The sequence below is a fragment of the Manis pentadactyla genome, unplaced genomic scaffold (genome assembly GCF_030020395.1).
Source record: "Manis pentadactyla isolate mManPen7 unplaced genomic scaffold, mManPen7.hap1 scaffold_290, whole genome shotgun sequence".
NCBI lineage: Eukaryota > Metazoa > Chordata > Mammalia > Pholidota > Manidae > Manis > Manis pentadactyla.
Genome location: NW_026644682.1, coordinates 16,483 through 77,575, shown reverse-complemented (window position 1 = coordinate 77,575; position 61,093 = coordinate 16,483). Strand labels below are relative to the sequence as shown.

General features: G+C 37.3%; 1 protein-coding gene across 1 annotated transcript; it reads right to left on the bottom strand.

The window, feature by feature from the left end:
* Positions 1-24,841: 24,841 nt before the first annotated feature.
* On the bottom strand, positions 24,842-60,818 carry LOC118919345 (centrosomal protein of 162 kDa-like). Its single transcript, XM_057496715.1, is given in 15 exon segments — positions 24,842-25,753; positions 33,938-34,072; positions 40,508-40,606; positions 42,543-42,661; positions 42,664-42,683; positions 45,563-45,823; positions 45,825-46,179; positions 46,182-46,212; positions 48,885-49,079; positions 51,779-51,883; positions 52,609-52,772; positions 54,013-54,045; positions 54,048-54,138; positions 57,189-57,294; positions 59,113-60,818. Coding segments are annotated over 15 exon segments (2,043 nt in total). The 5' UTR covers positions 59,232-60,818; the 3' UTR covers positions 24,842-25,543.
* Positions 60,819-61,093: the final 275 nt, after the last annotated feature.

Here is a 61,093-nt window from a genome sequence, read left to right as displayed (position 1 = left end):
AATAGAAACATAAATATGTAAGTCTTATTAAAGGAGAAATATCTGCAGTTTCTGAGTTAGATTTCTTTCAATCAAAAACTCCCATTCTGAAATGCTAGCATTCTGACATGGTGACAAATTGCTGGAACAAATGCTAAATAGTTAAATGGACAGATGATGGATGGCCTCATAAGCCTTGCAGGGCAGCCTGTGTAAGATACTAATTGGTTCTGTGGAACTGGTTTTAGTCAATAAATACACTTGAGAGATTTTTTTGTGTGTTGGACACCTTTAAAGAAGGCAGTGCTGTAGGTGACAAAACACTAGCACACTTAGGCCACCAACAACTTTATTACACACAGCTGTGCATGGCATTTCTCTTCTATGTAGATCTAGCCCACACTCAAACACTAACATTCAATATTAGTGCCCAGGGGAGGTTCTGTATGGGTTCTCAGTTTTACCATCTGACCTTTTGAGACTACTTACTTTTGTCACTCCCAAAGATTCCTTAATTTTTTCTTCTTCCAGCAAGCACCTCAGGCTTTTTCAACTAAAATTTAAGTGATAATGTTTTAAAATTTTCCTATAGAATCAGAATGCAAAGAATAATATTTTTCTTCCAATGTATGTGAAATCTTAGTAGATCTAATATTTTTAGAACAATTTGAGTCTCTTCTTTTTAAAAATAATAAAATCATGTACTATGTATTAAAATTCATTTTCAAATTTCCAGAGTCTTATTTAATGGAAGGGAGGGAGAGAGAAAGGGAAGAAAGGGAGGAAAGGATTAATTTCCAAAGAATACTGTGGCTTTAGGAAGTCACCGAGAAACTAAACTATACTTTCTTACATTAGGAGAAATAAATACTAACAAACCAATTTGTTCATTTTTTGCAACTGCTTCAGGTCTTTCTGTACAGTGACAGAGAAGGTCAGTCACCAATTCCAGTGGTCCAGCAGAGAAGGAAATTCTTGTGAATCCCAAACTGTGATTCCACTTTCAAAATATCCCAGACAATCCTTCCTTCAAGACTGAGCCAGGACTATGAATAGGAGTAATTGTTCTGCCCACAAATATCCCACCTTTGCCCAAAAAAGAAATGAGACAGTTTGTATATGACATGCAAATAAGCTCTGCTGAAGAACTGCATCCATTTAAACTCACTCTAGGATTTACTACTGTGTGACCTTGAGCAGGTTACTTTATCACTTTGTACCTTAGTTTCCTCATACATAAAACTGGCAATAGTACCAGATTCATAAGTCTGTAATTGATGTATGTATAAATTACTAATACCAGCATCCAGAACGTAATAAGTACTCAATAAATTTCAGCTATCATTATTATAATTATGATTATTATTCTGTGTATTTGTTTTCATCTCTTTAACAAACCTAGTTTTATAAAAATTCTGTGAAATGGAGTGTTTAATGTAGAGATTTAGGCTTAATATTATTACAGTCATTATAACGTGAATAGGAAACAGGATATGTATTAACCTACAAAATATTAACCGTAAACCAATGAGTCTTTCTGTTTTAAGGATACTTCTTGCAGCATGCCCAAGTATTCTCTCTGTGTGTGTGAGACGCAGCCAAAACTGTGCTAGCAAAGTAAAATGGAAGTTTATCAATTAGCTCAGAAATTTCTGACAGAATGTTGAATTATCTTGGTAACCCTTATTCTCCTGACCTGTATGAACTGATTGCTGTTTTGATGTTATGAATTTTCCTAGCAAATCACCGCTTTTCCTGCTTTTCATGAACAGTGTAAATCTAACCATAACCATTATACAAAATAAAATTTGCTCGTTGAAATAGCCAACCTGAAACAAAATGAAGAAAAAGTATTGTAGAGGTTAAAAGTACATTTAGCTGTCTAGAACAACATTAATATCAATAAGAATCAACTTGACCTACAGTGTCCTAAACAAATAGGAGTCAATATTTCTCATAGATGAAGAAATAAGGAAATAGGTAGCTTGTGACATTAGTTTGAGCAAAAATGTATATCTATGGGTAGTAATGGACGTTACCTAGACTTATTGCAGTGATCATTTCACAGTATCTACAGACTCAATATCACAATATCTGAGTCATTATGTTGTACACCTGAAACGAATATAATGTTATATATCAACTATATCTGAAGAAAAAAGGAGCTCAATGATATTGGTCTTAGAATCTTGGAGTTTCTCTACCTTTTTGTCATGGTGGCATGAACTATGCAGCAGCTCTAAGCCTCATGTATGAGTTTAAGAGGACAGACATGAACGGCACCGCTGCATCTGTTCCTATTTTAGGAAATGCAAAACCCTTCTTCAAAGTTTTCAGTACCTTGTACTTGCAGTTCATAAATAAGATCTGTGCCCCATGGCCATACCTCACTGCAACAGAGGTGCAAAAAACGACTAGGTAACCTTTCCAGTCCAGAGAGTAGAGGTGGCAGAAAAGAAACGTGGATCTCTGTCTGGTTAGCCAATGAACAGTATCAGTGCAATAGTATTATTCGTATTTATAGAAATAAAAATAATATTGATAATACTTGAAAAGTGTTTCACCTTTTGCTAAACTGAGCTTTTTGAAAAATGGTTGTCATCCTTGATGTTTACTATATCAAAATTGTATTGTACTTTGGTATATTAAAAACATTTTTAAAAAATTAGATGAAAATGAGAGTAGTTTATTAAGCTAACAATTAAATGAAGCAATAGAGATCAGAAAAATCATTACTGTTATAACAAAGTTAATCAATATGTTCACTAATTTATATGTAATAGATTAAATCAAGAAGTTTTACATATGACTTTGCTAGAATGAATATATTGACAAATTGATCATATTTTGATGTATAAAACTGTGAATTAATCTCCCCATTATTCACACATTTCTCAGACATGACATATTTCTGTTACTCTTAGAAAAACTTCACAACCTTTTCCACCAGACTATATACAACTAAATAAAATCATAGAACTGTATTTTGGGAAGCAAAAGTTTAAAAAAGTAGAATATCAGAAAAAAGGTTAAGCATTCAAATTAGAAACATTTCTTCAGTAACTGAAATTAAAATGGTGATGCATAAAAAAGCCAAATCTGAATCATCAGTTTCTGACACATTCAATAATAAAATAGTTTTAATGTAATCTTTGATAGTATCAATCATATTGATGTTAATGGCAATTTGATCTGCTCTTCCAGAAACCAGCATTCCATATTTTGAGCACTCATTTCATTTCTCTCATTTATTTATTCAACAAGAAAAAAAAAGTTGTACTTATGACAATGTAAAAGTCATGTTGGGGGTAATTGTAGTTTATTTAGTATCTAAAAAAGGAGAAGTTATCATCTGATATTTGTAAACTGAATGTATTTTAATCCTCTTTTCTCACTTGGTTTTTTCCCCTCCATATAAAAAATATAGTTAAATAAACATAAGCCACATAATAATAAAAACAAAGCTATAATAGTAACAACAATAGACATGTTAATCTCTAAACCTATTTATATTACAAGATTATTGTGGAAAATGCTTTATGTAAACTGGTAAATTATCTAATGATTTTTTTGTTGACTTGGAAACATGTGATATTTAGCTATCAAGTGAATGAAATTTAAGGGAGGGAAACATACATTGAAGTAAAATATAATCTTTGTGCTGTTTTTAAGAAAATCAAAGTCATTATGTCTATTTACTATAATCAGAAATATACAGGAAAGAAGCCTATATCATGTAAATTTTTGTCTAAAATTGGAATTTTACCTCTATATGTAATTAACAGACAGTAACTTACATTACAGTGGTTTTCATGAAAATTAACAAATTAGCCTGAATACCATGATGATTAATTATTACAAAGAAGATTATTTTAAGCTTAATAATTTGCTATGCTTCACTGGGGACATCTAAGAAACAAAGAAGCATAGATAATGTTACCAGATACAATACAGGAGGGCAACAAAATTTAAAAACTGGTAAAATTTATGCAATAGGTAACTTTCCAGCAGGAGCTGGAGGAATATTCTTAATATATTAAATTCAAATTTTATACAAATATCTCCAACTTTGTATCTTAGAGGCTTTATATAATTCAGATTCTTGTTTCTGCATTAGACCACTGTCAAAAAAATTATACCAATTATTTTTAAACAGATTGAAACGTAATTGACATACACAAAATTTGACATATTTTAAGTGTAGGTTTTGATGTTTTATGTGTTTATACATCCATGAAATGACCACCAAAAGCAAGAGAGTAGCATGTTCAACACCTTCCTTACAGTTCTCTCCTGCCCGACCCTCACCTCCTTCCCCAGTAGCCCTCTTACTTTCCTTCTTTGTTAGTTTGCATTTTCTAGAGTTTTATATGAATAGAATCATAAAATATGTGCTTATTTTTTTCTGACTTTCTCACTCAGTATAATCACTATGAGATTTATCTTGTTTTGTGTACCAATAGATCATTCTGGTTTATTGCTAGTACTATCCCATTGTATGGATATACACTGAATTCTTAGTATTTGAGGTTGTTATGTTCTATAAATCCGAGCAAAGACTAAATTAGCAGATACCGAGTCATTGCCCCTAAGAAAGTACAGGATTAGGCTCCTGCCAGTCTCCGGTTACATTTTCATCAATCAATCCATTCATAACCCTGTTTTTTGTGTGTTTCTGCTTAAAGGCACTTTAATATACATTTTAATTCATTAACATTGAATTTACAGTCAATAGCACTATAACTCATGTCCCAAAGCAGCTTATCTGGCACATATTTTCTCTATAAGGCAAGCACCAGAAAATGCTTCAGCAGTATGTTTGGGGTCATTTTAAACAAAAGTCACCAACAAAAATCACAAAAATGCAAAAACACGGCATTTAATGTACAGTAAAAAAAAGGAGACTTCTTTACTAGTATGAGAACTGAAACAAGACCTCAGAATGTCACCTTGTTGTTTCTCAGCCTGGAAAATATGTGTGTTGAGTGATTCAAAATTTACACTGTCCTGTGCTCTCTCATGCCCCCCCAGGGCCCATGAAAGTGCTGCAAGTTTTGATTTGGGGGTTACAAACAAATCTCAGCTGGTAGCAGAATTCATAAATGAAGAAATCGTAAGTACAGAATTAGTCAATAATGAGGACTGAACTGCTATTTGTTTATCCATTTGTGCATTGATGGGTATTTGTGTTGTTTTACAGATTTTAGCTATCATTATCACAAATAATGCTATGATGAAAATTAATGTATAGTATAATTGTCGATATGGACATATGCTTTCTTTCATCATAGGTCAATGCCCAAGAATGGAATGGCCTAATCATATGGCTTGTGTAGGTCTAACTTTCAAAGAGTTTCTAACTTTCAAACTGTTTTCCAAAGTGGTTGTAGTATTTTACATTCTCACCAGAAGGATATGAGACTTTCAGTTGCTCCAGATCACTGCCAATACAATCAGTGTTTTCAATTTTACCCATCCTTGTAGGTGTGAAGTATCTCACTGAAGTTTTAATTTGCATTTTTCTAATGACTAATGGTGCTGAGCATCTTTTCATGAGCTTTTTGCTATCCTTAATCTTCACTGTTGACTATCTTTCAAAATTCTCTGCCTATTAAAAAAATTCAACTGTCTTCTTACTGTATTTTGAGATTTTGCATACATTCGGGACACAAGATATATGCTTATTATTTTCCCTCAATCTTTGGCTTATTTTTTTATTTCCCTTTTAAAAGCATAAAATTGTATTTTTAGAAAGTCAATTTCACCAAAGATTTTCTATAATGAATTAATCTTTTGATGCTGTTTTTTTAAGGAACCTTAGCATAAGCCAAGGTAAAAAATTCTCCTGTTTTATTTTAAAATTGTTATTGTTTTAGACTTGACATTTACATAAATGATGCATTTAGAGTTAACTTTTGCATACAGGGCAAAGCACAAATTGTTCTTTTTTGCACACAGATTTTCAATTGTTCCAGTACCATTTGTTGAGAACAGTTACCTTTTTCCTCCTCAATTCCCTTTACAACATTTTCAAAAATTAGTTGTTCATATATCTGTGCGTCTATTGTAGATACTCTATTCTGTTCTTTAATCTATTTGACTATATGCCAAAAACCATATCTTTTCTATTTTTTATTCTAGCCTTAATTTTTTTCCCAAAGTTATTTTAGCTATTCAAGATTCTTAGCATTTTCACACGGATTTTAAAACAAAAGTGTAAATTCTACAAACAAATCCTCCTAGGATTTTTATTAAGATTGTGTTGAATCTATAGACAGGAAAATTTTATATCATAAAGAATGAGTGCTCTGAATCAGCAACACAGTAAAATCTCAGTGTTTACTTGGGTCTTTACATTATGTCAGCAATATTTTATAGTTTTAAATGTGTAAGTCCTAACACATATTTTGTTAGATTTATACCACAGTAATCATATTTTTATTCTGTTGTGAATAAAATTAATCTGTTCATTGCTACAACAAATATGTAACAGAACTGATTTTTATATATTTGATGTTCTATCTCAAAACTGCTAAACTCACTTATACTAGAAGCTTTTCTTGATATAGATAATAATGACTAATACAAATAAAATTTTACTATTCTTAAAAAATTTACCCTGATGGTTATTGTTTGTGGTTTTCTTGTCATACTTTATATGGTTTGATGTCAGAGTGATGATGTGATGATGATCTCCTAATATTAGTTGGGAGATACTTTGACTCTTGAATTTTCTGGAAGGGTTTGTGAAGAATTGATATTATTTCCTTTTGTTTAGTAGAATTAATCGTTGAATCATGTGGGCCTTGAATTTTCCTCACGGGAAGATTTTCAACTCAGTTATTTAATGGATATTGGCCTATTCAGTTTACCTATTTGTTTCTGAGTGAGTTTTGGCATTTAGTATCTTTTAAGCAACTTGTCTACTTTGAGTTAATAAACATATTGTTATAAAATTGTTCATAATATTATTCCCTTATCAACCTTTTATATTGATAATTTTTGTCTTTTTTTTTCCTGAACAGTCTGGCTAAGTTTTTATCAATTTTATTAATTTCAGAGAAACAGCTTCTAGTTTTATTCATTTTCATTATTGCTTTTCTGTTTTCTGTTCATTTGCTTTTCTGTCTGACCTTTATAATTTTCTTTATCTTGTTTACTTTGGGATGAATTTGCTTTTATTTTTCTGGGAAGCTGAAGTCATTAATTTGAGACCTTGCTCCCTTTCTAGGACTAAGCACTTAGTGCTCTAAATTTCCCTCTGAGAGCTAGGTTATATTTTCATTGTCATTCAGTACAAAATACCTTCCAATTTCCTGTTGACTTCTTCTTTGACCTATAGGTTAGTTAGAATTGTGTTTTTGGTTCCCAAAATGTTTGGAGAAATCTTCAGAGATCTTTTTGCTATTTATTCCTAATTCAGAGAACACACTGTGTATGGGTTGAATCTTTTTAAATGTATTGAAACTCAATTTATGGCCCAAATTTTGGGCTACCTTATCCTATGGCTTTTAGGTTGAATGTGTATTCCCCTGTTGTTGGGTGGAATATTCTGTGAATGTCAAATAGGTCAAACTGGCTGATAATGTTTAGATATTCTGTATCATCAATGATTACTGCATTATATGCCTAGCTCCACAGAGTAAGCAGTAAACTACAGTGACAAGAATAGAAGTCTCATCTTTGTAACTCGTTTGCTTATTACAAGACCTGGCACATAGTTGGCATTGTTAAGTACTCATTAAATGAATGAATTAAAATAATTTTAGCATTCAGTATTGGTGAGATTATGAAAGAACTGATATTTCTACATTGCTGCTGATATAAACTAGAAGAAGAGCAATCATGGAATAAGCAGTACTGCCCAGTAAATACACAACGGGAAAGGTGTTCATACTCTTTTACCTTTTCATTGCCGTTTGAGGATTTCTGCATAAACAAACTTTTTAGTTTTTATTGAGCAAGAGATTTTACCTACATTGTTGCTGATCTTTGCACTGGCCCTGTAAGGTAGGTTTTATTTATATCCTAGTCTTGAGGAAAATGAATCTTAGAGAGGTAGAATGATTTGACCAATTATGGGTATTTTGAGTATGTCCTCTTTCCAGTTATTTTGTATTTAAATTAAAATATGAAATCTTAAAGCTAATACATACATTTGCTGAGTGACTAGATAAGTTGGAGTCTGATTTTTTTCAGCGCCACATCCTTTGGACAAATTTTTAAAAATATAATTATATCGTGTTTGCAGTCCAACATTTATGAGAGCAACATATTGCCCTCTCTGAAATTTCCTTCCTTTACTGGTCCACTCTTTCATATCATGTATTTGTTCCCAATTTTCCAAGCTTAGATTCTGTACCTCAAAGGGAGTTACTGTAGATATCATCTCATGCACCCTGGGAAACATCCTTGTGCAAGTACAATATTCCTAACTATTGTAAGGTGGTTTGAGGAAGCATTGCTAACTCACTGACTGATGCATTTTGTCAAAAATCTATTCATCCTGACTGCTTTACCTCTACCTCTTGCAGTTCCTGAAATTTGAAAATTGCAGCCCCTCATCTAGAGCATTTTCCTGGACATTAACTGGTATGATAATATGTTTGAATATTAAAGAACCGACTAATCTTAAATGAACATTATATTCTTCTAAAGTAACCATGCTAGACTTAAAGGTAAGAACATTGTCTCTTTAAAAATATGCATAGAATATATAGTTTTATAAAAATACATTTTTCAACCAGTGTTATGCCGATTAAAGATGTATAGGAATGAAATTTCTTATGGTGGATGATATTAACATGACTCAGAATTGCAAATAATAAATGTCAATAAGAGCAATCTATTTTCATCAAAAGTATCTTGAATTTAAAACTTACTAAAATGGAATTATTATTTAGTTAAACACCCATATAATTTGATTTGAAGTCAAAGTAAAAGCACACTGCTGATTCATGTGTATGTGTTTTATATAAATGGGAGGTTTATCCTGCAGTTTAGTGGCTAAAGACATATGGTAAGTTGAATCGATTTGTAGTTGAGTTTTCAGGTACACTTCTCTTGTTTCAGTGCTGTGTTCAAATAGGGGACATATTACAGGAGTTAAGAGCTAAGCTGTAAAGAAGATGAGGTGGATTTCTAGCCACCTGAGAGCCCTCAGTCATGCTATGTACTTCCTTGCATTTAATCAGACTTTGTGGCTCCACAATCTGGGCCATGGGTCTCTTAGGAATTGATCTATAATAAATATTTAATTTTATTAATACTAAGAACTGTAGCCATACACCAAACTGGACAAACAACTGTTATGTGATTTTCAATAAAATGCTTTACATGTATATGTCATAAAAGCCAAGGGCAGACTTCCCTAGAATATTGAGCTATCAGCTTAACTACTGAATCAAATATAGCTGTGAGATAGAAATTGTCTAAATAAGTAAAATAATTTTATAGAAACACTTGCCTTAGATTTTGTTATTTTTATAAACTCTTGTCCATGATTTGAACTATTTTAAAATTCATAGGTTCTAATATTTCCACAATCTATTCAAACTCAAGCTTGGCAACTAATAAATGTTTCTTCATAGTAGGATATAATGTGCCATTTCCAATTAGCTTTTATAAAATTGGGGAATACCAAGTTCCAATAATGCTATTATTTTCAAGAATAATATCATAAGGCTTTTTTTCTTTAGAAATTCATAATAATTTGGCTTTACTATTCCCTTAGTTAATAATTGAGGTCAGCTAGTACAAAACTAAACCCAAGTAAAGGCTCCTGAAAAATTAGGATTTTAATATAAAAATGTAGCAGATAAAGTTAGGCAGCATTTAATGGTTAGCCTTTATCCATAAGAAACCAGGTTTGTGGGTTTTTCTGGAAGATAAGCTTACAATAAACATTAACCAAACTCTCCAAGTCATGTTAGATTTTGGGAGATATAAAAATGAAAATTACCTTGAATTTACCATTCTTTTTCCTCCCCACAAATTTCTGTGGCTTTTCAGCTATAATCGTTAGTTAATAATAATCATGGGAGACTTACTTTCATGTCAGTGACTTTTAAGGAAATTTTAAGTTAACAACAATGAATGCAAGTAGCTAAAAGATGATGGGTTTGAAACTGGAGAAAATAAGCTAATACTGGTACTACATCATAGTAATGTATTTGTTCTTTCTGCCTTTCTGGTCATTAAAAATAAAGAAAAGGTAGTCATGTACTTGATTTTGCTTTGCTTATTATTAGCATTCTGCTTTTTACTAAAAATCATATCCAAAATTACAGTGCATATACAAAAGTATTCTCTAAAAGGGAACAATGATCAGTTTGATATTTTTAAAGTATATAAAAATATTTGTGAATTGCTTTTCAGCTGTAGTGGAAAAAGTCGTGCCAAAATCCAGTAAGTTTTTCATCTTTGTTTTCCAGCTAACATGTTCAGGGTGTTATCAAAGGAATTACAGGAAGTGGAGGAAGCAATAAGGGAATAAATGGTGATGATATGCTTTGGAAGAAAAAGGTGATCTAGAGATCATTTCTTTGTGCTTGTCATATCTAAGGCCCGTCCTTAAGCCCCCATCAAATTTACCAATTGCTGCCTTAATCATGCCATTCAGAAATCCAAGACAAATAAAAGTAGTCGGTGTCACAGCCATTTTTCTTTAACATTTCACTCTTCATAACTGGAATGTCTCCTGAGAATGCCAAGCTGAGTTTACTGGGGAATATTTCTTAAGAGATATTACTGAGGTCAATCCAGAGATTGCAAACACTGTACTGCTGGGCTAAATATATCAAAGCCATGCTGAGGAGATCAAGTGTATTTCATCTCTAAACTATGAGATCAACTGTATCTCAATCCCCTTGAGCCTTCTAGCTTCTATCATAGTACCCACAATGCACCAGGGGCCGTTTGATACACTGACCTCAAACTGTTACTTGGGAGGTTAAGTAGTAGAGCAAAGCTTGAACAAGCAAGCAGACCACACTGTAAAAGTTTGAAGTGGGGCTAATAAAACTAAGAAGCTGGAATGGTATGAAGGAACTGGCACTGGGGCAAAATATGAATGCAGAGAATTCTTATTTTGAAATTCAAACAGCAGCATTGCTGTGACTAAGCATTCATGGGATGTTTCAGTGAAGAGCGTCTGATTCTACTTCTGTCTGTGCTATATATAATTAATAATAAGGTTATGGTTTCTTTACATTTTCCTCACCATACAGCCCCCGTGAAATGTCCTAGTCAAGTTAGGCTTTACAGTTGGTCCCATAACCCAGAATAGTATCCTCTCCCTTCCCATTGCATCTGTCTCTCTTAAAGGAAGTACCAGCTGGTTCCTCCTCTCCCCACAGTTTCCAGGTTGTGGTCTGGTAGAGTGTGTGTGTGAGCATTGGGAAGACAACGGGGGAAGGGCCTGGGAAATGATTTGAGGTTTTCTATGGCTGTGCTTAAGCAGAGCCTCCTTTTATCAGAGAAGGAAGTGTGATCTGGCAGTAGAGACAGTGGAAGACAGACAGATAGAAAACAGGACAGGCAGGTACTGTGAGAAATCAGCAAAAACAGAAAAAGACAAAGGGGTGTAAGCACAAAGAACAGTGAAGAGAAAGAAAATCTGGGAGAGAAACTGAGTAAGAGAGGCAGAGAGAGACATCTTTGGGGATACTTAACAAAGTAATGAGTGTCTACCTGCCATTATTTTAGGGATGGAAGGCCTGAGAAGATTTTGATTTTAATTTACTTTGTAGAGATATAATTTACATATACTAAAAGCCAGCAGTATTATGTATATAATTCTACGATGGTTGACAATGTACTGAATCATGTGACCCACCACCACTCTCAAGATGTAGAACACTTCCACCAAAGCAGCACGTTCCCTCAGACCCCCTTGCAGTCAGTCTTCTACCCCACACGCAGCCTAGACCTGGCCCCTATCTTTTGCTATTAATAGTCCTTTATTATAAAATAATTTTCAGCATGAAAAAATATATAAGGAATAATGTAAAACTCTGCCTACATAGTTACTGCCTGGCTTCCTCAGTCTTACCTTTCTTTTTAAATATCAAATAGAGATAAATTCCATGCTTACCCCTTGCAAATTTCTTTCTCCTGTCTTCATTTGGCATATATCTTCCCTCTGCATATTTTTATTAATTTACTACACACCCCAATGGGCATAAATTATATACGATTATTTTCTGTTTTTAAAGGCCAGTATAGGTGACATACTACTGAACATACTATGCTGTTGTTTTTGCTCAACATTTGTTTTGACATGTATTAATGATACCTGTTACTATAGGTCATTCACTTTATCCCCTTTAGATTATTCTACTCTACTCTCATTTTTTATATTAATAATTCAGTTTTTTTCCAATATTTTATAATTATAATCTATGAAATAAACATTCTTGCATGTATATTCTTGTACACAAATGTAAGAGTTCCTCTAAGATGTGTATGTGGTAGTAAGTTGCTGATCCAAATATATTTCTCTTAAATTCTCTCATATTTTGATAAATAACTCATCAAAATTATTGAATATATTTACACAAACTCAAAAGTATATATGCATACATGTTATTCCATTAGTTACTACTATTGATATTAAATTTTTCTTAGTGTTCTGACATTCTAATGGTTATGAAAAAGTATTTACTATACTGTATGTAAGCCATTAAATGTTTTCTCCTCTTTGAAAGGCCTTCACATTTTGCCATTGGATGTATCATCTTGTTCTTATTGTTTTGCAGCATTAAAAAAATGTATTGTAGATATTAACTGCATGCTATTCATGTGAGTCGCATCTATTTTCTCTGAGTCTTTGGCACACTTTGATTTTTTCCCCCCGTGGAATCGAGGGAACACAGATGATCATCCCCAGAGGTGGTGGCACCAAGCGTTAAATAACATGAAAATGTCAAGGAAAAATGCCTCAACCACTGTTGGCATTATTACAGTCCTGTTGGAAGACACTGTGCCAGGCCACAATATTCCCTTTTTTTTTTGGTAGGTGTATACACAGAACAGAGATCATCTAATGGTGAAAAATGAGATTTCCTAGGCTCAGCTTGTATCTTGCTATTAGAAACTATGCTACAATGAATCACTTTGTGTGTATATCATTTCATGTGTGCAAGTACATAAATTCACTCTTTTTTAACTTTTTTTACCTTTTCACTCTTTCACTTGATTTTTTAAGTGTAAAAATATTTAATTTCAATGCATTCTTAATGCACATATATATCATTCTTTTCCTTTAAGTAATATGTTCTTTTAGTATATAGTTTTAAAATCCTTTATTCATGAGTAGTTATAAATAGATTCTTCTAGGTTTTCCTTTAGGATTTTTTATTTTAGTTCACATTTTTCGGTCTTTAATTTAACTGTAGTGCAACTAAGTGTACAAGAAAACATGAGAAGTTTTTTTTCCCATGCAGATAAAAACTGTCAAAGCCCCACTGACGGAATATTTAAAGTACAGTCTTTCCTCAAGGAATTGCAATCCTGCCTCTGTCTTGTACTTGGATTCTGTTTGTGCACAGGCCTGATTTTTGGCTGTTGTTCCTCTTTCACTGGCCTATTTCTCACAACCACACTATCTTAATTATCAAAGCAATTAGGACAATTTCTGATATTTGGTAGAGTGAATCTGCATCTCATTCTTCAGAATTCTTCAAGATATTCTTGGTTTTTTGCTCACACACACACATTAGATTTTTATTAAGAATTTAAAACATTTTGTTGCTATTGTATATGATACCTATTTAAAAAAACTTTTTATTAAGGTATTATTGATATACACTCTTATGGTTTCACATGAAAAAACAATGTGGTTACTACATTTACCCATATTATCAAGCCCCCACCCATTCCCCAATGCAGCCACTGTCCATCAGTGTAGTAAGATGCCACAGATTCACTATTTCCCTTCTCTGTGTTACACTGTTTTCCCCGTGACCCCCTACACCATGTGTACTAAACATAATACCCCTCAATTCCCTTCTCCCTCCCTCCTCACCCACCCTCCCACATCCCTCCCCTTTGGTAACCACTAGTTCCTTCTTGGAGTCTCTGAGTCTGCTGCTGTTTTGTTCCTTCAGTTGTGCTTCATTGTTAAACTCCACAAATGAGGGAAATCATTGGCACTTGTCTTTCTCCACCTGGCTTATTTCACTGAGTATCATGTCCTCCAGCTCCATCCATGTTGTTGCAAATGGTAGGATTTGTTTCTTTCTTATGGCTGAATAGTATTCCATTGTGTATAGGTACCACCTCTTCTTTATCCATTTACCTACTGATGGACACTTAGGTTGCTTCCATATCTTGGCTGTTGTAAAAAGTGCTGCGATAAACATAGGGGTGCATATGCCTTTTTGAATCTGAGAAGTTGTAGTCTTTGGGTAAATTCCGAGGAGTGGGATTCCCAGGTCCAATGGTATTTCTACTTGTAGTTTTTTGAGGAACCTCCATATTGCTTTCCACAATGGTTGAACTAGCTTACATTCCCACCAGCAGTGTAGGAGGGTACCTCTTTCTCCACATCCTCACCAGCATTTGTTGTTCTTAGTCTTTTTGATGCTGGCCATCTTTACTGGCATGAGGTGATACTTCATTGTGGTTTTAATTTGCATTTCCCTCATGATTAGTGATGTGGAGCATCTTTTCATGTATCTGTTGGCCAGTATATGACACCTATTTATAGTTAAAATTTCTAATGTTTACATGTTGGTTTGTAGATAAAACTTTATAACTGATTATTAGTTTTGTATCAGGAAACCTTATTAATCTCTTTTATTGGTTCTAGTACTTTGTGGTTCTGTGGGGCTACATGGGCTATCATTTTATATGCAATAATGGCAATTTATTTTCTTCCTTTCCAAATGTTGCATACCTTTTTTTTCTCAGTGTGCCATTTAGAATTGCAAACAGTATTAAAGAGAAATGGTACTGCTAGCCATCCTGCCTCATTCTTGATTTTTAAAGGAACTATTTCTCATCCTTCTTTGAAAATGAATTTCTGAGATACAGTAGATCAATTTTATCCAGTGAAAGAAATCCCATCTATTACTAGTTGGTAGGAGGATTTTTAAAAATTCAAAGTTGTTGTTGAATTTGTTGGTATCTCTTCCACTTATCAGGATGATCATATATTTTCTCTTTTTTAAATTGCTGTATGTGTGATTTAGCTTGATTATAACTTTAAACAAACATGTATAAGTCTCTGTTTATATGCACTTACATGCACATAAATGTGTACAGACACATTTCTGCATTTAGTTTTTTAATATTTTGTTTATAATTTTTGCATTGATATTTACATGTGATATTGGCCTGCTGTTTTCCATTCTTCTTGTATTTATGCATAGTTTTGGTACCCAGCTTTTACTATTCACATAAAAGTGATCAGGAGACCTTTATTCTCTGAATGAGTTTGTATAAGACTGAGTTTATATGTTTAATTAACATTGGTGGTATTTTGCCTGTAATATAGATAAGGGATGAAATATATATATGAATTCTATAGCTTAAAACTCATCAGCACTCACCTTCTAACAAGGGAACCTGCTCTTAAGGTTACCAGCAAACCAGAGGGGTTATTCTGTTGGTTTTCCTGTGAAACTCCCTTTGCCATTTTTAAGGTGAGATTTTATACATTTCTGGTTTCTCCTGACTGATTTGGAGCTAATCTCTGATAACAGTTTCAAGTCACTAGTAACAACCTAAACCGTTTCTGAATGTTTACTCAAACAATACATAATAAATCCATTTTAATGTGTTCACTTATTTTATGTACCAGGCATATGTTAAATACTTTATAAATGTTATTTCATTTAAATATGAAGAAAATGTGTGAAGCTAGATAAAGAAACTGAGACACAGAGAGGTGAACTAATTTCCTGTAACTCCACAGGGAGGTGGGGGGGATGGCAGGAATATGTTCCCAGTCTGGTGCAAATTACCTTTGAAGCTGAAATCATTCAAAGAGAGAAATGAAGTGGGAGAAACCCATTTGTGACTTACAAGCAGTTGTCTACTTCTGTTCGCCTGCCCATGTCTCTTGAAGGGCCCCCACCCATAAGATGGTGAACTTCCTGCTTCTCTTCCAGGTCCTCGGTTCCCGCCGGCGCCACCTGAAGCCCAATCACCCCTCGCCCCCCTAATCCCAGCACCTAGCCAATAGCCACTGGCCCCATAGAAGTGACACCTCAATCAGCTCATGCCCCTTCCTATATAACCCAGCACCTTTCCCTAATAAAGCGGAATTCTCCGGTGAATTGCTGCTGTGTGTCGCTCCTTTCCTTTCATCTCTCACAACCCGACTGCAAAAAGGGACCCCACTCAACCTCTCTGGTCCAGGTATGCCGTGCTCTGCCTTAGAATCACCTATTGATATGGAGATGCACTAAGGCCAGGCCAGAGATTCTGGAAATATTGCAATTTTAATCACACTTCCAAAGGTCATACAGCTAGTGGCAGAGACAGGATTCAAACTCAGGCATTATGTATCCTTAACCCCTGTTTATCTCCACAGGTGATGTGCCTCCCCTCTTTTTTCCAGGTAAAGTATTCCCCTAACAGACCCTGACTTTGGCACTTCCTAAAGGCTAACTTTGATACTTAATAAATGTAACATGAGGTATCATTATGTTTTCCAAATATTAACAATTACTAATAGAAAATTAATAGTAAATATATATATGAAAAGCAAGATACTATATGTTTATACGTGTTTAGATTATAAACTATAGAAATGAAAACTTTGCTTTATGCAAAACTAGTGCACTTAGTTGAATGCAGGAAGCTAATTCTATTTAGAACATTCTGAGCTGAGAGACTGCTGTTCACAGAGAAGCATATTGAGGAAATTAAGAAATCAGGTACTTTACATAGAACACATTGCACATATTTGTGCTTCTGTGAATTCTTATTACTTTAAATGGCAAGTACAGTTCTGAGGCCTCTGGAGTTGGCTATTATTAGTTTCTCATCTAAATAAACATTGGGAAGTAGAACCCATGTAGTGTGCTCCTAATTCAGTGTGGCCTAGTTTGATAGCATCGCCCTTACAGTCAACTCACTGGAAATCCAATGGTTTAAAGAAGCATCACAGATCCGTTTGGTGCCCCGGCCTGATCCTCTCAGCATTCCTACCCCAAATAGCCCCCTAGTGTCTCCTGTCAGCCCCTGGGACTCTAGGACTGAAGACTGATTCTCAGCTCACACATAGGCTCGCCCAGAAATGCTGAGGGGTTAATGCCCCCATAAGCAGTCCAGTGATGAATGGAAGTGGAGCTCAAGTTCCCTCAGCTTCCTCACCTCTTTCACAGGGGTTGGGACAACTCTGAGGCATTCTGTACTCTGCAAAGTTCCCCAAGAAGTCTAACCACAGTTTCCCACAGTGCCATCCTATTTAATTATCACACCTTTTTTTTGGTGGACATGGAAGCAGTTATAACTTCTTTGTTTCTCTTTACAACTCTCTGTTTTACGTTTCTTGGAATCACATCGCAAATAAACTATGTCCTCTCATTACTAGTATATACTCCTATAATTATGACTCTGTAGTTTCTTTTATCTCTAATATTCACATTATCACCCTGAGCAACAGGATTGACTACATAATTTTGGGGCCCCAGTGCAAAATGCAAACACAGAGAAAAAGTGTCCTTAAAGGTACTAAAATATAAAACATTTTTATTTCTTCTGCCATCTCTCTCAACCTGTCAGGGTGTTTTTTATTTGCAATTGAATACTGTAGAATACAGACGCTCAGTGGTGCTAGACAGCCTCACCCTGCCACTCCATAGGTTAGCTCGGAGCCCACAGGCCGCTGGATGCCCCTTCCCACCAGCCACTGATATGCTGATACATGGGTCACTCCAGCCAAGGGCCAAGAAGTCAAGCTCCATTTCCCACGGGCTGGGTGCTCCAACCAATAGTGGACAGGCAAGTCCCAAGGAATTACAGCCTCTGTACAGGACTCACTGAGCACCTGCATCAGCGGTAGGCTAAGGCTTACTCCTACCAAGTTACCCATCAGACTTGCTGTGGTGCTGCAAGCCCTGGGCAGGGATGGGCACAGCCGTGCCCCACTGTGAGGTACCTTGAGACATGCACGTCCAACTGTGGCTCTCTTCAAACATATGTCCAGCCCCCTACCACGGATGAGAGTCAGCAACTATGGCTGGATGGGTACAGGTTGAGGGAGGCACGCAGGTCCCTGGTCACCAGGGGCAGGAAGTGGTAGCTGTCACTGCGGGACCAGTGGGGAGAAAGAGGCCAGGAAGGGCCCAGCTGCTTGCCATTGCTGGGGCGGGCACAGGCAGCACTGAATCTTTTCCTGGAAAGGTGGAAGGTGGGGAAAGGGGATAAACTGGAGGTACGAATGCATGTGAGTTGAGACTCCAAGCTTTGACACATGTTCTATTGTCCCACTGGACTTCACTGACAAAACACAGGTTCAAAAACCAAATTATTAAGAACTTCAAGATGTTTACCAAAGAGCATTATGTGAAAAGTGCAGGACCCTTCTGACCAGGAGGCCCTGTAATGATTATACTGGTTCTTATATTCGTAGGGCCAGCCCTGCTGCACACCAGTCCATGACCTCAGTTTCCCCTAAAATTACATTCCTATCTTTCTCAATCCTATTCTACTGATCACATCTATCATCTTACAAATCCCTTATGCTGAAGCTTTTGCATTTCCCAGTTTGCAAAGGCTTTCAGAGAAACCACAGACGTACTACACAGTTTACATTATGTACTTACAGGTCACTGTTTATCACTTTTCCTTTTTCAAGTACAAAGACCTATGACACTGAGTCCCCATTCTACCTCCAATTAACTTAAAAAGAATATTCTCCCACTGCCTTAATGGCAGCCAATTTAGAATTTCTTTCTCCATATATATCCTGACATTACCTTCAGCATTTTTAGAATGCCCAATGACATACTTAGAAAGCTAAAGTTCTCTGTCAGCTGCATTTCTGATGAATACCTTCCTCGGCCCACAGCTAGGCTCCTGAAGCCCACCTCTTGAACAATCTTTCACAATCATTCCTATTCTGTTTTAGATCCTGAGCTGGTCTCTGTCTTATGGGGCACTTCAAAAATGGTGTTGGCTCTCTGGGTACCCACCATCCAGAGGACTCCATGTAAGCCATCGCTGATCGCACACACAGGACCAGAGAAGGAGCGTAGTCAGTGGGGCTGGAAACACGGGGAGAATTTAGAAGGTACAATTTCCTCTGGGTCCTTAACCCAATTATTCCTCTACTAACAAGATCAAATTCTAAGGGACTTCATAATTTACAAATTTTTAACTCCCATTTTCACCACTAAACACAGTTGGAGACAAACAGGAAACTGCTGAGTACAAAGTAATGCTGTCTAACCTTGTCTCAAGCAACACTTGGCAATGCTTCTCATCCGTAAGAGACTCGTGTGGCATTCCCAGGTTTTCCAACTTTCCCTGCTCTCATTTCAAACCCCTCGTATCTCACCTGGCCCAGATACCTGCCTGTCATTCTCTCACAATCACCTCATCCATCAGCCCCACAGAGACCTTCCATACCTCCAGGGGCAGGTCATGGCAGCCACCAGTCTGACGTGACTTCCAGTCAGGTACAGTGTGTACCTTTATTCCAAGGGCCAAAAATGTTCAATGTGCAAGCGTCCTTAATCCAAGCATCTCCATCCTTATTCAATAAATTGTCTTGTTTCCAACTTTACCAAGAAAAAGACCAGAGAAATGCAGATGCACTGGCTTTGTCCTACAGGTCCACGTCTTTCAGTACCTTTCCTGCCCACCCTTTCTCTGTAACGTTGACCGGTCTATAGGTTCTATCACTTGTGATATGCATGTGACCTCTTGCCTAACTATACAGGAGAGATCAAGTTAAAATTGGCTACCATAGATTATAAAAGAAACTGTAATCTATTAGGCAGAGAACTGAAGTTCATTCTATCTATTGGAAGAAAATTGAATATAAAATTATTTTATATTATTTTTAAAATATTGACTAACATGCTTTAAATGTATAGATTTTTAGCACATTTTTGTTGCTATCTTTTGTGGCATAGCACCTAAATCTTATAGGTTGATTTTTTAATTCCATTTTCTTACCAGAAATTCTTATTAAGAATTGAGTAAGTGAATAAGTAAATATATGACTATAATTACTGAAATAGTATCATAAATAGTATGCTTTTGTAGGGTTTCTTTGTACTTTAAATGGGATATCATCTAAAATTCTTTTCCTACTTACTTTTATTCATATTTCCTACTGTTGGGCAACATAGGGTGTATGGAACTATTTTGACTATCAAAAGTTTAGTGTCAGTGTATGTTCAAAACTTTCTCTTTTATCTTTCTACAGTCCTCAAAGTGAAACACTAAAGGTGAAAAAGTGAAGTGAGAGAGAAAGAAACTTGGTAATAGGAACTCAGGAGACAGCAAAGTTCACATTTTCCACCATCATGTTCTCGCGTTTTTAGCCTGAACTGTTCATTGTTCTTACACTTAACTCCTTAGTGCCAGCAAAAAAAAGGAATGTACTCCCACGAAAAAGAATTACCACTCTATTATAGAGCAAGCAGAGTTTTCATTTAAAGAAAGTTTGTCTCAGTTTTTATTAATGAAAATAAATGTAAATATTTGCATACTCCCTTCTGCCAAACTAATAGTCAGAGATGTTTGGAAGCCATTTAAATATTTTTCACTAAGTGGTACTAAGAAAAGATGAGTAATGTACATGTCTCTCTCCTGAAATTCATTTCATGCAAACTAGAAATAATTTTTTTCCAGTATAAACAACTTTTTCAGTGTTAGAAATGAAGTTCACAGAGCTTAAAAATTTTTCTTTGAAGAGGAAACAAAATTCCTCAAAAAACTGCTTTGACTGTATCAATTACTACTTAACCATTCATTCTCATAAAAAAACAACAACCATTTTCTGGTTCCTCCCTGCTTCCCATGTGACTCCTCTCCCTCTGTCGGAGACGCAGGAAGAACCCTCAGAGCCCTGCTCTCCTCCCTCCATTGTGACACAGGAAACAGTTCGGAGTCTTCATAACTACAGCTCCGCACACGCCAGAGTCAGAGCCCTGCCAGCGGCCGACTGAGCGGCTTTGGGAGAGGCTGGGAAGACAAATCAAGGGCAGTGCTTCAGATTGTATAATAGAAGCCTAGAATTTAAGCACACACATTTTCATATTTAGCACCTCTTGAAAGGAAAATTTTATAATAGAACTGCTTTATATTTAGATCGGTACCATCTCTGGTTGCCTTGTCTTGTTACAATCCTCTGAGGACACTCTAGAAATAATAGTGACACAAAAGCCTCAGCATCTTTTGCAGAGGGTAATATTCTTTGTACACAAAGATGTTGCAGCTGGCTCATCCTTACTTAAACCTTTGCTCTGCCTATTTTTAATATGTCCTTGCCTTGTGACTTTGTAATGAAAAGCAGATGAAAACAGGGATAAACATGATTTCTGTTAATGTGAAGTCCATGATGCTTGCTCATTCACTTTTGAACATACAGCACTAGTATGTGCTCAATAATTATTTGTTGAATGAACAGGGCCATTGTGTTCTGACCAAGTTAAGATGTGGTCTTCCTACCATGGCATTTTTGGTAATTAATCTTAAAAACAAACATCCCACACATCCTACTGAGACAGGGACCATGGATGTAGTCAGAGTGAGGGCGTCTGGAAAAAGCAAGGCAGGATAATTACAGTCAGAGCAGTGTGACTACAAGCGAGGAAACCCCCACCAAAACTCCATGTTAAACATTAAGCTCTAGAGTCTTTCTTCAGTGAGATCAGTTGATATTCCCCAGATAAAGGAAAGTAGCCCATGTTTTTATTATACTAATCATTTGTAATCATGTGTAAGATTCACTTTAGCCTGCTAAATGGACTTGATGTCTCATCGAGGACAAACATCCTAAGACCACTTTTAACAAGTCCACACCCCTAAGCCCTTTATCAGTTCCCCCAAATCCTCAACTGCCTGTAAATCCCCTGGACAACACCACCCTGGGCTCTCTTGTCCCCTCCTGGTGCGAGCCAGGAGCTCTGTCGTCTCACTGCATCTCTCAATAAAAGCCTCTCCTTGGCTCTCCTACCATGTGTGTTTGCTAAGTTCATTCTTTGACTCCAAAAACAAGAACCCCAGCATCACTATTTTGTTCTTTTTGATACTGTTTCTTATTATAATTGTTAGTCTTATCTATCCTATAAATACAATAGACTTCTGATTTTTATTGCTATATATACTCCCAGAGCCATTCATTTACTTGTCTCACAAATACTTATTAACAATGTACTAAATAAAATGCAGGGAGAACATAGTTCAGCCTCAAAGACTTTATAGTTTGGAGAAGATGTGAATGAAACCATCACATAATGTATTTTAGTCGTAATAAATCTTATGAAGGAAAAGTTCAGGTACTATGATGGCATTAAATGGAGAAAAGTGCTTTGACATTATCGTGTTCTATTGGATAGATGTCACTTTAGTGGGCAACTTTTACCATGAGTTTCATCTCTTATATTTTTGGATCTAAGCTTTGAGATAATTTATTAAATTTAGAAATCTCTTTCACCATGAAACCAATACATAGCTAATAGCTGTATCTAAATTATAAAAATCTATAAATTATAAACACTGATAAAATATATTTCTGATAATTTTATAGCTCATTCCAGTTGAGATGCTATTAGGCAATGCCTGGTAATCGAATTATTAAATAACCAAGTTGTGGAAAAAGTGAAGGTTCCTATGGAAAGGATTCTCACCTGGGCCCGGTCTGCTTGCTCACTACACACGTGTGGACAATACGTTTGTTACTGACTCTATATCAAAGAGCCCTGCCCAGTGCTCTGGGCTGCTGCACAGCTGCAGGGCTGCAGGGCTGCAGGAGAGCAGAGGCTGGAGGGGCAGCAGCGCCAAGGACAGAGGCTGAGACGGCTGCAGGGCAGAGAGGCCCAGAGGCAGAGACCGGCTTGCTGCGTGCAGACTCGCTCTGAGTGGATGGGATTCTAGTGATTGACCCGCCACTGTGAGAATAAAGTCGAGCATAAGCCCTTTCACCCCAAGAAGTTCCCACTCTCATTTTTTTCTATGTAACTCTTATGTGGCTGTGATTGAAGCTTTCAGCAAACCTGGAGAGAAACATGGACCTACTATGGTTTAGATTAGAGGGGAGGAAATAGGGTAATTAGGGCTGGACAGGTGCTGAGAAGGAATATGTGTGTTTTCCATTAAAGAATCTTCTATAGAGAAACTGAAAAGAGAAGGCTAGAATTAGAAGGGTTCCTGTACTACTATCAATAACTTGGAGGGAATCCAAAACTTTCAAACTTCACTCTTCCCATCATTCATGCTAAGCCTCTCAAAACAGAATGGCTGCTGAATAGCTATGTAGCTACAATGTCTACCTTATTCTGAGTAAGATTACCTCTGTGGTACAACGTGCCTGCAGATCTTGAATTAGAGCCCTTAGTAGGTGTGGTTGGGAAAGGGGAATATGTTTTCACCTTCTTGGCATTTAGTCACAGATTCAGGATTTTTGCAACACAGAATGGGACTTAATAGTAGAGATCAGATTTCTCAGGGTTGTTTTGGTAGATACCAGTTCTAGAATGCTACAGGCTCACAAGTAATAGATGTGATCTGGTATCTCTGCACACAAGCAGTGGTGTCACCAGCAAGCCATGTATCCTGATAAAGTTTCAGAAGGGAAGTCCTATGGATGCATATGCCTTATAACACTGTGAGGGGGATGCAGGTGGTAAGAGAGGACTGGTAATTTCTGGAGCTTAAATCTTCATACAAGCATTCCTATTCAAGGTAGCCTAAATGTGCCTATCTTTTGTTCTCATCCTAGATGCTTTGTGCAATGGCTAAGGACTGGGATATGGTTGCTGAGGTTTTTAGTTGTAACTAATGATTTTGACAGTGCTTATGGATCATTAATCTAAATAGAACTGAACATCTTCCATGAACACAGCTCCACAACAGAATACAGAATTCTCATCACAATAGGATGCATGTCCTTGGAGTGATCATCCAGCTGATGTTCGCACCTTCTTGTGCTTCAGTCGTGTTTGTGTTCGGGATGGACGGCCCGCAACTCTCCCATCAGAAAGACAAAGGGAGGGATGGTTGTGGCTATGAACTAATAGCCTTGCAGATAAAAAATACACAAAAGCCCACTCAAATAATGACCAAAATAGTTTATATTATAACTTAAAATAAAAAATTGTCACATAAGAAATAGCAAACTGTAACTAATGCTTTTTCTATCATCTTAGGAAAAGGACATTAAAAAATGCTGGACAATAAGACATTAATTGCATTCCTTATATTTAACTTCCACATTTCACTTGCTACCCATAATTTCACCAAAATCGATTTCACCTGTCCTTTACAAAGTATTTCAGTTATTATTCTAGAATTGCATTTATTGGCATGTGGCTATTGAGCAATTGGAATGTGGCTAGTCCAAACTGAGATATGCTATAAATGTTAAATACACCAGATGTGAGAGACTTGGAATGAATAAAAGAATGTAAAAATTCCATTTTTATATTGATATTTTAAAAAGATTACATAAATTACCAAAATTAACTTCATCTGTTTCTTTTTACCTTAAAAAGATAAATGTGGCTACCAGAAAAATTAAAAATTACATGTGGTTCCATTATACTTTTATTGGATAGCAACTGGGCCAGAACACTTGAAAACAAAAGTGGTCATATCTTTAACTTACTAGTATCTTTTATACTCATCATCCGCTTTTGGTATGGGATTGTAAAATAAAACAACAATCACACGAGTATGCATGCTTTTTTCTAATGAACGTATATTAGTTTTTAAGTAGAGAAAGTAAAAATGTTATGTTCTGTTTATAATCTTAGAGTTACAGACAAGGACTGCATTTAAGACACACAGCATAAAAGATTAAAACAATGAATAAATCAAATCCTCTTAGTGCTCGTAAAATACATTTTCACCTGATATCGAGTACAGACGGGAGGCAACTAGAGGCAGGAGTGGAGCTCCGAGGGAAAACACGAGAGCTCACCTGCTTCCTGTGCGGACGTCACAGGTCTTGTTAAGTCATCATGGAAGCTCTGCTACTCAGGGGACCGTCCATGTGACTGTGCATGCCACGTGCTCACATTCCTCCCCATTTCCAAGAGAAAGAGGAGCTGCTTTTCTGTCACGGAGAATTGGGAATAACATTTAGTCAATGATGGCTGCATATCTGCGCTTTCCTTTCCTTAGCATGTGTCAATAAACCTTACTGGTTCTAAGCATGGACATAAAGGGACCTGTCCATAAATGATTTAAAGTGTGACTGGTTTAATGATTTTCAGTAAGATACCATAGTGCTATTTTTTTCTTATTGGTTAAGGGCAATTTGTTTTGAAATGTTCCTTTTGTGTTAGTTGCTTGTTGTTTTCAAAACTTCCTTCGAAATTGGCACAATCCCATCCACCATCCATTCCCAAGTCCTCCTGTGAGGCCCTGCGAGTCTCTAGTGACACTCTGGTGCCCTCAGGGCGGCTGCCGAAGCAGCGGGGACCCCCGCCCCCTGCCGGTGCAGCTCTCGGAGGACGTCTAATACGGAGTCCAGCTCTGTGCGGAACTTGTCCAGCTCACGATTCTTCAACTGGGCAACTCTTTTCCACTTCTCGATTTCTTTGCTTTGTTCGGTTTCTACTACTTGCTGGGTTTGCTGTATGATCTGCAAATAGGAAGTCCCTTATTACCGTTAGAGTTCACAGTGGGGTTGTTATAGAAGATCCTCTGAAACTTGACTAAAGTAAAGACAATTTGACTACCACAGACATTTTAAATGACAAACTGCTGGGCTACATTCCAAAGGAAGGGGACAGGGACACCCCTGCCTCAGCCTGCAGGCTGGAGACACAAGGACTGCAAGGATGTTTGCTGAGTCCCTTGAAACAAAATAAGCACCAGCGTGTGCTTACATGCCCCCTACATGTAGCCCTTTCCTCATCCCGATAAGAGCCAGCCTAACAGGTCTGCAGTGGCCACTTCTGTGCAGCAACCACGTGAATGCCATCCACTGTTCCTTAAGTAACCCCTTAATGAAACTCATTTACTCACCAAGCTGGGCTAGTCTGAGTCACTTTTTGGCCTGTCAGTTCCCTCACAACTAAGGAGAAGGGGCTTCTTTTACATCTCCCCAGGAAATTCACAAAGCGGGCAAAGTACATTTAAGAGATTGCAAAGAGCTACAGTGGGACAGTGCCAACTATGGTAAACCAGTGACTGGTGTATCAGAGGAGGGCAGGGAGGAGAGGGCGCCTTATTAACAGGCTCCCCTGTGTCTGAAAAGGTTTGCAGGTGAAGAGGGTAAGAACTGGGAAATCTAGTATCCAATTCTGATACAGAGTTTTATAGTCTTTTTGAAAAAAGCATTTAAAGCATCAGAAAATTTTAATACCTTGGTATGAATCCAAACATCCCTAAAATGCTGTTCCTCCTAAAAATGGCACTTGAGATGCTGTCAAGATAGTTTTAACATACAACATATGCCATTAATGAACCACACATTATAGCACCAGAAATAATGGTAAAACCACATATGTAGCATCATCATGTGCCAGGCTTGGTTTTAAGCATTTTACATGTATCTAGTCATTTACTTTTGACAACATACTAGGAATAGATTTTATGTACTTATTCCCATTTAACAGGTAGGGAAATGGAGACACAGGTAAGTTTAAAGAAAATTTTTTTTGCCCAATGTTCACACACAACCCACAGGAAGCAGATTCAGGATTCACACCCAGGCAACCTGGAGAGTCCTTTGTCTTGACTACCACACTAGACCGCCTCGCTTATGCGGATCTGCTTTTTTCAACTGTGAAATGAGCACCCTCTCATTAAAATGAGGTTTAGTTTTTTCAGGAACCTCCACACTGCTTTCAATAGTGGCTATATAAATTTACCACCAACAGTGCACAAGCGTTACTTTTCCTCTACACTTTTGCTGATACTTACTATTTTTGTCTTTTTGATGATAGCTCTTCTAACAGGTGTGAGGTGGTGTCCCATTGTGGGTTTAATTTGCACTTTCCTAATGATTAGTAATGTTGAACTCCTCTTCATGTATCTGTTGGACATTTAGATATCTTCTTTGGAAAAATATTCAGGTCCTTTGCCCATTTAAAAATGATGTATATACATATATACATCATTTTTGGATATATACCTCTTTGGATATAGATTTATTCCCAAGTAGTTCATTGTTTATGATGCTTCTATAAATGGTATTTTTTTTCAGATAATTTGTTACTATATAGAAACAGTATGATTTTTGTATATTGATTTTGTATACCTTGCAATTTCACTGAATTTGTTGAGTAACCAAGTTTTTGGTGGAGTCTTTATGACTTCCAATATACAAAATCATGTCATGTGCAAATGGAGACAATTTTACATTTTCCTTTTCAATTCTGGTGCCTTTCACTTCTTTTTCTTGTCTGATTGCTCTGGCTAGGACGTCAAGTACTATGTTGAATAGGAGTGATTAGAATGAGCACCATTGTCGTATTTCTGATCTTAGAGGAAAAGCTTTCAAATTTTTACCACTGAGTATGATGTTAGTTGTGTCTTACTATATATGGCCTTTATTATGTCTAGGTACATTCTTTATATACCTAATCTGTTGAAAGTTTTATCATGAATGGACACTGAATTTTCTAACATGCTCTTTCTGCATTTATTGAGTAGACAAGACTTTTATCTGTCATTCTAGTAATTTTATGTTATCACATATACTTATTGGCATATGTTAAATCATTGTTACATCTCAGGAATGAATCACACTTGATCATGGTGTACAATCCTTTTAACATGCTGTTGAATTTCATTTGCTAATTTTTTTGAGAATTTTTACATCTATATTCATAAGGGATACTGGCCTCTGGTTTTCTTTTCTGGTAGGGTCCTTATCTGGCTTTATTATGAGGGAATGCTGACCTTGTAAAATCCGTTAGGTAATGTTCACTCCTCTTCTATTTTGGAAGAGTTTAGGAAGGGCTGATACTAATCTTTCTTTAAAAGTTTGTTAGAATTTACCAGTGAAGCCATTTGGTCTTGGATTTTTCTTTGTTGGGAATTTTCCATTACTGATTCAATCTCCTTACTAGTCTATTGAGATTTTCTATTTCTTCCTTGTTCATTATTAGAGAGTTTTATGTTTCTAGAACTTACCTCTGTCTTTTAGGCTGCCCAGCTTGTTGACATATAGTTTTCATTATAGTAGTCTCTTACGATCCTTTGTATTTCTGTAATATCAATTGTAATGTCTCCTTTTTCACTTGCATTTTGAGAGTTCCCCCTTTTCTCTTGGTTAGTCTAGCTAATGGCTTGTCAATTTTATTCAACTTTTCAAAGAACCAACTTAGTTTTGTTAATCTTTTCTATCGTTTTCCTGTCCTGTATTTAATCTTGGTTTCCTTCTTTTTGCTTTGTTAGTTTATAAGGTGTTAAGTTAGGTTGTTTGAGATCTTTCTTGTTTTTTGATGTGTGCATTTATCACTGTAACCTTCCTTCTCAGAACTACTTTTGTTGTGTTCTGTAAGTCTTGGTATGTTGTGTTTCCAATTTCATTTGTCTCAAAATACTCTTTAATTTCATTTTTAATTTCTTCTTTGATCCACTGCTTGTTCAGGAGAGTGTTGCTTAATTTCCATGTATTTGTGAGTTTTCCTCATTATTGATTTGTTTCATACCACTGTGGTCAAAGAAGGTACTTGGTATGATTTTCATTTTCCCAAATTTGATCAGACTTGTTTTGTGGCCTAACATACTATCTATCCTAGAAAATGTTCCATATGTGCTAGAGAATATGTATTCTGTTATTGGTGGAAATGTACTGTATATGTCTGTTAGGTCCATTTTTTTCTAGACTGTTGTTCAAATCCCACTATTGCTTTATTGATGCTCTGTCTAGATGATCTATTCATTGCTCAGAGTGGGGAAGTACCTACCATTGTATTGCTGTTCATTTATCCTTTTAGTTCAATTAGTGTTTGTTTTATATATTCAGGTACTCTGATCTGGGTGCATATTTACAATTATCTTATTGATGTACTGATTATCTTTATCATTACATACTTATCTTTTCTCTTCTTTTAGTTTAAAAATTTAATTTGCCTGATAGAACCATAGCTACTATTGCCTTTTTGATTACCATTTGCTTGAAATATCTTTTTCAATTTTTTCACTCTCTGTATGGTCTTTAAAGGTATAATGAGTCTTTCAGCTTTTCACCATTATGATGTTAGCTTTGGGGTTGTTGTATGTGGCCTTTATTGTACTGAAGTATATTCCCTCTGTACCCACTTTGAGTTTTTATTATGAGTGGATGTTAATTTTGTCAAATGCTTTTCTGCATCTATTGAAATGATAGTTTTATCTTTCCTTTTGTTAATGTGGTGTATCACATTGATTTACAGATATTGAACCATCCATGCATATCTGGAAGAAGTCCCACATGATTATGGTATGTGATCCCTTCAATGTATTGTTGAACTCAGTTTGCTAATATTGAAGATTTTTGAATCTATGTTCATCAGGAATGTTGGCCTATAATTTTCTTTTCTAATAGTGTGCTTGCCTGGTTATGGTATCAGGGTAATGCTGGCCTCATAGAATGAGTTTGGAATTTTTCCTTTCTCTTCAATTTTTCTGGAATAGCTTGAAAAGGATGGGCATTGACTCTCCTTTAAATGTTTGGTAGAATTCTGTGAAGCACTGTGTAGTCCTGTTTTTTTTTTTCAATTTAAAAAATACTGCTGCAATTTCATTACTAGCAATCTGTTTGAATTTTCTATTTGTTCCTGGTTCAGTCTTGGGAGATTGCATATCTAGGAATTTATCCATTTCTTCTAGATTGTCCATTTTGTTGGAATATTATTTTTCATAGCAATCTCTTATAAATGCTTGCATTTCTATAGTGTCAGTCTTTTTTCATTTTATTTATTAGTGACCCCCTTTTTTTCCTGATGAGTCTAGTGAAAGGTTTTTCTACTTTATCTTTTCAAGGAGCAAGCTCTTAGTTTCATTGATTCTTTCTATTATTTTTTTAGTCTAATTCATTCATTTCTGTTTCAATCTGTTATTTCCTTCCTTCTGCTAACTGGCCTTGCTTGTTCTTTTTCTAGTTCCTTTTGGTGCAGGGACAGATTGAGATTTTTCTTGTTTCTTGAAGTAGGTCTGTATTACTATAAACTTCCCTCGTAGAACTGCTTTTGCTGCACCCCATTTACAAGTTAACTATTTTTAATATTGTGTACCCATAACAAATTGATGTAGTTAAGGCTATTTTAATATGCTTATTTTTTAACTTTTAACTGAGAGTACTAAGTGAATTATGCATTACCACTATAACAGTAGAGAATCTGTCTTTGACAATGTTTACTATTACTATTCATTTTGACACCCACATTTATGATTTTACTGTTAAATAGCATCTTTTCATTTTCACTTGTTGACAATTATAATGCTTCTTGGTACAGCACTTATTAAGTTCAATCCTTTTGTGCTCCTCGGGGCCTCATGAATCTGGATATCCATGTTTTTCCCATTTTGGAAGTTTCATTATTACCTTAAATACGCTTTCTGCTCTTGTCCTTTTCCCCGTCTGGGATTTCTATAATGGGGATAGTTTGTTCTGATGGTGCCCCCAGAAGTTTTGTAACATTTCCTCACTTTTTCACTCTTGGCCTTTTTAGTTCCTCTGACTGGTAATTTCAAATGACCTTTTTTTTGTTAGGTCAGATCTTCTGCTGAAGCTGTCCTTTGAATTCCTATTTTGTCATTGTATTCTTCAGCTCTAGGATTTTTTTTTTTTTTTGGTTTGCAGTTTTTTGTTGAACTTGTTTTTGCTCATGCGTTATTTTTCTAATTTTGTTTAGGAAGTTGTCTTTCTGAGTGTTCTTATAGTGCACTAAACTTCAGTAAAAGGATTATTCTGAATTGTCAGAACAGTCCACAGATCTCCATTTTGTTATGAATAGTTATAAGATCTTTATTTACTTCCCTTGATGGTGTCATGTTTACCAGATTTTTCATGACCCTTGAGTTGATATTTGTGCATTTAACTGGTCTCCTCTTCTGGACTTTACAAGTTTGCTTCCACAGACAGTCCTTTCCAGTCAGTTCTGCTCAGGGTTTTGGACAGGGCATGGCTGGTGGCATTCCTGGGCAGGTGGGGCTGTCTACTGGGGTCTCTTTTTTGGATGAGGCCGCTGCCTGAGCACTGAGGAGAGGGGGATGCTGGCAGCTGGGAACAGCTGGGTAGGACTGGTAGCTTGGTTTGCTGCCCAAGCACTGCTATAGGATGTGCTCTACAGGTATCTGGATTCTCATCAGGCTTTCTAGTTGGGTACCACTGGTCACTATAGTCAACTTTACATGGGGCTAGGAATTAGTTTCCTTTCCCAGAAGGGGCAACAGAATGTGCCCCAAGGTAGGCACTTATCTTTGTTTGGGGACCCAAATCAAGTAGAACTGTGGACAAAAATCCCTGGATAGATGGTGTTACTAAGTAAATTGGGTTACTCTCCAGACAGGCAGACCTGTTGGCTGGGCTTTCGGCACAAATGCCATTGTAAACAGAGCTGTAGGATGGACTATGTGGCTTCTTGCTTGAATGGGGCAGGAGGCTGTATTCAGCAATAGACGGGATGATTAATTAGCTTCCCCGTCCAAGCACAGTGGCTGAACAGGCTCCAAGGCTGGCGAGTGCTGTTGTTTGGGTCCTGAATGAGGCAGACTGCTCGCTGACCCCCCTTACCAGACAGAGCCACCGTCTTGGTTCTGCAGATGGATGCAGCACTGGTTCTCTCTCTACTTTGATACAGCTTTGAGGAGGGCCTCAGTCTACCAAGACCTGAGTGGTGCTTGCATTAACCCCTGTGCCCCTTTTTGATCACAATTTGATGTCCTGTGGTCAAGCTTCACAGATTCTTCCTGAAATCCCTATAATTTGAGAAATGAGTGGGCCTCCTGGGAAGCAACCCATAATGGTGGGTGAGCGCAGTGTTAACCCTGGGCTCTCTTTTTTCCCACTGGAGAAACTGTAGGTTTCTGGGAGTCCCCTGTTGCAGTACTGTGCTAGCCTGGGTGAGGAGGATGCCTTCAGCATGTGGGCACTCCTCTTACCCTTCTAATGCCATCCTTCTTGGTCTCTCAAGTGGGTGCTGCAGTCGTACCTCTGTGTCCGGGATTGTCACAGGTGTGTCTTCTCCATGATACATGCTAGTTGGTCTTCTTGTGAGGGAGACTGAAGTCAGGAATGATCTATGAGAACATCTTGATGACATCCTAATTTAGCGTTTTACCATGTTGTATATGAAACACATCTATTACCTTCTCTATAAATGCCCTACAAGGATGTCCTACAAGTCCTACTACGTTTTTGCTTAAGCAAAGAAAAGCCAATTTTGTAGACCATATTGAAATTATATATTTAAGATAAACACGTATTTGTTGAAAAATCCTGTATATATTTTATAATTGTACTGTATACTATATAACTTACTTGTGTACATATTAGTTGTATTTATAACAAGACTATCAAACAATTATTGGTGATACAGCTATAATAAAGTATGTGCTTATAACAAGTAACAAAGATAATGTTAAACAAATTTATCAACTTATAACCATTTTCTAGAACAGGAATTACAAAGTCCTATACACATATAGGTGTGTCTGTTGAAATGGTGATGCACTATGATGCCTTAGTTCTACTAAGGCTGATGTTTTCTTGGTATTCCATGTTTTTAAGAGAAGTCCACAAATAAAAGTTTAAGAGTAAGAATGAGAAATCAGTTACATTAACTTCTTCGTTCTCCATTTTATATTTCAAAGTTCCTATAATGATGAAAAGCTAGAACTAGGGTTTCTCTGTGGACGTCAGGTCAACCATAAAGCTTTGCATGTATATGATATTTTTTATTTTCAAAGATTATATAAATTTATACTGTTATAGATGGAACATTTTTGTGTGCCCCCACTCCCATTCATCTATTGAAGCTGCAACCCACAGTGTGGCCACACTTAGGGTAAGGAACTAATTAAAGTTAACTGAAGCAATAAGGGTGGGGCCCTGATCAGAGTGCAGTAGTGTCCTTGTAAGAAAATGCATCAGAGAACTCTTTCTTTATTCCCCTCCCCCAGCCTGCAGTCCACACACATAGGCAGGGCCACCTGCAAATCAAAGAGGAGAGTTCTCACCGGAAACTGAATCAGCTGTAACCTTGATCTAGGACTTATGGCCTCAGAACTGTGAGAAATGCTATTTCTATTGTTTAAGCCCCCCCGTTTATGATACTTTGTTGTGGCAGCCCAAGCAGATTAATACACTGTTTATGTGAAGCTAATAACAGCACCAAGGCTAGCACCTAAAAATAAATCATGTCCTTAGTTCTGCTATTTTTAATTTCTATTAATTAAATTGTTTGTAAGTAAGTGCAGTAATCATACTACTAGTGGTAGGCACATATTATTTTAAATGATCACATTTTAATATAAATATATTTCTTACAAATATTTATTGAAATCACTTGAATATGGAACATGTTTTCCAAACAAAGCCCTGTTCCCAGGGTTTAAATGCCAAACTTTTTAAGTACCAATCAATAATTAAGAAAGAACATGATATAAGTTGCTTCTCTATTTTCCCAGATAAAAGGCATACCAATATTTAGGTATTTGAAATTTGAAGTCTTATTTTGTCTCAAAAGTTATACATTAATTTTTTTTATAAACTCAGCACCCAATGAAAACAATAAGAAGTTTTGCTAGGGATGACAATACTATAGCAAGCTAGAGATACTTAAAAGTGGCGAATTTCATAATACGTAAATGTGATTTACTACTTTACCTGTTGAAGTTCCTGCTCTCTTTGTTCATGTCTTATTTCCATCTGTTTAATTTTCTTTTCTAAGCCCATGAGATGTTTCATCTCTGGTGTATGGTTTTCTTTGGCTTCTCTCAATTCCTCTAAGAGTTTTGCTATCTAAAATTGACGTAAGAAGTAAATGAAAAACTATGATAAGGAAGTAATTTTTTAACAGGTAGTCTTAAGGGGTAAAAATGTTCATCACCTGTTCTCTGCATAAACTTCTCTAGATAAGAGGTTTATTGTTACAAAGGTATCTTGAGTAGTTAGAATAATTAATAGCTTTCATTCCATATATCAAGGAAGTAGAGGTTCATCCTAGCCCTGAAATGACCTCATATTCCAAAAAGTTTCCAGATGACTGGACTGCCTTCTCCCTGCCACATATACCAGGCTAGTTATGGCACTCAAAATGAAGTTGGGCATTTTTTTTGGTGTATTCAGCTTTGCCATAAAGTGTTTAATAGGCGATTACTTTTGGGATTAAATAACGCATTGAAACCACCCAACACACAGAAAGAATTTAAAAACTATGGATCCTTCTTTAGTCCACTCCCTATAATTCTATTTGCAATTCTCTTCTAGATCTTATTGCTATAATTTATAATAATTCACTCCACAAATAAATGTATGCGTATAAAGTAGAGATAATGAAGTACTGAACTCTTTCTTTGCTGGCTGCTGTTTAGGTCGTGAGGATGCAGAGACTAAAGACAGTCCCTGTCCTCATGGAGGGTTGGTCTAGTGCAGTACCTCCTTTTTCATACCATGGCTCACAGAGAAAATGGTAATATTTTTGGGGCACCAGGAGTAAAATGGAAAAGATGTGAGGAATCTCTAAATTGGGTTTAGTGAAACAATTAATTGCATTTTCTTTATGCTATATAATTATGATAATTTTGTAATTGTTAACATCAAAAGGCAAAGTAAAAAACAAGCAAATGAAAATGGTTAAAATGAACAAATTCAATGTTTTACCTAATAGCAATAATAGTAAAAAACAAAACAAAAAACACCACATACTTCTCCTAAGTAAGTTAAAAAAATGTGAAAATACAAGCAAATTAAATCAGAGTCAAGTCTAAATACTTTAAATGTGGAACATCCCCTGATGGCATCATCAGTGAAAAAAGAAACATGCAGATGTGAATTGGGATGGTTTGCAGAAGGGCCAGGGAGAGGCCTTACAGAACATGCTGTGGTGATGGGTGCCGGGTGTAAAAATCTTATATGCTAAAACAATGATTATTAAAAATTGTAACAAAACAAAACAAAACAAAACAAAACAAAAGGATTATTGAACTAAGGAAGTTGTCAGAAGCATTGTTATACACATACTGGTCAAATATCAACTTTTCTGTCAACTTTACAAAGATTAAAAAATGATTCTGAGTTTGTCACAAGAACACTTCCAGCTATTACTATCTCGTGATCCATAGGAAACCCACTCCTGGGACACCAGACGGGAAGTTCTAGTCCAGTGAGAGCAGTCGGATGGATATGAATTCTCATCGGGTGAGCTACTGTGGAGAGATGGGGATGCGGGAGGGACACAGAACTTAGAGTGGAGGCCTGTTCACTGGACGCAGCTATGTTTAAACTGATGCTTAAATGACAAGTAGTACTAAGTCATGACATTATCATGTGCTTGGCACTATGCTAAGTACTTTATACATGTTGTCTCAGTTACTTTTATTTATCAAACCTTACATTTATTGTCTGATTCCCCAAGTAAAGCATAAGCTCCATGACAACAGGAATTTGTCTACTTTGTTCTCAGTATTCCCACCACCTGTAGCTATGCATGGCAGAGAGTGTTTAACAATTATTCATGAATTAATTAATGAATTCACCTTTCACTGATTATTCATTTGTAAATTACATAAATTTAGAAACTTGGTTCTAGACAAAGAGAAAACGTCCCTTCATTTGTACTCATTTGAAAGTAGCTCTTAAGAGTATAAAGTGGAATATTTTTAAGAAAATCCTTGTAGTTCAGTGAATTTATTAGTTTCTGGAGGTAAATGGGCACACAGACAAAAAATGCATGATCAAGAATGCTTCCTGCTACTTGATACTACAGAAAAACTTATATGGTACCAAATGGCAGCCTGAATGTCCAACGGGAAGGCACTGGTAAACTGTAATTGGGAGCCTGGGAGCTAGAATCAGAGGCCCTAGATTCTAATGCTGGCACTTCTACGTATTGATTGGTAAACCTCAGACAAGTTATGTCATTTTTTGTAGTATCAATGTCTTCATCTATAAAAGGAGAATAACAACAATACTTTTGGGTTATGCTGAGAAGCACAGAGCACTTCACACAGTGCCTAGTACATACTGAACAAATGTTTATTATTACTATTTGACTATTATACAAATGTATAGCAAAAGTGGTAATAAAGATATATTAGATATGAAGATGGGATGGGTGATGTCACGATGGTGACATAGGTTATTCCTGCTCCCCTTCACAAGAACAGCTAACAGCTATTCATGAACAAGACACCATTACCAAGAGAATCCTGGAACACGAGGCTGGGGCTGAAGCACTCCTGCACCAGCCCAACCAAGACAGGCCATATTAGAAAAGTAGGAGCAGCAGCTGCATGCTGCCCACACCGCCCCTCCGCCAGGCTGGTGCACACCTCACCGACAGAGATCTCCCGAGCCTGTGGCTCCTCCAGGTGGAAAGGAGAGCCCAGGATGGAGATCCAGCTCCGCAGCATGTGTGTTACTTCCTGGAAGCCCCAACTCTGGTCTTGCCCCATGGAGATTATGGGGAACTCCGTGAGGACTGACTACTGGGAATCTGACTGTGATGGAGAAGTAGGGAGGGGCTGGTGACAACCCTGGCACTGGGGTCATGGCAGACTGAGTTCCATGGTAGACCTGCAGCACCCGGACAGCGATCCCAACTGGCAGTTTTGCTCATGTGTAGAACCAAGTCAGTGGTGCCGTCTGACAAGGTAGTGGGGTGAGGGTGTAGGTCTCCTGATCTGGGTCCTTGAATGAAGAGATTTGCCAGCCCTGGCGCCTGGTCTGTACCCTCCCAGGCATGTGAGCTAAGTCATGGTCTGGACCACTTCTAAGTGACGGTCGCAGCCCCACCCGACCAGGAAGTTGATGGAGCATCTGGAAAGCTGGGTAGCCCAGCGACACTAGAGCGGAGTGTGGAAGTCAGAGCTGACAGTCTGCAGAGCAAAGCCAGTGACCTGTCTGCCCAGGGTACTTAGGCTGCTTGGCTGGGACAGGACCACAGACAAAGAACCTCACTGGTATTGGAGCTGGGTCTCCCACCGCCTGAACCAGGAAGGAGACTGACTGAAGGCCCCGCCCACTGCTGCGTACAGCTCTCAGCCTGCGGGACCGCGGGGTCCAACCGGAACACACGGGAAGCTGTGCAAACCTGCAACAGCCCTGCTTACAAAGGCACCTGAAGAGAGCACAGACTCTCACTCACTCTGTCTGGCCAGAGAATTCACGGCACAGGTCTTGCCTGGTTTGGGTCTCCAAACACCGAGCTGAGCAGGCCTTGATGGGGCCCATAACCCCACCTACTGCTGAATATAACCTCAGTCATGAGAGGCTAGTGAGCCTGACCGGAGAACTCAGGCAACCAGCGTTTTCTACCAGTGGACAAAATCCAACCAAGAATTTCACACTAGGCCATCCTCCTCCTGCCTCACTTTGGCAGGGAACCGAGGCAGAAATCTCACCCAGCTGTGCTCAGCCGGCACCCCACTCACCCAGCCTGAGAGCCGGGGCAGTGGCCTCACCCAAAAACAGGCCCCCAGGGCACGCTCCTCCTGCCCAGGAATGTTACCAGCAGACACACCCAGAAGCCCAAACTGAGCCGACTGGGAAGAACTGTCTCTGCCAAGTCAGACCTGTAACGTATTAAAGAGAAGACTGGTTTCTCAAATATGCAGATAACAAAAAAGGAATCAAGGACCATGAAAATCTGGAAACCGCCATCAAGATAAGTAATAAAGCTCCAGGAATTAACCATAAAGAAACGGACATCTATGAACTATCAAGGAACTCTTAAATTTAGAGAAGAACAAGAACATAGAGACAACTAAACAAAATTAGGAAAACAATACATGAACAAAATGACAAGTTTTACAAAGAAATCAAAACCATCAAAAACTCCAAAACAAGTTGAAATTCTCGAGCTGAAAATACAATGACTGGTCTAAAGAATCCAAGAGAGCCTGAACAGCAGACTCAACCATGTAGAAGACAAGAGCCCACAATCCAGAATACAGGCAATTTAAAATTGTCAGAGGAGCAAAAAGGAAAATAAAAATGGATGAAGAAAGCCTATGGGGCTGAATGGACACAAATAAAAGAAATGATATCCACGTTATGGTAATTCCAGAGGAAGAGAAAGAGTCAGAAAGTATACCTAAAGCAATAATGGCTGAAATGTCCCAAATCTGGGGAGAGAAGTGGATATCCAGATCTGTGAAGCCCAACAGACCCCAAGGAGGTTGAACCTGAACAGGGCTACACTGAGACACACCGTAATTGTCAAAAGTCAAAGACAAAGAATTTTGAAAGCAGCAAGAGAAGAGGAAAAAGTTACATACAAGGGAACTACCATAAGACTATCTGTGGATTTCTTAAATGAAATGTTTCAGGGCAGAGAATGAGGTGACAGATTCAAAATATTGAAAGAAACTGTGAATGAAGAATTCTACACATAGGAAAGTTGTTCCTCAGAACTATAGGTTCTGAACAGACAAAAGCTGCAAGAGCTCATCACCACCACACCTGCCTTACAAAGAGGGGATTCTTTGAGGGGAAGTAAAAGAATGGTAACTAATGCTGCAAAAACTTAAGAAGGTAGCGTGAAACTCATTGGTAATGGTATATATAGAGTAAGTTAGATTTTGTAATATGGTGATGGTGGGGCATAATTCATTTATAACTCTAATTTAAGAGTTAAACAACTGTGGCAATAATAACCATAGTTATAATAATCTGCTATTAAATGGTATAAAAGATAAAAACTGTAACATCAATGACCTAAACTGGGAGAGGGAGAAGTACAAATGTAATGTTTAGGAATTCTATTGAAGTTAAGTTGTTACCAGCTTAAAAGAGGGTGTTATAATTTAAGATTACATTACATATATTTTATGTAAGCCTCATGGTAACCACATGGGAAAAACCTTAGTATTTACACAGATGACTATAAAGAAGTAAAAGCATACTGATACCAAAATCAAAACACACCAAAAAATGGAAGGATATGAAACAAGAAATAATGGATTTATAAAACAGAAAATAATGAACAAAATAGCAATGGCAAATTGTTACCTATCAGTAATTACTTTAAATATAAAAGGATTAAGTTCTCCAGTCAAAAAAACCCTCCCCAAATGGCAGGATAGATTTAAAAAAAACAAGGAAAAAACACGATCCAATGATAGACTGAGAGTGAAGGGATGGAAAAAGATATTCAAACAAATGGTATACAAAACAAAGCAGGTGTAGCCATACTTACATAAAACAGACTTTAAACTAAAAATGGTAAAAAGAGACAAAGAAGGTCATTATATAATGGTAAAGGGGTAAATCTTTCAAGAAGATACACCAATCGTATCCATTATTTATGCATCCAACTTTGGAGCACCCACGTATATAAAGCAAAAACTATCAATGCTAGAAAGAAAAATAAACAGCAGTACAATAATAGTTGTGAACTTTAATACCTCACTCTTAACAATGGATAATCCACCCAGAAACAGAATAAGGAAACAGGGGATTTAAACATCATCATAAGCGAAATGAACATAACAGTCATAGACAGAATATTTAATTCAGCAACAGCAGAAGACACATTCTTCTCAATCACACATAACATTTTTGAGAACAGAAAATATGTTAGGCCACAAAACAAGTTTTAGAAAATTCAAGAAGACTGAAATCATATCAAGTATCTTCTCTGACAATAATGGTATGAAACAAGAAATCAATGAGGAGAAACTCACAAACATATTAACATTTCATAATACAATTAGTTGGTTTGCTTGTGCTAATTTAATAAATCCCTTAGTAATAAAAAATGGTGTATATGCTTCAAAGAATAGAAAGCACAGCTTATCTGGTTTTTTGGACTTTCTAGAAACAAAAAGATCTTAGACTCATAAAAATGGTGTATTTGCAGGGAGATCTATTTCCTGTGGTGATACTGTCCTGGGTAATCCAGCATCACTGCCATGATTGCTTTACCTATTTCTTTACCAAATTAAATAGTGTAGTACTTAATGTAGAAATGGCCTTAACCATTCAATTCCCCACTGCCCAGAAAATCTCAAAAAAAACCTCACAAATATATAAGTTAATCAGTTAAATATTTGAGCTTCATCTGGAGAAAGCATTATTTCCATAAAGAAGTTATAAATATGTTCTTGACAGGTGACAGGTATTTTCAGGTTATATCTATTTCTGCATTTAAGTTGAACATTTATACAGAAAGATGAATATGATTGAAACAGTTAAGAAATGTTATGTTGGCTCAGTATTTTGTTTATTTCTTACCTCTTTCTGTAGAATTTCTTCTCGAACTTGAGAAACTACAAGAGACTCCTGTTTACCCTGCAGCTCATTAACCTGATTTTGGAAATGCTTTATAAGTACCTAGGAAATTATGTTAGAAGTACAATGTAAATAAGTTTTTCCTTGAACATTATTTGAGAAACAAAGAAAGCCAACTTTTTTTGTATTAAAATATTAAAAAGATCTTAATATTTTAAAATGACCAAATTCAATGTCAGAAATAAACTGCCACAGGTATAAAGTTTGTTGAATTAATTAAACTCACAGAATAAATTTATTTTGTTTTTTTCAACATTTAATATAAAGCATCATTTGTATCACAAATTAATGAATATGAATCTATTTGGTTTCTTTAGTACTCTTCTTCTGAAGTTCCAAAAAAATACCATTTAAAATAAACCTCCATAAAGTCCAAGCATTTTGAAAAGTGACCAATTATCTTTGTAACACTGGGAATAAGTAGGACAATGTTTCTATTAAAGGGCAACTGACTGAATAAAGACAACATGAGCCTAATAATATCTGTGAAATAACTGTCACTTGTATTTTTAGACAAAGAAACCAAAATTTATAAATACTTCCATCAAGAAACTGAAAAAACTTAGGGAATATTTTTATCTCTTATCTCTAATCCTTTTTAAAAAAATTATTATTTTTATGATCAGACTGTGCTGACTTTCATTTAACATACAATTTACCATGTTACACTTAAAACTCTGGGAAAATAATCCTCAGGGCCCTCCAGCACAATGCCACTACTCCTCCTGCCTCTCCCAGACTGCTCCTCAGTCTGCAGTCGTTTGGTACAATGTTTACGCTGCCCACTACCATCCCACTCCTACGTGGGAAGAACTAGACAAGTTATTTGCAAAGTTGTATAATGGTTACTTTTGTAAAGCACTTTACATCTTTTTCATTGAAATATTCAATTCGTTTTTCCGAGCTACTTGAAATTCAATTACAAACCTCATTACATTTCACCCTAAATACTCCAAATATTTCAACATGCGTCCTTATAAGGGCATTTTCTCATAAAACCACAACATTCTTATACCTAAGAAAATTTATAATAATTTCAAAATATCTAATATCCAGTCCATATTTAAACTTCCCCAATTAAGGGATTTGTTTTTAATCAAGACTATTAAATAATTATTGATGAGAGAGGTGGTGGTGAGATAATTATTCTTAAAGTTTTTCCCCCTCAGCTTGTGTTTTACAATGAAAACCTACAGAAAAGAAAAAGAGTACAATGAATATTCATATATTCTTCAACTTGATTTACAAACTGCTAACTTTTTGCCCTATGTGCTTTTTCCTTTTCTTTTCTGGGGACATGATTTGAAAATAAGTTGGGGATATAAATTCTACTTTAATGCTATGTTTTCACCTTGTTAACAAGCACAGAAGATGGGCCAAACAGTAGATATTCACAGATATTCCAAGTAGGTATATACACTAACCAAGAAGGAAAATACATTTATTCAAGGAAATATGGATGAGCTGTCAGTTACCCTGTCGTTATTCTTAGAAGACTATGCTTCGTAATACTAGAACTGTGGCTACAACTTTGTCTATCTCTCTGTTCATTATTTTGTCCCCAGTGCCTGACTGTAGGCGCCGAATCATTATTTGTTTAATGAATGAAAAGTAATGGGGCAGGAAGAACAACTAGGATAATTACTTATCAGCTGGGGCTTGGGAAGGAGGGAGATGGTTCAACATTCAAGTACCAAGGTCTTGACCATCCATTACAACTAACTTAGGAGAACACCTGTTTGAGAAATGTAGGGACAAAACTGTGAAATAAGATATTTAAAGGGTATGATTTTAAAGTACAATAGTTAAGCATATGGTAATGGCATCTTGTCCTATTAACAAAAAGCCAATCATTTCACATTTCTATTACCAACCTCAAAATAGTAAAGTAAAAAACATTACCCAGTTAAATAATGTTCGGCTAACAGTCCTGAAAACAATCATGTTAAAGTCAAAGAAAGTTTGTTAAAGTCATTACCTCTTGAGTTGCTAGTTTGCGATTTAATTCGGCTACTTTAGAAGAAGAATTTTCTACTGCATTTTGGCAAAGGAGTTTCTCTATTTCCCTCTGATGAGAGGCTTTCAGAGACGTGATTGTGCTGCAGCATCTTCCTTGATCCTGTAGAGCAAATTAAAGAAAACCACACATAAAAGCAGCTCTTCAATTGAGAGTTAGCACAAAAATAGTATAAGAAGCCTGAAACTTAAAGAAGCAAAGGGAGAGCATGCCCCAGTATTGTCCTGTGCGAGGTGCTTTATACATTATTGCCTCTGAGTTCTTAGAACCATTCCACAGGCTTGTTATTATTTGCTGAATTTTATAAGGACAAACTTGAGTTTACGAATGAGTGATGTTCCTGGGGTCTAGATCACTAAACTGCAGAGTCAGGGTTCAAACACAGCAGAGTTGGACCTCAGAATCTGGGCCTTCCATTTGACTCATCTGGGGCTGAACTTTTGGAAGGAATTAAAGGTTCTAAATGTCTGTGTGAATTTAAAGCAAAGGGCTTGACATTTTACCTTTTAAGATAAACTTAGATTTTTTTGTGCAGACTTTTATTTCGGTAACCTCAGTTCCCTACAGAATCTCCAATGCATTGTCTCTAGGCAACATGCCTCAGTTCCTGGTCTATGCATATGACTCCGGGCTAGCTACTGCGTCACAACAATACAGTGATTTTTATAGCGATTATCAGGGCCCAGGGTAATGTGCACCGAATTCATTCGGACCATTAAGTGTGAGAAACCATTGGTTTTTCTCTGTGACAAAATCTATACACTCAGAGGCAGTTAGTAAATGGTAAAGTTCTGACTAAAGACTTGATACATTTCTTACAGAAAAACATTTTCTCTCTTATTGGGAAAATTATTTTAAAATGACAGGGTTTGAGACTCAAAGCAGGTACTTAGTAAGTCATTGTTGATATATAGTAATATGGAAATTCCCAAACTATAAACAAATTTATCAATTGCTTACTTGAATATATGAATTATTTCTTCATGGAAATAGTGAGATTAGGGTCCTAGGAAGAGCATAAATAGCTAAAACACCCATGATGTTACTGATCTAAAGTGAAAAAACAGCCTAAAATCTGGGACTAGGGAAGATTACTCCTCACTTCTCAGGCCGAGTTATCTGAGAAACAGACTGACAATACTAAAAAAATTACCAATTATTTTTAGGACAATTTATAAGAAAAATCTTTATTTTTAATGATTTCTAGGAAAACATGTGATTCCTTCCAAATAGCTCCACTGCTACTATTGCATTCAGGACTAAAGAAACAAGGTTTCAGTTTGGAGGCAGTATAGTTGCCACGATGATTCAGTCACGTGTGGCTGCCAATCAATCAGTAAGCATTTGTTGGGCGCTCCGGATGCTCATTCTGCTCCTACACCAGGTTGCAGAGTAAGTGTGATCTTACATCAGTTCCCGGGCGCTACAAGGCCGTGTGCGGGCAGTGCTTTCTCGGTACACATCACAGGTCACCCAGGAGTCGGAGGTGGGAGCAGGACACTTCCTGCGAAGCTCCAGGTAGTATTTGGTGAAAGAGGCTTGAAACATGCAAGAGGCAGCGAGTATAGTGAGCCCCACAGTGGAGTATTAGACCAGTGATGGGACTCGTGACACGAGGCAGAGAAATTCAGTCTTGATTCTTCAAGAAGCTGGGAGTCAGTGGAGAACAGAGTAACTCAGACACAGGAGTGCTTAAAGAATACTAATGGTTTTTAAGCAAGACGAATGGGGGAGACAGCAACCAAAACCAGGGCGGTCAGGGTGGGGCACCGGCTGGCATACTAGGGAGGCCGCTGCACTGTAGTTCGGAGGAAAGCAAGATGGGACCTATTTCTAAAGTACCCCATAAACTGAACCCAAGAAATGAAGGAAGTAAAGCTGCGCCTGGCAATTGAAAAAATATGGTTATAAACAGAGATGAGGAAGCTGGGAGGAGGACCTAGTTCACAGGTAGAAAAGATAATATTTGAGATACAAGAGGAAGAATCCAAAGGAAAAAAAAAAATACACATATCTATGAACCCAGGGAAGAGAACAAGCCTTGCAAAGTAAATCTAACGTCATGGCTCATAAAAGCCATATGAGTGATGAGTTTGGCAATGGAGAAAAATAAACAGAAAGTCTAAAACTGAAACCGTGGCAGAAAGTCGGATTTTCAAGGAGGGTGAATGAGAGTCAGGAGTCAGTTAAAGGGAAGAGAAAAGGAATTTCGGTCAGAGCTGCTGAGTCATGGAGGATAAGGGGGGAAACTGTTTCAGGAAAGGCGGTGTGTTCAACAACGTCAAGGAAAACTACGCTGACCGGGAAAGGTCGTTCCTGAGAGACCGGGTTTCCAAGAGTGGTGAGGATGAGAGCCGTATTTAAGAATAAGTGAGGCAGAAATGAAAGAAGCTGCTGGCGGCAAAGTGGTGCTGAAAAAGGAACAGCACTTGGTTTGATCAAGTGCAAAGGTCTGAGCATGTGGGGCGGCTCAGAGGAGAGGCAGTGGATAGTATCTGACACTCTGAGGGAGCAAGGGATGAGCAGACTCATTCCTCAAGGAATGTATGGGTGTGATCACTAGGCTAATTCGAAGAATTATTTGGGAAAATAGGACCTTTTCCTCTTAAAATATCACCAGTTTTAATAGTGGCTATATTGTGACAGCATTTTCCTGTGGTAATTATAAATAATGATATTCATTTGTAAGAAGGCCGAATGGGTCAGCTTATCAACGCCATTTGGACACTTGCAGAAAAACAGGACTGGTCAGCCCAAGGGCATGCTTTGGTTTGACGTGGAGAGTCTGCTTCATCGGATTCTGGGCACAGGTAGAGGATCCTACTCTGAAACAGATCTACGCTTAGCAATGTAATACAATTTCTTAGGATTTGTTAATAAGTTCAGATCAAGGTCAAACAAATTACCAGAAGAAATACATCTTACTATTTTCAAATTTTTATCTTTTTATGTCCCCATGTATTTTTGAATTCACATTTTACCTTTTCATGGAGTCTTCTAATTGATTCATTGCTACATCAGATTTCATCTGCAGCTCATTCATCTCTACAGTTAATCTCTGCAGTTCACTTTTCAATCTGCAGTTTTCTTGTAAAACCTCTGGAAGATGGGAATCTATAAAAGCATCTGGTTGGTAAAGTCTGTCCCCCAGCGCTGCAGAGGAGGAGAGCGCGTCCCCTTTCCCTGCGGGTGGCACGCCTTTCTTCACCCTGTTTGTAGTCGCTTCCTCTCTACCCTCAGAACTGACTAGAGAGCATTGTCCTTCTCTCCTTCTGAAGCCTCTCCACAGTTTTTGAAAGGTCTTCTATTTCTCTCCCCTTTGCAGCCAGCTCCTCATTAAGTCTCATCAGTTTAGCTTTGGCATGAGCCTGTTCCACCTGGAATTCTATAGACTGGAAATCTTTATCATCTTCATCTTTTCTTTTGAGTTCCAATTCAGCTTTCTGATGTTTAAGAATGCCTATCTCAGATTCAAGGTTTCTTACAGTGACTTGATGGGCTTCCTTCATGTCGCTGAGTTCCTTCTCTGGTGCTTTAAGTTTGGAGGGGTCCCCACACTGGTTCTGAGGTGCTACCCTCAATCTGGAGGCAAGTAGCTCTCTTGCTCCTCTAGTCTCTGTTCATACCGAAACTGAAAGGAAAGAATCCACGTAATGCCAAACCACTGCTACACATTTCACTAGTTACTGAAGGCCTGTGTTCTCCCGTTCATTCATTCAGGCAGTCATCACATATCCTGATGCCTCCAATTCTATGTTCCTTGAGTCTGTCACGTATTGAAATCCCAGTCTTAGAAGGGCATACCATTATATGTTCTCAAGGTATTTTATATAATTTCATAAGTAATGTGTTTCATAAACATTACATTAGACATTTTGCTTCATAAACACTACATCAGACATTCTGTATACCCCAAAACTTATTTTAAATCTCACAAACTTATTATTGTGTATCCTTCTTTATGCAAACTATACTCTGATGATAAATAGCGAAAGCAATTGCTGGTATTGAAGTCTTTAAGAAATAGCACAGTTTCAACTTTCTAACATCAACTTAGAAATCTCCTAGGTAGTAAGTCAGCTTGGAATTTATTTACTGGAGCTTTAGTATTGTAAAAGTAATAATCTAATACTTTACTCTGCATAGGGAGGTGCAGCAGTGTTTGTTCATTTACTTAATGAGTATTTATTGAGCTACTGCTGAATGCCAGGCACTGTGCCAGATTGTAGAGGGAAAGAAAGTCAGTTCTTGCCTTACGAGTTCCCGGCCTGGTTAAGGAGAGTGACACGGCAGTAGCTGCAGAGTCCTGTGACTGGGATGGTTGGCCTCCTGATGCAGGGGGCACGAGGCACCTGAGTTATCTGGATGCCCAAGTGAAGGTGGGCAGACTACACATTTAAGTTCAGCCGTGAGGAATGAGTATAAATTTGGGGATAAGTGGAGGCAGGGACATTTTGGAAGTAGGAAGAGCCGTATAAAGACAAGCAAGTGGTTGGTGTGTACTGGGAATCAGAAATGGAAGAGGAATTGGCAGGAAGTAACCAGGGCAGGAGTGAGATGTGGTCAGGGACTGCGAACAAGAAAAAGGGATGGGTAGATTTAGATATATAAAAATGGGGTCATGGGTTGGAATTTATGCCTCTTTTTGGTCAGTGGAATATTAACTGTAATTATTGCAATCATTTCTTGAGTGTCTGCTGTGCTCCAGATATGACACAAGGGCTTTACATACACTCTGCCACTCAATCCTCCTGATACCCTATGAATTTTGGATTAACTAGTTAAAGTGTTTGAGCATCTACTCTGTGTCAGGCACTTTGCTGAGTGGCGGAATACAACAGAGAGCAGAAGTGAGGTGGTCATGACTCCCAGAAGCTGGATGGGGAGAGAGGTCACTCATGATCCTCCAGATGGGGTGGATGCAGTGGAGGGGAGGGGTGCGGGATGCAGTGCTTGCAGAGGGAATCTGTCTGCCCGCGAGTCCAGGGAAGGCTTCACAGGGGAAGCAATGCTTGTTTTGAGAGCTGGACAGGATGCCCTAACTGTGAGGGCCGAGAGTACCGTTAGAGGGCAGAGAACACAAATTACTGTGGCTGAAAGACACGTGGCAAGGAGGAGAAATAGGTCAATGTGAGTGGGCGGTGGATGCATGGTGTGGGGAGGCACTGCGGGGCACAAAGGGGCCTGGCATTACATGCATTCACAGGCCATTTATTTATCTTAAGGGGAACAGGAAGCCATTGAGGGGTATAAACAAAGACAGGTGTGTGTGTGTGTGTGTGTGTGTGTGTGTGTGTGTGTGTGTGTAAGAGATGACAATATGATTTTGCCTTTGGTGTCAAAAGCTGATTAGAGAACGGGGTGAATGAAGTGGGTATGGGTAGACTAGTCGGGAGGTTCCAACAGTAATTGAGCCATCTTTTATTAATGACAGTAGGAGAGTGACACGGTGATGAAAAGGAATAGAGGAACTGAAAGAAACTTTGGAGTAAAAGTGACATAACTAACAGTCAATCAGTTTTTATCTGTTTTTTACATGAGGAAACAGGCTCGAAGAGGTTAGGTAACTAGTGCAAAGCTGTGAAGCTAAAATAGTGAAAGTCAGCCTAGACGGAAGGTCGGTCTGACTAAAGACAGTACACGTTCCATTCTCGGAGGAGAAAGGAGGCAGAATACCTACGAGGAGGGGAGAGGCAACAGGAGCCTGACAGAGAGTCTGGAGGGGGTGTTCCAGGGAAAGGAGGAAGGACTGATCAACCACCTGCAACGGGCTGGCCCAGCAGCGCAGAGAACCACTGAGACTGGCCTCCCCTCGCGGCCGTGCACACACCTCCCCGAGCACGGCTGTGTGAGTGGGGAGTGGCGGAGACCAGCAACCCGGGGCAGAGGATAAGTCAGGGAAGCTGAAAACTGGCTGGTTAAAGGAGGAGAGCAACTCAGAATTCAGGGAAGTGAGACAAGAAAACAAACCAGGTAAGCGCTGAAAGATTTGAAGAGGGTGGAGTAAAGGAACCCCCACCTCCGTGGTAAGACCTTAACTAGCAGGCCAAAGAATTTCCAAGTTTTCAACCTTTTCCTGTTTTTGAAACTTAGCATTCTACCGTTGTTGCGTCTCTGAGGACAGAAACCTACGGGGAATGAGGTCCGCATCCTAGAAGTAACGCGGCGCGAAGTTGGAGGCTTTGCTCTGCGTCTCGCCAGCAGCAGAACCTCGGGCAGGAGTTAAACTGCTAACATCTCAGGTCCCTGATCTGCAAGGTGAGTCAGCAGGATCTTTCCCTCACAGGTAATCGGAAAGATTACACTGAATGGACCGAAACGCCTGTGAAAGCGTCCGGCATCTTTGCCCTCCAGATCAGCTTCCAGTATTTTTACCCTTTCTTCCATAAATTCTACTGTATTTCTGTCCACTGTATCACCAGCAGCTGATGCAGCCAATATTAAAGCAGGTAAAGAATTGGGATATCTTCTCTTTAGAATTCCTTCCATTTCCTTAACCTATTAAAATATTTTTGTACGTTTGTAAGGTCTGATGTACATTAAAATTAAGCAGTTTATATTTTATCAATCGTGTTTAGATTTCAAAGAGATGTTTAATCTATTTTAAAATGATGTCTTTCAATTAGGAAGCAAGGAGGAATAGGTGATATTTAATGATGTCTTTACAACACTTCTCATTCAGTCTACCATGACACAGCACATGGTCTTTCTGTAAGCTAGAACTGCATCAGGGTCCACAGAAACTAGAGCTAGCTATTATATATGCATATGTGTGCATATCTGTTTTTGCTAACAGTATTATGATTTAAGATGTTTGGAAAACATATGTGAGGATCAAATGACATTTCTCCTGGTAAAATGTGTAGGTAGCAGAGTGCCTAGCATATAGTAAGGGCTTGATAATGTTCGCTTTTATTATAATCTGATCTCAAAAATGACGTTTCCTAGGACAAGATGGGTTGCTGGTGCTGAAAATCCTATTTACAGACTGAACATTGTTGATGTTAGGTATTTAAGGGTCACATCATTTGCAAAACTAACAGCAAATATTTCCATTCATGAAGATTACTTGCACATTCATACATATAATGGAACTTGGGATATAAATACAAATATTTATACAGATGCAAATATTGATAATTACATCTGAAAATTTTCAAAGTTTTGCTTCCTCTGGTATTAAAAAACTAATTATTAGATGTGAGGATGTAAAGGTATATACATACATATGCCACATATATTAAAGAGATTTAGATTTTTAAAAAATCAGTGTTTTAATATACTTACAATTAATGCATTCACTGAAAATTTTAAGATGTATTTTCAATCTAATTTTGATATCTTGAAATGTATATTACAGTTTTGGGGGAAAATTAGATTTTATTTGTAGCTTCTTTAATTTGCTTTTTAATATTCTTTGGTTACAGATATCATGGTGGCTGTCATACAAAGTAAAATATTTTAAAATTCTCACTGGAAATTAACCTATGGAATATTATATTAAATAAAAGCATGAATGCATGTAATCTGAAATTTTCATTGTAACATGCATTTCTAATTAGCTTCATTTTTACATATGCACTATTTAGAAAAGATATTTTACTGTATAATTATAATCTATTTTATATTTATAATTCATACATATGTATCTATAATCTATTTATAGTTATATCTATAATCTATTTTAGAATATGGCTCCAAAATGATTCTAGATATTTTGTGATGTACATTTATTATAAAATATATATTAATATTTAAAATCATAAGGCTAGAAATGTTCATGGTCACCGAATAAGATCTGAAATGTATATGCAGCAAACTACATAAAATGGTATTAATGCATAATATTTTAGAAAGATATAATCTAAGATGATTAAGCAATACATTTTTAATGAAAGTGTTAATAAAAAGAGTATTTACTTTAATAAAGTGTTATATTTCTCATCAATATGGATCACCACTTCAAGTCTTAACTTTGCTTTTGAAACATGCTTTATTTTTTTATTCTAATACATTCAGTTCTACATTACTTCTCTTGAAGTTATCAGGAGGAGGAGTAGTTTCTTTGCTCTTCTCTCCCTCACAATTCTGTATGGTAAACACTGAAAATTCTTGTTTTTACTCATTATTTTGATATAGAACTGCTCCCACTTTAAATAAACCAGCTCCTCTAAATCTTAAACACTGAAAAAATGCCAAGCAATCCTGGACTACATTTATTTCAGAACATTTCTAGCTCTTCAAACTACCTTGTCCTATTTCTTTCCTGGCCACTGAGCCAAACTATCAAATCATACCTTTGATAAAAGAACAGGTCCTGTGAAAGTATCAAAGTTAATATTTTGCTTTTTTTTTCTTTCTCATAAAACTGGGATAATATTCAGCCCAGTGATGACCTCACCTTTTTGGGTTTGTGATGGAATAATACCTGCATGTTTAAGTGTCATGACTTGACTACAGAATCTTGCTCTTATGAATGAGGCTGAACATCCTTATTTTGTTTAATATTTAGTTATGAATAAAAGTGTTACTTTATAGTTTTAAAAGTAGAATGGAAAAGTTAATATTTCACCTTGAAAAACTACATCAATGAAAAAAACTTTACCCTAATTAGTGTACTATGATTTTTGAAGAAGGTCGTCCAGCCACATTGACCATGAAATATTTCTGAGCCTGTACAGTGAACAAGAACTCAAAATTACGGCCAGCTCTTTGGGAGGCTGCCTGCTGTTTCTAGGGTGTCTCACCTTTCCCGAGCACCACTACCACGGTCCCCGCTCATGGGTCTCCCTTGCTGTACTCCTCTCTCACCTGTCTTTCGACAGAAGGAATTCTAACTCCACACCCAGTGTTTCAGATTTCTACTTCCTTCTTCCCAGATGTCTAAAAAGAGCTGGGATGCAAAAATAACTTTCCATCAATAGTTCTACCATCTAATGAGGCACATTAGTCTAAAATCTCTTTATGTGTAAAGCCACAGATTATATAAAGTGATGCTGTTTACTACTTTTATTAATGTTACTTTAAATGCTACATATCAAGTTTATTTAAAGTGGGAGCAGTTCTATATCAAAATAAACGAATAAAAACAAGAATTTTTAGGTTAATATATTTTGTAGGAACTCCTGGAGCAAAAGAGAAAATAAAAATGCACTATATATGAAATACCTTAATGAAAACTTACCCTGAATACATACTTGTCTCTCTAGATCCTGAATTTTTTTGGCATCAGCTGCTCTATCTTTCAAGTGTATCTTCTGCTGAAGAGAAGGATTTCCAGATTCAGCTTTCAGTTTCTTGACCTGCCAGTAAGTGAAGAACATGTTAAGAAGCATATTTAAAGCACAGCAGAGAAGCACAAGCAGGGCAGCATGATGGTAGTTCCCTCACTCATGCATGAAATCCCAGACGTGGCACTGCATGGAGACAAAGCGGGCAAACAAGCTAAGTCCCTGCTTTCAGGGCACTTACACTCCAGGGAAAGGAGACGGCTGATCAGCTAACAAAGTAAGTCACTCAGTGAATAAAATAACTTCAGAGAGTGACAAGTGCTATGAAGAAAATAAAACAGAGTGAAGGCATGGGAAGAGAGTCGGGGACGACACTGACAGCTGCATTAGATTAGAGAATGTCAGGAAAGGTCTCTCTGGGGAGAAGTTTGAGATGAGACTTGAACAAGGAGTGACACAAGGGAAGAACCTAGGCCAGAGGCATCAAGTGGAACAGGCTCGGCATGTTCAGGAACCAGGGGGAGGTCTGGTGCGGCTGGGGGACAGTGACTGGGGCTGAGGTATGATGACTGGGCAGGCAGGATCCAGACCACATGGGGCCTGACAGGGCACGGCGAGCAGCTTGGATTTATTCTCAGTCTAATCTAAAATAGGCTACACACCTAAAAGCAACCAAATGCCAAACCAGCAATTTGAGTGAACAGAGTTTAGATATTGATTCATGGACACTTACAAGGCTAAGAACTAATTATTGAAGGTAATGGGTCACCTACAGAAATACATTCTGAAATGACTACCTCAAGTCTGAGCTTCTCAATTTCTTCATTTGCTTCTTTAAGCCGAACTGCATCTCTATCCAGAAGTTCCTGATTTTCAGCAAACCACTATAATCTTTTTTGCAGAAGACTGATTTCTTCTTTATGTGTTTCTTCTAAAATTTTTGTTTCATATAATTTTTCACCTATAAGGTAAACTCAGTAACTTGACTGCAATTTTTCAAAATATGGAAATAAACCATATTAAAATATTTTACATGAAAACCAATGCTTATCTTATAAAAGCATTATGAAAAAATATGAGGTAAAAAACAACTGATGTGTGCCAGGTGGTGTTTACTTTAATCTAGTATTAGTAAAGAGAGTTGAAAATTGTGTTCATAGTCCAAATCCTCAAACTTGCAGCGAAGTTGGCTATGTAGAAATTTTTGATAAGTCAACTATTTTCCCACTCACTTTCATTATAAAAGTAAAGTAATTTCCATGAGAAAATAAATGTTAGACCTGAGAGATAATAAGAATGAAGAATTGCTATAATTATATTAAGTAAAAATTGAAAACATTAAAGAATGCCTATTATGGATGATTTTATCTAGCACAAAAAACTTACATGATGGATACTATTATTATTATCATTCTATTTTACTAGTGAGAAAAGTAAATGTGGTTTTCTTACAAACAGGTAAGTGGACTTTATTGTACGTATCTTACACTGCAGATTATACCAACACAGAGGAAAGATCCTTACTTGAGCAGGTAAGGGCTCCTCCGATCCACCTTCCTAGTCCTGTGCTCTCCCATCTGAAGCTCCAGTCCACAGGTACGCTCAGTAACGTGCTCATGACACACCCTGGGCAGCCCCTGCCACTCCACTTCTGAATTTTCCCATCTGTCAGGACCTGGCTCAAATGACAGCCTTCCCTTTCTGAAACTCTTACACAGCACCCCATCTCATGTTTATTTGCAATTTTTAAAATATTAAATTTTTCTGCATTCTTATCTTTGATTTCCATGGTGGGGAATACCATATTTATCCTTGTGTTTCCTACAAAATTTAGTGCTATTTGTTCATTTGGCAAATAGGTGGGAGCCTATGTTTCAGACCCAGGGATAAAAGGACAGACTATGCCATCAGGAAGGTCACAGTCTAGGTGGGATGACAGACATGTGAACAATGTTTGTCATCCCACATAAAATGCCACAAATTCAAAATAATCCTTGATTTTCTTTAATCCTGCAATTACTCCTGCTAAAACCTATTAAATGTACATACCTATTACAACTAATTAAAAAAAATGTCTCTAAAATTAGGATATACTTCAAGGAACAGCATTTTGATCACACTATCCAATTGCTGTTACTTAAATTCAAGAATAAAGAACAGCCATGAATATGAAGGTAAGCTGCTCCAGCCCAGGGTCTTACCTGTGGCGTAAGCAATCTGATCCTTGGCCTGGATCTCTCCTTATTCATTTTTTCCAAGTCTACTTCAAGAGCTTGTTTGTCCTGTTTCAGTCTTTTGATGTCTTCTAATGAACTTATTTTTTCTTTCTTGATATTCATAGAATTACAAAAGCAAATTATTTCGAACCATAAAAAACTGTGGTATAATCTCTTTCACCCAGTCTATCATAAAAACTGGTGCTAATTATTTTTCCTAAATTTCAGCTCTGATTTGATCACTTCCCACAATTACCAGTAGCTCCCTAGGGCCTACGAGTCAGTTTTAATGATCTAACCCAACGCAGCCTGAAGACCTTCCGATCTGCTCCTCCACCTCCCCTGGATCACTGCGCTGACCTCCTAACTGGTCTGCCTCCTCCGCCTGCAGCACATACAGTCTGCTCTCCTCACAGCGGCCACAGGAATTGTGTTAAAGAATCAGTTACGATCACTCCTCTGTCTGAGGCTCTCTGGCGGCTCCCATCCTCCCAGGGCAAATCCAGAGTCCTCACAACGACTTTCAGCGTCACGTAACCCAGCCTTGCCCACGCCTCTGACCTCAGCTACTACTGATCTTACCCCCCAATTCCATTTCAGCCAGAGACTGCTGAGCTCTTTGAGTGGACCCAGCACACTCCTGCCCCGAGGTGTCTGTGCTGTGTCCTCTGCCCCCAGAGATGTAGGCGGCTCACTTTCTAACTTCATTAGGATTTCGGCTCAAATGAAGCCCCAGGAAGTTCTTTCTAACACAGCAAACCCCACTCCTGTTGCTTTATTTTCTTTTTGCAATGCTTATCACCACCTTTTATGTATTTACTTAAAATTTACTTGAAAAAAGACATCATGTATTTACTTGAAAGCAGTACTTTATTTTGGTAATCCTTTTATCATAAATGCATAAAAAATGCTTGGCATATCAAAGCACTGTTGCATGAATTCTCAATATGCTCTATGTTCCATGCTACTCTTAGCCCCCCTTCCTCTACTTGATAAAAATCATACTTACCCTTCAAAGCTTAGTTCAAATGAGTCTATTCCTGCTATCCCCTCCACTGCATCACCATAAACTTTTCATTGTACCTCTAGTCTAGCATTTATCTCTTTCTGTCTCCTATGACATTGACTTGTGTACAAGCCTCTTCTCTTTATTAGGCAGAAAGCTCTACGGGGACCAAGACTGATTTGTTGCTACATTAGCTCCCCCATCTGTGGTGTTGCCTTCTGAGGTTTCCGTTATGCATGCTGGCTCATGATGGCTTGTTTCTCTGTATAATTTTTAACTGTAGGTAATTATCAGTGGGTTTTTTACCTGTAGGAATACTGTGTGAGCTGGGTTAAGGGTGTAGATTCCAAGAGCACACTTCTAAAAGGTCACTAAAAATAGCCTTTGAATAAAACTAATGCTGTGGTTGGAACCTTACGATTCCAAGAGCTGTTTTGAATTTGTTCCTTCCAGACACACTAGAGGTTATCATTGACTCAGGACCTCAGTTTGTTATTTTTCTCAGTTTGAGCAAAACCAACCCTTGCAGATAGTATCAATTCAAGTATTAAAATACAAATGAAGGTAGAAGGGATGACATTTATATTGAACAGCTGGTAAAACATGGGCACAGACCAAAGGAGACCTCTACTCTGCCCCATGTACAGATGAAGTTAAGACAGAAAAGCTCTCTTGACATCCTGGGCACTTATGCAGGTGACTGGATTTTTTTCCTAGTTCATTGTTTCATGAAGGGTATGGCCCTTTGAAGTCCTGATGTCCTCACTTCACTTTGCTATTAAAGCCCAAGCCTAAAATGCAAGCCTCACAGTAGATGTTTACTGTTAGGTATTTTTATCCCTCCTTATTTCTGGCCTCTAGAGAGTTCCCTTACTTTTCTTAAGAGCTGGGTTATGCATTTACAAGATGTTTATTATATTCTATGTGGCATTTTCCAGTATTTTCAGTGGCAGTTTTAGTTTCCTATTTGTCAGAAAAATATGTTCAAAGCAGCACACGTCTAAAAGGTCACTAAAAACAGCCTTTGAATAAAACTAATGCTATGGTTGGAACCTTATCATGTTTTTTTCAGCCTTCATGAAATATGGCACTCTTTTAACTTGTTAATTTTTTAGGTCTACTTGATAAGGGGAGGAAAGTGCAATCACTCACTCTTTAATCATTCTATACATGCATACATACATGCATCAAAAGAAAGTTCCCTAATGGATTCATATTTGAAGCTGTACTTTATTTACTACAAAAACCTGTTAAACATCAGTTATTAAACTATGGTATGTTTAGATTTCTATGTAATCTAATTTTATATAATAAATTTATTCTTAAAGGTGGCATGTAATTGGAATTTTTCTAATTTATACAATCATTCAAATAGACTGGAAGGGCCTTTTAGTTCAGTGGTATGATTCTTAATGGGAAGGAGTGGGGAGAATTAACTGCCCTCCCACAGGGGATGTTTTGAAATGTGGCAGTAGTTTTGATGGTTAAAATGACTGGTGGGTGCTATAAGCACATAGTTCTGGTGACAGGGGTGATAAAAGTTATGCAGTATATGGAATTGTTCTGCTCCAAATAGAATTAACCTGACCAAAATTTTAGAACTTCTTCCATTGATAAATGTACTCTTGAAAATTCTAGAACCGTATGTTTTATAACACAAATCAATAAAAATAGAGAAAAAAGTTATGCAGCAGCTATGGCATTTCACATCTATGTTAGGAAAATGTGATATAAATAGTTGTAGATACAGTCTCTGCCCTTTAGAAGTACACAGTCCACTTAAGGAGACAGGTAAAAAGCTAACGAAACTTTCTATGGTGAATAACTATCTCCAAGTTATTTCCTATTTTAGACATACATTTCCAGTGAGGGATTTGTCTGAATAAGGTGTACATGCCCCAAGCGTGGTGATGCCTCCAGTATGACACCATGCGGAAAGTGCCCGGCAAGAGGTCGGATTATAAAAAGACGCCATCCAAAACCAGTGTGATGTTGTTTTCTGTACCGTAAGGTCACAAGCTAATCTTGATATTTCTTAATTTTTTAATGGTATGAAATTTAAATGTTTACTCATAAAGTAATAAAATTTTTTACAAATATAGGAATTTTTATAATCTTTACTCTCATTGATATTTAAAATCCCTATGCAACTTACCTGTGCCACCCGTAGTTCTGTTAAGAGATCTGTAAAATTCCAGTTTCCAGAAGGCTCTGAAGTCTCAGCTACTTGAGGTAGGAAATGACTTTGGTGCATCTGCTCTCTGATTTATTTTGAAAAGAAAAAAATTTTATTTTTCTTTTTACAAGGTACTCCATTTGATGCAAAATATTCAATTCTTAAAGATTAAAAGCTGTAGTGGATATTGAAACCATGTGAGATGCTAAGGAAAAAAGCTTATTTAATCTAAAGTTTAAAATACTAAAAGAAGTTATTTTAAGGGAAATTTTAAAGTTTAATATGAAAGAATAGAATCCTGAAGTTGTTTTTAAAAATATTTTCTCCCAATTCTTAGAGAAAAAAAAAAATCAATGTCCCAGAAAAATGGGCCCCATTTTTCCTGTGGTAATGTGTGTTGTCACATCATCCTAGACTCCTTTCTGAGGAATACAAGTTGCCAATTACACGTGGAAACTGACAAATAAAACCAAACACAGTCTACTATTTGGACATTAGAATTGTATTTGTTTTTCTAGAGATACTATAGCAAGGAGTTTAGGACTCCATGTAAGAGCATCTAGCCCTAATGTACTAATGAAACAATTAATTGTGAAAGTTCCACTGAGAGCTTCAGTTTGGGATTCTGGAATAGATCTTTTTTAAAAGCTAGACGATATAAGATGACATTTTAAAATACTGAAGCATTGAAAAAAAAGCAGATGTAAATGCTTTCATGCACTGGAACTGGCAGATTATCACAATTGGCCTGGGGTTACACTTACCAGGATTAAGAGGTATTTTTTCCCCTAATTTACACAAAAGTGCCCTTACTTGCCACCCTGTGTACTGTGTAGCTTTGTTTATACAAGGTGTGTCTTTTGCTATTTTGCATAAAGATCAGCTGGAGCTGGCAGCAGCCCTGCCTCTTACTCCCTAGGTTATCTAACAAAAGAATGAAAGAAATATGTGCATAAAAAGAAAGCTCATGACATTCATGGCCAAAGAAGTTCCTTCCAATAGCAGTCCTATCTGAGTGATTAGATATTTATGAAAATGCAAACTGGCAGCCATTTCCTAAAAGCAGGTAGTGCCCTGACTTGCCCATGTTTGCGGGTCTGGCCTTTTACCTAACATGTTAAAGTCGGACGGAGAAACATCCAAAAGATCTTACAGTCTGAACTACGACTCCTAAGTAGGGGCTGGCGTTGGTCGACAACAACTCAGAAGTTCTCTTCCTCTGGAGAAATGCCTTCAGCCCACTGAGAGCCCTGCCCCATGGCCTGGGGAATATCCCCCAGCCCCTTCCTGGGGCATACCTCAGCCGGTGGTATAAAAGGCTAGGGGTATAAAAGGCTGCCTCACTGGCCTCAAGCAGAGACCAACTCTGTGGGACAGTCTGTTCTCCCAAGCTTCCGGTCAGAGCAGAACGAAACCATTCTCCAGCTGAGACCATATGCTTACTTGCCTTCCCCCACCCCCGTCTTGCTTCTCTTACTCCCTTTCTCCTGAAAGTTATCCTCTAGGAAATGACCTCCCCAAGGATCCTCGCCTCAGGCTCTACTGCTGTGGTATGGAACCTCTCCTAAGACATTACATGATATTGTATGATACATACTTTTTATTATTGTTAATCCCATGGTTCCTTAGGAAATGTTAAGCATCTCAGGCTTAATGACTGATCAAGAAGAATACTGTATATTCAATTTCCTAAAACTGATAATCAAACTCAAATATGAATAGGCTGAAAATACCGAGGTATCCACTAGTCATCTAACACTAAGACAGACCCACTGAATATTAAAATATAAAAGTTACAAAACGATAAATCTTCATTTCTTAGTAAAAATAAATGTATTCTTAATACAATAATAAAATACTTAGAAATAGTCTGTTGGGTTTTAAGAATTTAAAAAGGACTTACTTTAAGGAAGCTAACTCGCTGAATAAACTCTGGTTTTCCTTGAACATTCGCTCCTCATTTTTCTTGTTTTGTTCTTGGAGATCTTTCACTTGATTATATAGTCTTTCATTTTCCTTCATAAATAGAAAATCACATATAGTTAAAATTGCTAGTACTTATAAAACATAAGTATATATGCTCACAACAGCTATATCCTTTAAATATTTTTAAAGTCTTTCAAATTTTTCAGTTTTTCAGTAAGCAAAATGTTTTTCAAACTACTTATATCATCTCAGAAAAAAAGTTTTACCTGAAAACAATTCTTTCCAAAATGCTTACTTGGAAAAAAAAGTTGCAAAAATGCCCAGAGCCAAAGGGCCTTATGTCAGTTTTGCACATTTCACAGGAGTAAGTGGGTGAGTGGCTGTAGGAATAAGCACATCCTGACTGTGTGGACCAGGGGTGGAAAGGCCAGGGGGGACTATCTGCACCCTCTTTTTTCTGTTTCTGGCTTGGCTTCCCGCAATGAAGAAAATGAAGAGATTGGATACAGTCACAGTGGGCATTCATGTTTCTGGAACTTTCTGTGAGCAGACTTAGAGACTGGATATTTCTGAAAATGTCAGGATGAGGGAGAGCAAGGACTAGACCCAGTTTACCCCCAGCCTTGAGTGACTCAAACTGAGATCAGAAAGCACCAATCTGTGCTAAGGTGCTCTGGGTTATTAACCTCTTTAAGAACCTGATGAAAATCAAGGATCTTTGAAGATCTAATGAAAACCATGTACTATCTTCACTGTATCTGGCCTAATGCCTGGCAGATGATCTGTGCTTAATGTTTGTAGAATTATTGAAAACCAGAAAAAAATATAAATATATACACAGATACACAAATTTTGTGTTATCTTTGTGGGAGGGGGTAGCTGGCATATTAATGGGTCTGTGAAATCCTTAAAAATGCATGTTCTAAATGGCATGATTAGAATGGCAGGCAAAGGGTATGGACGATTCTCATGAACTTCAGGGCAATGTGTCTTTTAAAATCAGTACTTCCACAGGTAGTAAATGTAATCACTGACACTGTAATGCTTTCTCTGGATGTCCCTGGAAGACAATGCTTGTTACTGACAGGTTTGATTCTTAGGCTATGTTGTCAAAGGAGAAAAAGATGAGAAAGGGAGGGATTAAAAAAAAAAAAGGGAGTGGTGGGGAAGAAACTAAGATGAAATCTCATGCTAGGGATCACTAAATATGTCCCGGCCGACTGTCAGGTCAACATCACCAAGGATCCGTCATGGTTCGCAAATGTCTGCCTTCTACAGGACACAAAGATTTTCTCTAATTCATTTTTCACTCATAGTGCAAATGCCAACTGATTTCAGATTTGTATTTCTGAATATATCAAAACCTTCCACTGTAAAGTGTTATAGAAAACTAAAGAAAAATGGGATAGTTTTACGGAAATGGCTATTAAAAAAAACAGGCAACATTCATTAGCTAGTTACTGTGTGCCAGGCACTAACAGGTTGGCTTACACTGTCTTATTTTCATCACAAACTCCATATGAGGCAACTACTACTATCATCATACCCAATTTCACAAATGAGGAAACTGGATTATATGAAAGTTAAAGTGATTTGCTCAAGGCTACACAGCAGGTGGTGGAACTAAGACCAAACCAGATTCTTTGAATCCAAACCCACGCTCTTAACCATTTGAATTCTGTTCATGAAAAAGTTCAGACTAGTCAAATTATTGCTTCCTCATATTTGCCAGAATTGCCATTACCTGTTAAATGAGCACAGGAATACTTTAATATGCTTTGTTTTATAACAAAAGGTTCTCAAGAACAAATTCTTCTTTTGCGAAGTGTCACCTTGCCTGTTGATATCCCTGAAGGAGTGTCTCCTGTTCTTGTATTTCTTTTTGGATTTGCTTCAGTTTTTCTTCAGTGACAGGATCAGTGTTTCTTCAAAATGTAACCCACCTCTGTTTTTTGTTT